General features: G+C 49.4%; 2 protein-coding genes across 17 annotated transcripts; both read right to left on the bottom strand.

The window, feature by feature from the left end:
• Nucleotides 1-15068: 15068 nt before the first annotated feature.
• On the bottom strand, nucleotides 15069-42531 carry EXOG (exo/endonuclease G). Of its 16 annotated transcripts, none has more exons than XR_010319619.1 (11): nucleotides 42354-42531; nucleotides 40105-40260; nucleotides 36906-37045; nucleotides 33920-33996; nucleotides 31970-32084; nucleotides 29936-30075; nucleotides 29795-29814; nucleotides 29018-29700; nucleotides 25614-28764; nucleotides 25249-25390; nucleotides 17604-17711 (listed from the first exon to the last, which is right to left on the bottom strand). XR_010319619.1 is itself a non-coding variant. In XM_064277500.1 (8 exons), the coding sequence occupies exons 1-7, from the start codon at nucleotides 42514-42516 to the stop codon at nucleotides 16443-16445; spliced, it is 954 nt and encodes a 317-aa protein (XP_064133570.1). In that variant the 5' UTR covers nucleotides 42517-42531; the 3' UTR covers nucleotides 15069-15471; nucleotides 16403-16442. The 16 variants fall into 16 exon arrangements, 5 of the variants coding, with proteins under 5 accessions (XP_064133570.1, XP_010593802.1, XP_010593801.1 ...); XR_010319625.1 differs by lacking the exon at nucleotides 25614-28764 and having other exon boundaries at nucleotides 29018-29091; nucleotides 29184-29700; XR_010319621.1 differs by lacking the exons at nucleotides 25249-25390; nucleotides 25614-28764 and having other exon boundaries at nucleotides 17598-17711; nucleotides 29018-29091; nucleotides 29184-29700.
• A 12427-nt stretch (nucleotides 42532-54958) lies between these two features.
• On the bottom strand, nucleotides 54959-63725 carry ACVR2B (activin A receptor type 2B). Its single transcript, XM_023554809.2, has 8 exons — nucleotides 63503-63725; nucleotides 63278-63421; nucleotides 62527-62670; nucleotides 61700-61848; nucleotides 60069-60183; nucleotides 59058-59196; nucleotides 58844-58974; nucleotides 54959-57380 (listed from the first exon to the last, which is right to left on the bottom strand). Exons 1-8 carry the CDS (start codon nucleotides 63548-63550, stop codon nucleotides 57186-57188), a joined length of 1065 nt encoding a protein of 354 aa, XP_023410577.2. The 5' UTR covers nucleotides 63551-63725; the 3' UTR covers nucleotides 54959-57185.
• Nucleotides 63726-70960: the final 7235 nt, after the last annotated feature.

Below are 70960 nucleotides of genomic sequence, written 5' to 3'. Positions count from 1 at the left end.
TTTTGGATTTTTTTATGCTCAGAGTTATACGAAGCTGTCAGAACGTTCCCCATAGTGGTGTCCCTTTACATTCCCACCAGCAATGGGAGTTCAGTTGCTCTACAGCCACGCCAACACTTAGTATTGTCAGGTTTTTATTTTCCCTTTAATTTTAACCATTCCATTGGGTGTATCCTGCGATTTTAATTTTCACTTCTACAGTGACTAACGGTGCCGAGCATTTTTTCATGTGCTTATTGGCCGTTTTTATATCTTCTGGGGTGAGAGGTCTGCCACTGTTTTTAAGAGCTCTAAACAAATCCTTCTATGGTGACATCATCATCATTTTGAGGAGAAGACTCTGCAGTGTGACAGCGCTGCTCAGCCACAGGCTGCCATGTGACCCGGGAAACTTACCTCGAGGCTCTGATCTCAGTTTCCTCATCTGCAAAGTGGGGATAATATTAACACCTACCTCCCTAGGGTGGTGTGAAGAGGACACAAGGTAAGACGTGAAGAACTGAGAGTAACACCCAGCACGGAGTAAGCACTTAATAAACGTCCACTGGGGCCCTGGTGGCACAGTGGTTAAGTGCTACGGCTGCTAACCAAAAGGTCGGCAGTTGGAATCCACCAGGCGCTCCTTGGAAGCTCTATGGGGCAGTAACTGCTCTGCCCTGTAGGGTCACTGTGAATCAGAATCGTCTCCATGGCAACAGGTTTGGGTTTTTTTTTAGGATGATGGTGATGACTACGGAACCACTGTGTGGCTTGTTCATGTGGCTTCCATCTCCCTCTTCAAGGCCTGTGTTTTCGTCTGTAACGGGCATGTGTCGATGTGTGTGGGGGGGGGTGTGGGTGTGTGTGGGTGGGTGGGAGTGGGGGTGTGTGTGGGGGTATGTGGGTGTGGGTGTGGGGGTGGGGGTGTGTGTGGGTGGGCATGTGTGTGAGTGTATGTGTGCATGTGTGGGTCTGTGTGTGTGTGGTGTGCGTGTGTGTGGGTGTATGTGTGCGTGTGTGATGTGCACGTGTGTGTGGGTGTATGTGTGCGTGTGTGTGCATGTGTGTGCATGTGTGTGCATGTGTGCGCGTGTGTACGTGTGTGTGTGGGTGTATGTGTACGTCTGTGCGTGTGGGTGTGGGTGTGGGTGTATGTGTGCGTGTGTGGTGTGCGTGTGGGTGGGTGTGTGGGTGTGTGTGTGCGTGTATGTGTGGTGTGCGTGTGTGCATATGTGTACGTGTGTGGTGTGCATGTGTGTGTGGTGTGAGGGTGTTCTGTGATCTTTAACTCCTCCCACAGTGATGTCCACTGCTTTCCAGGCCTGCTCTGTTTACTGGCACACCCTCACAGGGCCCTTTCTCACCCAGGGCACCCGACGGCCACCCTGCCCACGGGACACTAGGGTTACACACAAGGCAGCTCCACCGCCACCCCGCAAAGAACGGCCTAGGGCCCAGCTCCTCGGTCACCAGTGAGAAGAGCCAAGAGAGACTGAGGAAGAGCTGGGAAGGAGAGCTGACACGAGGCAAGACCAGTGGACCTGGGAGGTTGGGAAAAGATGAGGCCTTGCAGGGACCCCCTGCCCCCAAGGCCGCCGGGCATGCTCTCTGGCCCCACCCCCATGCCCTTCCTCCAGCTCAACCCCACAGCGCTGAGTGGGCCAGACCCTCCGTCAGTGCCCCCCAACACATGCTGGAGGAAACCTGGGTCCTCAAGGGAAGTGTCTGGAGTCCTGAGCACCCCCTTGAGGGAGTAGGGGGCGGACACCAGGAGTGTTGGGGAATCAGTTCACACAAATCTGGGGCTGGTGCCAGGGTGCCATGAGGAGTGAAGAGGATGTGGTGAGAGCAGGGCATGGTGGCCCAGTGGGGCCCAGGCCAGTGGCAGGACGGGGCGGGGGACGACTGGGGAGCTGAGGGGCTAGAAGTGCTGGGGTTCTGAAAGTTCCGGGAGAGCAGGGCAGGAAAACTAGGGGCACCACGGGGCCAGAGTGGGGGTGAGGGAGGTCAGAGGCAAGGAGTCAGGGCTCGGTCGGGGTGGGGCTGTGACTCTCTGGCCTCCCCACGCTCCAGCCACTCACTCCCACTAAGCATGCTCTTCACCCTCACTGTCACCTCCTAGACGCAGTCACCCCGCCTAGGCCCCAGCCCCCAGCCCCAGCCAGACTCGACTGGCACCCGGCCACCCCTGCCCTCCTCTCCCCAGGCCAGGCACCACCTTGGTGTGGCTCCCACCACCCACGGAGCCCCCCCAAGCCGATTTCTCTGCCCCTGTGAACACCAAAGCCCCAAGGAGAGAATCACCATGAAGGCAGGCGTCTGCCCCTACCCAGCCCTTCCTGCCACTTGACCAACCACCCTTTGCTTCTCCTGTGATGACGATGATGTCTGAAGGGGAAACACAAGCTGAGCAGTGGGGCCAGAGCCCAGCCAGCAGGGCTGATGCCTGGGACACCCCCAAGAGTGAGGGGCGTTCAGAGCCGGAGGGATCCCTTTCCCGGCCCCCTCCTTCCCACTCAGTGATGTCAGAGCCTACACACAGGACCTGCTGGCCATTCGTTAAGCAAACATGTACTGAGCACCCTATCAATTCTGGAGTTATGATAACAAGTGAAAACAGACATGGTCCTTGCCCTCATGCAGCCCACAGTCAAGTTGGGGAGACAGACAACCAGTAAACCCAGTCACTGTCGAGCTGACTCTGAGGCATGGTGACACCGTGTGTGTCAGGGTAGGCTGTGCTCCGTGGGGTTTTCAGTGGCTGAGTTTCTGGAAGTGGGTCACCAGGAGGTAGATTCGCAGCCAAGAGGGCTAACCATTTGCACTGCCCAGGGACTTCAGGGAGACATATTAATCCCAAAACCCCCAAAAAGTGCTGTTTATCTAATTACAAAACCATGAAGAAAAAGTACAAAGTGCAATGAGTACGAACATATGGGTACAGGGCACAGGGACAATCCCTGTGATAACGTGCCATCTGAGTGACCTCGGCTGGGGGATTCCAGGCAGAAGGAGGAAGAGATGTGAGATCCTGAGATAGAAGGAACGTGGCCCATTCCTGGTGGAAAAGACGGTCCACGTGGCTGGACCCAAAGAATGTGTGTGTGGCAGGGGGTTGGGGGAGTCCAGCCTGGACAGACCCAGGAAAGAAGTCTGGACATGGCCCTGAGGCCCCGGGGAGTCATTATAGAAGTTTAGTGTTTTACATGCTTTTTGTCATTGTTATCGAGAATACACACAGCAAAGCACACCAATTTGACAGTTTCTACACGTACCATTTAGTGACACTGATTACACGCTTCAAGTTGTGCGACCATTTTCACCCTCCTTTTCCGAGTTGTTCCTCCCCTATTAACATAAACTCACTGCCTCCTAAGCTTCCTATCTGACCTTTCAAGTTGCTGTTGTCAATTTGATCCCATACAGCTAGATCTTTAAAGGAACACAACACTCAAGGTAAATAAAATACTGTTTACTAATTAAGCTAAAGTATTTTTTTTTATTGTTTAGTTTACAGAAGACTTCAGGGGATGTATTTGGTTTACGGTTTAAAGATTATCGCAGGGCAATAGTCTGGGGGGTTCATCCAGCCTCAGTGTCTCCAGAAAACCTGGATTATGGTGCTGGTGGTGGGTTGCTAACTGGGCTTGTACTTCAGAAAGCTCCCTCCACCTGCTCTGAGGGTAAGATTTGTGGGGAACAAGAATGGTGAGGGGAAACTAGTCAGGAGTCCCCTGTGGGGTGAGACAATGGTGGCTTGGACCAGGATGGTAACAGTGGAGAGTAAGAAACCTGGAAGCTGTTTTAGGATGCAAAAATTATAGAGCACCCAAGAGCAGGTGAAGAGGCATCTCTGGTCTCTGGCTAGGACAGTGGAGAAGGTGCCACGAACAGCCTCCTCAGGTCACCCCCCAGCTGGCCCTCAGGCCTCCTACATCTCGGAAGATCCACTGGGGGCCTATTCTACCTAAGAATTCAATCTAGGTCCCATATCCCCTGATCCTGCTTCCTATAGACATAGGACATGGGCTCATAGTGATCCAGCTCTTAACTGCTGCACCACCAGGGCTCCACCCCAGATATACTAAATCAGAATCTACATTTTAACAAGATCCCAGGAATCCTTACGTATAATTTACGGGGAACTTGCTAGAAATGCAAATCCTCAGCAGGGAATTTGTCAGAACTCCTTAGAAAATTTTCAGAGGGGTTGGAACCAGAACAAACCTGTTCAAAGCCCTGCCTCTCACTGAGCTAAAGTCAGCCTTACCCCAGGAGACACGGGGGGCCCTTGTTGTAAAGCCCAGTCATCACCCTGTTGCCTTGGCCCTTGAGTCTCTCTGGATGCACAGCAACTCTGCAGGACAGAGAACTGCCTCGTAGGATTTTCTAGGCTGCAATCTTTACAAGGAGCCCTGGGGGTGAAGTGGTTAAGAGCTCAGACTGCTAAGCAGAAGGTCAGCAGTTTGAATCCACCAGCTGTTCTCTGGAAACCCTATGTGGCAGTTCTACTCTGTCCTATAGGGTTGCTATGAGTCAAAACTGACTTGATGGCAATGGGTTTTCGGTTTTTGGAATCTTTTTGGGAGCAGACTGCCAGATCTTTTCTCCCATGGAGTTGCTGGTGGGTTTGAACCGTGAACCTTTCCGTTAGCAGCCAAGTGCTTAACCACTGTGCCACCAGGGCTCCTTAGTTACCACTCTACGCTCCCATTTTCCTCAAGATAATTTTATTTCAGAAGTGCCTTGACGCAGGGCCTTTGTTATATGACCACCGTGCTCCTCCCCGACAGAGCTCCTTAACTTCAAATCTCAGGAAGCACCAGTTGTATATTGCTTTCTTCCCTCTCAGAGGTTCTGGGCTCCATATGTAAATTGCTTTGTATACCAGGGATCTCAGGAAGAGGAAGCCTTAAATCTAGGCTCAAAACAGTTAATTAACTTCAAGTGGTGGGATCAAGGCTACCCACACACCCTACATTTTCATAACTAAGAACACCTTTCAAGTGACCTTCACCGGACACAGAAGATATTTCTTTTTAAACCATACCTGCCACCTGTGGACCATAGAGGTTGACTGTGCCAACATTTAAATCCTCCCTGATGGCTCCCAGCACCCTGAGGAGGCATATTTGGGGAGCAGATCGCCAACAAGAGCCCCCATCCTCAACTTCTACATGGGCTTTGGTGTGAGTGGTTTTCATGAAGGAAAAAAGGAAAATTTCCAGGTGGAAATCTCCCAAATGTGCCTCCCCAATCACCCTGTCACCAGATTGTTCTAAGCAAAGACTTTCTCATAAATTATCTTTGCCTTTGGCTGCTCACACACAAAGGTCACATAGTTGTCTGCCTCTGATATCACACACGAGGCTGGGAAGTGCTTTCTGAGGTTCCCACAGTTGGAAACTCCAGAGGAACTCCAACCAAGAAGGGGAGATGGGGTCATGATGAAGAGAGAAAGGAAGGAACATTCTACAGAAAGGAAATGAAAGAGAAAGAGGGAGAGACCCAGAGAGCAAGAGACAGAAAGGGGACTCTCTACCTAGGTCATCTTGCTCCTTTTTCTCCCTTTTGCCACCGGTCTTTCAAATACCAGCAGAGTCACCCATGATGGACAGGTTTCGGTGGAGCTTCCGGACTAAGACAGACTAGGAAGAAAAGCCTGGAGATATATTTCTAAAAATTAGCCAACGAAAACCTTGTAGATCACAACAGAATATTGTCCAATATGGTGCTGGAAGATGAGATCCTAGGTCAGAAGGCACCACACAATAGCTGCAAGGATGGACTCAAACACTCCGATGATCATGAAGATCGTGCAGGACTAGGCAACATTTCCTTCTGTTATACACAAGGTCGCCGTGAGTCAGACTTGATGGCAACTAACAATAACAACAACTCTAAGCAGCATTCTCTTCAGTGTTCTCCCTACCATCACATCCAAGTGAACAGATCATTAAAATGGTCAGCTAAGAGCAACAGCACACCAGTATCAATATGCACACCCAGCACCCAAGTGTCCACTGAAAGGAGCCGGGGCTCCTTGGAGAACTGGCTGATTTGGGGCTGGAGCAGGGAAAATACAAGGTAAGATGGGAACATTATGTTGTGCAAGAAAGTAAGGAAATGCTCAAGGAATTGATGGAGATGTGTCAAAAGACACAGGAGCCAGTCGGAATGGGACAACCAGTTAGGTTTCGAAGGAATGATAGAATAGAAAGCATCGGTGGATGAATACTAGTGGGTGAAGCTCTGATGAGGAACAGAGACTCAAAGTATCCCCCCACAATTATTTACTGATTAGAAAATACTGTTTCCACAGTAGGGCAACTTAGTGGACATCACCCAAACCAAGCAATCAAAGATAACATCTCCAATACATGGAAGATTGGACATCTATCTACATGCCTTTTGATGTGATGCTCCTCGTGAGGACAGCATCCCCTTCGTAGCAATGTGGCCAAAAATGCATAACCTGACTAACGACAAGGAGACACTGACTGACTGACTGACTGATACCATCGAGTCGACTCCGACTCCTAGCGACCCTGTCGGACAGAGCAGAACTGCCCCATACGGCTTTCAAGGAGTGGCTGGTGGATTCAAACTGCTGACCTTGTAGTTGGCAGCTAAACACTTAACCACTGCACTGCCCTATACTCTTCAAAAAGGTCAAGATCACAAAACACAAAGAAAGACTGAGGAACGCTTCCAGATTAAAGGAGACAAAAAGGATATGACAACTAAATGAGATGGGGGACCCTGGAACAGAAAATAAAATGGGCATAAAAGAGACATGATTGCAACTGATGAGATTTGAATATGGACTGTGGGTTAGATAACATTAGCATTATATCAATGCTAAACTTTCTGAGTTTGATAATTATACTGTGATTTTGTAAGAGAATATGTTGTTAGGTGCCGCCAAGTCGGTTCTGACTCACAGAGACCCCATGTGCAACAGAACGAAACGCTGCCTGGTCCTGCGCCATCCTCACAATTGTTATTACGCTCGAGCCCACTGTTGCAGCCACTGTGTCAATCCATCTCACTGAGGGTCTTCCTTTTTTTCACTGACCCTCTACTTTACCAAGCATGATGTCCTTCTCCAGGGACTGGTCCCTCCTGATAACATGTCCAAAGTAGGTGAGACGAAGTCTCACCATCCTTGCTTCTAAGGAGCATTCTGGCTATACTTCTTCCAAGACAGATTTGTTTGTTCTTCTGGCAGTCCATGGTGTATTCAATATTCTTTGCCAACGCTGTTAATTCTAAGGTGTCAGCTCTTCTTGGGTATTCCTTATTCATTGTCCAGCTTTCACATACATATGAGGCGACTGAAAACACCAAGGCTTGGGTCAGGGCGCACCTTAGTCTTCAAAGTGATGTCTTCGTTTTTTAAAGAATATGCTTGTTCTTAAATACACACACAGAAAACACACGGTGTCTTCAGCATACTCTCAGATGATTCAGAACAAAATGTGTGTCTGTGTGTGCGTGTGTGTATGCAGATACACATATAAACATGCTTATACATACATACGCACAGAATAAGAAGAGAATAATGGAATAAATGGGCGAAGTGTAAAAAAAAAAAAAGAAAAACTTAAACAACCTGTAAATCGGCATAGAGTACGTGAGAATTTCTTGAAACTTTCTGGTGAGCTTGAAATTATGTTAAAATAAAATTTACAAAAATACTAATAACGGCCAGCAGGTACGTAGAGCACTGTGTAGGCACCGTTCTGTGCAGAACGCTTTACATGTATGAGCTCAACTGATGTTTACAACAGTCCTGCAAGGTACTATCAAATCGTCACTTTTATTTTAAAGATGGGGAAATTGAGGCACAGAATAGCGACAACTTGCCTGGCTCTCCCACTCGGTAAGGGGGCAGGGCTAGGTTTGATCCCCAGAGCCTGGCTCCAGAGCCTGCGAATTGGCCAGTGTGCTGTGCAGCCTCATCAGCCGAGCTGAGGCTGAGACAGGAGCTCACAGAGGCAGACGGACAAGCACACCCTCACACATAAGCACACACAGTAGGGCTGCCTGGTGCGCAATGGCTGTAGACTGAGAATCAAAGTCATCCTCAGAGGGAGCACAGAGAAAGAGAGCCTCACAGAATGTAGAAGGAAGTGCAGAGTTTGGTGCCTTCGGATTTGGGGGCCTGAGAGGCAGAGGAGTGGGGGCAGGACAAAGACCCTCCTACCCTGAAGGTCTCCCGTAGCCTCTGCCCAGTCCCATTGGTCTTACCCGTCCCCCTCCCTAGAGCTCCAAGCTTCTGTTTCTCCCTTCCTCCAGATCTTCTCTGCCGCCCACCCCCGTGCCTACAAGCTCAGAAATGGAGGTTTCTGGCCTTGGTCTCTGGTGAACAGCGGCCAGGGCCTTAGAGGAAAGAGGGCAGGCCCAGCTGGAGCAGTGGTCCGAAAGGTGGAGTTGGGGAGGAAGACTGAAAACTGATGGTCCCGGGGAAAGAAAAGACAAGGTGAGGAGAGGGCAGGGGCCAGCCACTGCGGTGTGCCCAGTGATAAGCACGTGGTATGCCAGCTCCAGGGACAGGGGTCACTGTGGGAACAGGCCAGGGGTGGGGGTGGCCATCCTCCTTGGCGCTTTGCCAGGAGGGACTCTGGGAGGCCTGGTCCCCGCCACCCCCAAGAACGCAGAGGTGTGGGCAGAGACAAGGTCTCAAAGCCAGGGGCTGAGGGTCAGGGGTGCCTGGTCTGGCTGGGGGTAGGGGCAGGGCAGGGAGAAGTAGAGTGGACCCCCACCACTGCCCTCCCTGCTGCAGGGCCTGTCACAAGGTGGCCGTGGCTCACACCTGCTTATCAGGGCTGGGGTGTGGAGAGGGTGTCAAGGACAGGAGATAGGGCTGGGACAGGGCTGTCCACACCGCCCTGCCCTGCCTCCCTCATTCACACCTCGGCAGAGGTCCCTCAGCCTACCCCAGCGCACTGCCCTCTGCAAACCACCCCTACAGGCAGCCTTCCCTCCCTGGACAGAGTTAGAAGATAGCAGATGAGAAGGGACCCTGGAGACCATCTAGTCCGGCCCCCACTTTACAGACAGGGAAACTGAGGAGATGCCACTTACTGAGAATCACACCCCAAAGAGTCACAGGAGACAAAGTCCTGAACCCAGACCAAACACTGCAGGGTCTGAAGCTCAGCCTGGGGACCCTGAGGGCAGGGTCCCAGAGCCGTAGTGAACGGGGTGAGGGGTACACTGATCCCTGCGGAGCACCGTTCTATTCAGGTTTGGGCTTCCTGTAGGGAGAGAGGGCCTAAGCACACCACATGGTTCTGGGCCCCACTGACCTTCGTTAAGACTCCCCCCGCCAAAGTCAGGGCGCTTCCATCTCTGCCTTATGCTGGGTCTCCTCCTTCTTGGGTCTGGCTGGCAATGGCTATCGAGGGGTCCAAGGCACCCCCTGAGGGGTGGGCAGGGAGGTGTATGGGACAGAGTACTTAACTGGGAGGCCCGCAGGGGAAGTTAGGGTCCCTTCACGTGTGGTGGTAGGGACTGTGTATTGGTTCCCTAGGACTGCGATGACAGAGCGCCACAAACTGGGTGGCTTGTAAGAACAGAAGTTTATTGTCTCACAGTCCTGGAGGCTCAAGTCCAAACCAGGGTGTCAGCCATGTTGATTCCTTCTGAGAGCTCTGAGGGAGAATCTTTTCCATGCCTCTCCTAGCCTCTGGTGGCTCCCCGCAATCCTTGGCGTTCCTTGTTATGCTGGTCTGCCTCCTATAATCTCTGCGTCCGTCGTCACGTGGCCGTCTTCCCCTGTGTGTCTGTGTCTCCTCTCTCGTAAGGACACGACTCACAGGGTTAGGACCCACCCTGCTCCAGTATGACCTCAGGTTAACTGACAGCATCTTCAAAGACCCGTTTCCAAACAAGGTCACACTCACAGATACCAGGAGCTAAAACTTCAACACGTCTTTTTGGGAGACATAATTCAACCCACAACAGGAGCTAAAACATTTGTCCTGCCTGTGTCCTCAGAAGGAGCCAGTTGGGTTCACAGGGATGGGGGGCCAGGGCTGCTTTCTCTCTGAAATCCCCCTCCCCTGGACCCCAGCTCTGCTGAGGCCTGAGAAGTGCTGAGGAGGTTTGACAAACTCAAGGCCACTGGCTGCCACTGACCCCAACCCAGCCTTAGAGGACACTTGGGTAGCAAGGGCCCCGGCATCACCCAGGGCAGGACACTAAACCTTTACCTGTGGAGGAACTGGGCCTGGGGGAGGGAGAGAGCGGAAATAATTCCAAGGTCCCTAAGACCTGGCTGGGGGAGTGGAGAGGGCAGGCTATCACACCTGCACACAGCTCGAAGACCTAATTTTAGCTCTGCTTCCCCCAGGACCAAACCCACAAAGCCCTGGCTCAGCTGCTCTGCCGGCCACCTCCTTGCTTCTTTCTTCCCAGCAGGGCGACAGCCCCAGACCAAGACCTGACCCCACAGAGCCCGACATAGGGTGCCCTGGGGAAGGCCCTGGAAACCCAAGTGAAGCCAGGAATGGTGTAAGCTATGCTCAGCCCCCAGGCACTAGCCCAGCCACAGGCCCACTGTCCTGCTCCGCTGACACAGGCCTGCCTGCAACCACAGGGCCGGGCTCTGGTGGGAGACCACAGGCCAAAGTGTGGGCTTCCCTCCTCCTCTGACACCCTACAACCTTCCTCACACCGCCATCCCCAGCTGGTCTAGCCAGCCCCTACCAGGGAACTGACCCGCCAGCCAGGCCCTGGTCCCCCGCTTCCTAGCCACACGGAGAGTGAGCGCGTCAGCACTCCAGCAGGCTAAGCTCTGCTTTCCTGGCTCCTTTCACTCGCTTGTTGAGGAACGCCGCAACTTTTCTTGAGCGCAGATGGTTTGCAGAGCCCTGTGAGGGCTCCAGGAAGGCCTCCAGGAAGCTAGTGGGGCATTGGAGGGTTAAAATGCGCATACATATGACTAAATTATAAGGCAGACCAAAATGATGGCAGCAGCCCGGGGCAGGGCGTAGACATCAGACAGAAGCCAGGACACCCTGGAGAAAGTCATGTTCCCGGGGCCTAAGGAGTGTGAAATGCAATGGAAAGCACCTGTGTGAAGGATGGCCTGAATAAGCTCTGACTTGAGCCAAAAAAACCCAAACCCGTTGCCATCGAGTTGATTCTGACTCATAGCGACCCTATAGGACAGAGGAGAACTGCCCCACAGGATTTCCAAGGAGCAGCTGGTGGGTTTGAACTGCAGACCTTTATGGTTAGAGGCCAAGCTCTTAACCACTGTACCACCAAGGCTCCTGATATAAAAGCTCATTGCAAAGCTGTAAGGCACTGACATGGTGTCTTAGGATTTGGGGAGAGACAGAACTGCCCCACCTGGTCCACAGCTTCACACCTTCACCTTTTCAGGACAGAATGATTCTCACCAGGCAGATAGCCATTCCCAAGCTTTCACAGTAACTGGCCACCATTTCGAAGGTCTTATCAAGTACCATAAAATCTGTTACCAACGAGTCAATTCCAACCCACGGCCACTCCGTGTGTCACAGAGTAGAACTGCTCCACGGGGTTTTCTCGGCTGTAAGTTTTACAGAAGATCTCTAAGCCTTTCTTGCAAACAGCTTGCGCCATCCAGGGACACCACGGCCCATACGTTAATCTTCAAACAATCCCGCAGGCCATCAGCCTGCTCCCAAATGAGGAATCTGGTTCACAAGGATTAAGTCAACTGCTCAAGGCTGCCCAGCTGATGAGTGGGGAGATGGGAAGGGGACCCACGCAGGTGTGTACGGAAGGTGCTCAGAGCACAGGGCCAGCCACGCTGTGGGGACTCTGTCCCAGAGTGATTCACAGGCCAATTGTGATGGAGACCATTTCTGCAATGTGAAATTAACTTGTGTTGTTTTTCATTTTAGAGTAACAGAAAAGAACCGAACTTAATAGAAAACATCAGAGCTCATTACTGTTTCATGAAACGTGTTTGTTGGGTGAGTGTGGGAAGCCGGTTGCCGTATAAAAGGAATTTCTTACCAAAGGGGTCTTCCTTGGCTCTGTCTCCTCCAATGTTTTTAGCCAACACATGGAAGGCCTGTTATCCAATTTGCAGTCTCAAAGCTGGGAGGCAGAGTGAACACATCAGGCGGCCAAATCAGGACCATCGGGAACGTGAACTCACTCGAAGATGGACAGAAGCTGCAACAAGACAGCATCTATAACAGCTGGGCGTACAAATAACCCCGCACCTGGGTTCCAAAAACTAACTACGTATGTGCATGACGGGAACATGAATTGACAGTAGGCCACGTAAGAAAGGGCCCGCAGGGGTTAACTGGGTAAGTTCCACGCGAACTAGTGGTACAGTGAGAGAAGTAGAACCTGTTTCCGTCGAGTCAATTCTGACTCACAGCGACCCCATAGGACAGAGCAGAACTGCCTCACAGGGTTTCCGAGGAGCAGCTGGTGGATTCGAACCGCCGACCTTTTGGTTAGCAGCCAAACACTTAACCACTGTACCACCAAGGCTCCGAGAAAAGTAGACTGTCCCTAAAAAGGGAGGACAATGCCTCCACTCAGTTCAGTGCTGTTCTCGCCAAGTCCTGAATGCTTCACCCAGATGTGGTACCACACCAGCAGGGCGTGTGACGCCATGAAGGGGTCTGAAAGCCGTGAGCACCTGAGCATGAAGCAAGAGGCCCGGCTGTCGTCATGAGCTTCCTATCTCTAAAGGACTGATGAGGTGAAAGCAGACGCCAACAGTTCTGTGGGGCCTGGAATGGCACTTAGGGCCAGTCATTGATGGGTGGGAGTTACAGGGAAGATTTCAGCTTAATCTTATAAAGCCCTACTATTAAAGAAGCTGGTGCCTGAGGGCCCAAAGGGATCAATGGAAGTTCTCCCTTGGAGATGCTCAGAAGCTCAAAGGCCTCCTGTCTGAAGAGGGAGCCTGTGCGGGGAATGTGTGCTGGGGGCGGTGTGGCCAGAGTCCTGGACAGTCTGGTTAAAACCCTGGCTGACCAGCGGAATAACCAGGGTTGTCTGGCAAACACAGATTCCAGCCTCACATCAGATCCACTGAATCCAAACCTCCAATGGTGGCGTGAAGGAATGTTTTTGAAGCTCATCAGGCTGACTGTTCTGGGTTAAAAAAAACTAAACAGCAAAATGCAGTAAGTGGCTGGAACTTGGATTTTAAAAAGGCAGAAAAGACATGCGGGGAACGCCTCAGCACATTTAGTATGAACTGTTTACCAGATGACACTGACTTCTTGATGATTTTCTTAGATGTGATCATAGTATTCTGGAAATATAAGGGAATGCCCGTATTCTTAGGTGATGCAAGCTGAAGTATTCAGAAAGGAAATGTCATGTCTACATTTTTTTTTTTAACACTGAATTACTTCTAAATGATTCAAGAGTAAAGCAAATGAGGCTAACTATTGGAGGAGGGAACCTTCATTTAATTATGCTTTCAACTCTTCCGTAGGCTTGAGATTTTTCAAAGGTTCAGGCTGGGGGTGAAATTAAGCTACCTAGCCTGTCCTGGTCTCAGCCAACCGTCACCCCCAGATGAGGTAACCCCTGCAGTTCTGTCCAGCCTGAGAGCCAGGAACATGAAGTCTGAGTCTGCATTTTCGTGGCTTATTACGGAGCTAAAAGGGAGCTGTGACTGGGGGCGCTGCCACAGCAGAGACGCGGAGCCTGGAGGTGCAACATCACATCGGATCACAGTGACCCCTAGTGGTGCTCTGTGCACTGGAGACGGACCACTCCCGGGCACCCTGGCATGTTGAGGACTCAGCAGTACCCTGCCCACCACACCCCCACTGCTCTGGACTACACAGACCCACGTCAAACGTGGCCCACCTGCTTGACACCTGAGTCTCCATCGCTGAAGGTAGGGCTGGGCTGCAAACAGAAGCACGAGCTCCCACTGGGCCCTGGCGGAGCAATGGGTAACTGCTCTGCTGCTAACTGCAAGTCAGCTGTTTGAACCCACCAGCTGCAGCACAGGAGAAAGACCTGACGATCTGCTCCCGTAAAAACTACAGACTAGGAAACCCCATGAGGCCGTTCTACTCCGCCACACTGGGCCACTGAGAGTCAGTATCGACCCCACGGCACACAATACGTCCCGAGAGACATCCAGAAAAGCGGTCAGATGGAGAGGCTGGACTTGGAGGCAGGAAGGAATTCTATGCCCAACGAGGGACCACCCCTGACCAGCTCCACAGAACAAGTCAGAATGAGGACAGACAAGAAGGAAGGTGGAGGTGTGCTGGGCTGGTGGAGAGCAGGGCCCAGAGGCGCTGTCCCTGAGGGCAGAGATGGGGTCAGGGATGGGCCTGGATGCCCGAGATCCATGGAGGTGCTGTCAGTGCCAGCTGTGTACTCACAGAGACCAGGGGACACAAAGGTGACAGTGCCAAAGCCTAGGCTCATTACAAGGGTAGGGCTGCAGGCTGAACCCAGCTCTGCAGGGAGTCCTGCTTTCTGGCAGGGTTCTATTCTAAGGCCTGAAGGAAGGATGGAGGTTTCCAAGTGTTTGATGGCCAAGGTGTGAAAGGCAGAAGCCCTAGCAGGTGTGGGTAGGACCGGCACACCCATCCTCCTACCTGAGTGACCCTATGTGAGAGGTATACCTTTGCTACATACAGTATTGGTGAGACTCAATCCGGAGACCAGAGCCTGAAGTCTCACCATAAAGATGTCACTGTGTGGGAGAAAGATGAAGGCATGAGTCACGCCCCCACAGATGGGGGCTTCTGGCAGCAGAGACTCCATGAGGGTAACTGGAACAGAAGGCAGAGGCCCAGGCTCAGGCTGAGAATGCAGCTGGACCCAGGGAGGAACTGACTAGATGGTGATCTGCTCAGGTTTAGAAAATGAGGTGACTCTCTGAACAGAGGGACATAACTGATGCCAGGGGTCTGATGGCCACACAGGTCAACAGCCACATGAGAAAGCCTGAAGTGATGTGAAGCAGAGGGAAAACTCACCTTTTGGAATGATGTTGGGGACTCTTTATGAATGTGTTGAGACAACTCAAGCATCCCTGTTGTGCACTGACATTTTTACACAAATGTGAGAACTGGGAGACTGCATTTTTGTACTAGAAGCACGAATCTTTATTTTCCACAACGACCAGGTAGGATTTTTCATATGAAATACAAAATCTAAGACACTTTACTGATCTAAAACTCAAGATTCTCCATCACCTCGGCGAAGAGGTGGGGGAAAAGCATGAGAAGTAACTTCAGGGCCGTGGTGACTCAGGTCAGAACAGAATGACAGAGCTGGGGGAGGGGAGCTGGGGTCGCCTCCAGAGATGAGTGGTCGGCACGCAGGCCTCATCCACCAGCAGGCCTCATCCACCAGCACCGACCTGCAGGCTCCTGGAGAAATACCCAGCCCCACCATCAGCTCTCCACTGAGGACAGAAAGTAACAGATTTCTTGGTCACGGTGACATTTTGGCTCTTTATCCCCTGAGAAGGACTGGCACACACTAATGGGGAACAGGGAGGTAAGACAAATGGTATTAATCAGGCTACTGTTCTTTTTTTTTTTTTTACTGTGTTCTAACCCCCGACTTCTTTCTTTTTTACCCAAATAAAGGGGCAGAACAAGGTTGATCATTATCTTAAAGCCTTGGGATTTCTGTTTTTGACAGACACAAAAACACCACAAAACATTCTCATGCCCTCACGACACTCCACTGCCTACAGCTATAATGTGGAGCCCTGGTGGCACAGTGGTTAAGAGCTCAGCTGCTATCCAAAAGGTTGGCAGCTCCAATCTACAAGCCACTCCTTGGAAACCCTATGGGGCAGTTCTCCTCCGTCCTACAGGGTCGCTATGAGTCAGAATCAACTCAACAGCAAAGGGCTATAGTGATGACAGGCCATGAAGGGCTTCCGTGTAAACCCGACCTAGACATCTGGCTCAGAAAAACAGCCTCCATTTCCCCAAGAGATGATCACGGTCTCCGGATCTGTGACCTTAGGCATCACCTGCTCTATGCTGCCCAGGGAGGCGAGCAAACAGCAAGCAAGTCACGTCACGAGCTGGACTCTGGGCACAGACCTTCCTTAGGCTCCGTATTCTCTGGACAAAAAGCTCGCCTGGAAGCAAGAACACATCCATTCAGCACCACCTGGTGGCTAAGAGAAACGCAACCCTGGAGGCAAGCAGAGCCTCTACTATGAACTACTTACTGGGACTGTGTCTTCCCAAAGAACTACAAGGGCTCAAGTCAGAGGACATGACCGTCCCTGTGGCTCTCCTGGCAGATAAGAAACCAGACCCTCCTTACCAAACAGGCCCCAGGATCACAGAGATCCATGGAAATAGGCATTTCTGAGTCAGAAGCCTCAAGGTCAGGGAACAGATGTGAACCTTCCCCATGCTTTCGTCTCTCAGCCCTGTGTCCCTCATACCTTATGGGTGGCTCCTTCAGAAAGGTGAAGCTTGGGCAAGTTACTTATGCTCTCTGAGCCTCCATTTCCTCACGGGTAAGACCGAGATCCGTGGTGCTGACCTCGTGGGGTCGCTGTGAGAGGATACGTGTAAAGCACTGAGCTTGGTATCCCGAGCACACGAAGGGAGAAGGCGTGGTGGGTGATGCTTCTAGGCGGAAGCAGGGGAACAGCAGGTCCACAAGGAGAAACAACAAACAAGCACACACCCACCAGACAGCACAGAGATTTCTAAAAGCCACCGCCAAGGCCAACGCAGGTCGCAGAGAAAACGTACAATAACGGGCTCCGAAGAGGCGGAGGGTACGTCGAAGACACTGCGTTTGGAGGCACTAAAACGAACAGTGCCTTCACATACCCTGGAGCTCTGGTGGTGTAGCGGTGCAGAGCTCGGCTGCTCACCAAAAGGTCAGCAGTTCCAATCCACCTTGGAAACCCTATGGAGCAGTTCTATTCTGTCCCGTAGGGTCGCTGCTGAGTCGGAATTGACTTGGCAGCAGGTACAGGTCTCACACACTGTGCATCCAGGCGGACACACACACAGTGTCACGCTGTGCACAGTCCTCCCGTTCACCTGTCACAGGAACAGCCCTTGATCTGCAGGTGCAGTACCTTCCCTGATAGTCAGCTCCCAAGCCAAATTACTACTACCCAAAAACTGCATATCTCTCAGCTTTTTGGGGGAAATGTAAACCTAAATTTAGGATCCCATCATTTATTATACTTAAAGCAAGCCACTAAAATATATCGACCTGAAGAGGCCACGCTGGCTTTATTACAGACAGCATCACGTGTCTTCTGAGATTAAAAACTAGGATGGCTTTCCTGCCGGGGCTCCTGACTGCTCCCTGGCTTTGAGTTCTTCCAGTTTCTTCTCATAGACACTGAGGAAGTGGTTGTCTGGCTCAATTCCTGCTTTCTTCAGGTTCTCCATGATCTTCTCCAGCCTGCGCACTGATGAGGCTCCCTCGAGCTTCCTTGTGCTCAAGTACAGAGTGAACTCCTGGAAACCCAGGAGCTTACAGGTGTCCACAGCACAGATGTCCCTGACATCAGTCTTCTCCAAATGAGGAAAAAACACCAGTCCTGACAACTTCTCTAGGTCCTGGAGGCTCACCTGGAATTCAGTTAGTGGGGGTTGGAAGCCAATGGCCTCGTTGGGCACCACAAAGGCCCCTAGTACCAGGGGTTCAGTGGATGCTGGGCTTCTGCGTGCCAGGATCACTTTATAGAGGTGGGAGGGGACTGCCACGTCGTCCTGACCAATCACCTAAAAACAAAGCAACTGTTTTAGTGAAGCTCACTGATGCCAGCGGTTCCTGAAAATGCACTTGTAAGCAACCCCAATCCATCCTAATCCTAGGGAATTTATATTCACCTGCCAAGGTCACTATAAATCAAGATACAAACGCAGAGAAGATGGGCCTCTGACAGGTAAATTCTGACTGCAGTCTCTAAAATTGAGTCACCCCAGAGCGGGGACCACGTTCTCTGCTGTGTGTGGGGAACAAAGGACAAAGGACGCCATGAGTGAGTCTCGGGCTTTTTAACAAACAAGGAGAACAGCCACTCCCCCTCGTCGCAGTCAGAACTTCCGGGGCTCTAACCCCTGAATGTCAGGACTGCTAACCTGGGCGCTCCCAGCTCCAGAAATAAAAACATGGCCCTAGTTTATCAAATTCCCTAGGAGCTAAACAAATCTCCTCCAGAGAGGCAGCCAGACACGTCACATCGGCATTACGGTCTCTGGTATTGCCTAAACCACGGCTCATTTTTAAAATTAAATTAAGTAAATATAAATGTTTGCTCAGAGTTTTGCACACTCTTGGGCCTGCTATCAAACACAGAACTTCTGGACGTGTCACCAACACAAACACTCTGAAAAGGTATCTACACAGCGAAGAAGCCAGAGCCAGGGTCAGCCTAGAAAACGTAACTCAGTTGCCCGTGTAGGTTGGCTGTAATAATGAAATAACGTTATTACAAAACCTTTCCAAATTTCCTTCCAATTGGCTTAAAAGCCGTATCTGTTTCCCAAAAAAGAAAAACTGAACATCCATTTCCTTAATGGTCCCCAATAAAATGACATAATCCAACTAAAATATGCTCGGGGCATTACCGCCTCTCTCGGCCCCTCCTTAGTAAGAGCACGTACTCTTTCCTGACCAGCTGCTGGGCTTCCTGCTGGAGCCGAGAAGGCAGAGGGATGACAGCCACAAAGGAGGGTTCTTTTCTGGATTTCCCAAGGGCCTAGCTACATGGCACACAGCAAAACCTTAGGAAGGCATGGAGGTCCCACTGCCCAAGACTAACGGCAGGACGGCAGCGAAGACCCACCCACAGGGATGGTTTAAGTTCCTCTGCAGCGATCTCTGAAGTTACTGGGAATGGTTGATCAGGGTGCAGTTTAGAGTGAAGTTGATGAGATTACACACTGTACAGTCACAAAAACCACTCCCCCCACCCTTTTAACAAGTCATTTACGCCACTGGGAAAGTAAACACACTCTTCAAACCAAAAAATACACTGACGGTTGAACCTATGGATGTCCACAACTAGGCCAGAGGTCACCAAGAGATGTTAATTCAACAACGGAGCTGACAGGTCCTGATCCTGGCACTGCTCAAAACACAGGAAGGAAGAAGCTTTGAAGCGGCAGCTGGTGGTGTCTGCTCTCAAGGAACTCTCCCCTCTGCTGGGGAGCCGACACCCACAGCCTTCACTGCAGGCACAAACAAGAGCACTACGACGGTGCAGGGGACGTCGGGGACCAGACCCGAGGGCACAGAGGCAGCTGGTGGTGTCTGCTCTCAGGGAACTTTCCCTCTGCTGGGGGAGCCCACACCCACAGCCTTCACTGCAGGCACAAACAAGAGCACTATGACGGTGCAGGGACGTCGGGGACCAGACCCGAGGGCACAGCGGCAACTGAGCCACAGTTCACACGAGGAAGAAGTTTCAACCGGCTTCGCGTTCCAGGTGCTGGCTGGAGACCCGACAGCACCAGCAGATTCCTGGTGCCACCTGGCGGACATCCCCACCACCGCAGCACGTTCCAAGGCTCCAGCTGTAAGGAGCCTTCCAGACCATTCCTGTGACCATTTTCTCTCTTCACGGACTCCTTGTCTACAAACCAACGGCAATTTTCAAAAGTAACTAACTGGCCATGCCCATTTGCTGGCAACCAGACCTTCTAATCAGTCACTGAACTCTGGCCAAAGGCAAAGACACTTGACATTTAAATCTCCACAGCTTTACTCATGTAAATGTACCATCCCTGTTAGGTTTTCAGGAACTCTGGCAACAGCTCAAGGACCTCACTGCTACTTTTGAGAAACCTCGTGGATGCGGAAATTCCTATCAAGAACAAAAGGTGTGATTCTCTCATCTGTGGCCTTCTCTCAGTATCTCAACAAGAGGGGAGAGTATTATCCCTCAGAAGAAAGAGGAAAATGGAAACTTAGCCACACTATCTTCTCAGATTGTTTGCTGTTCTCAGGAAGAAAACATCTTTAACCTAAAACCAGGACCAGTCCTATTTAGGAATTCAGAAAACCCCATGTTTCTTCCCTGAATTTGACTTTAAGATAAAAAAAAAAACCTAAAATATTTTGGGGCTATCTTCTCTGTGGCCAACTCAAGGTGCATAAGCTTTTTCCACTTTTGGGAAAATGGGGAGACTTTTAGAAAACCATTTCTAGAAACCGTGAGGGCACTGACGTGGGATGGTTCAGTGGCTTGGCAGCCCAGAGACCTGGTGGGGCCCTGGCTCTGCCACCATTACGCTGCAGTCACGTCGGCCTGTATTTTGTTTCCCCTTTTGTAGAACAGGTAATAACAATAACCAGGCCGCCTATCTCATAGGACTGTTATGAACAGACAACACATTAGTTTAGAAAATATTTTAAGATCTCCAACACCCAGCAGAAAGCTCTGCGTGGTGGACATCATTCTTCAGAAGATGGGGATAACTGTGGGACAAGGACGGTTTCTGCAGAGGGACAGTGGGGACCAGTTACAGGAGGACAGCGTTTCAGGAGAAGGCAGGCTGGGCACAAATGATGCCCCAACAAAGGACGCCAGGGCGTGGTGCGAATCAACTCTTCAGTATCAGTCAGCAACAAGCCTTTTCACGTAAGATTTAGGTATAATATACTTCACAAAGGAAGCCTTCACTGCTGTTAAATTACCAAAAAGCACTTAACTTTCTTGTCGAGGCTGCAACAAAAGGTCGAAATCAACTGGAAGTGGCTAGAAAACACAACATATGCCACAGCCATAAGTGGCACTCACTGACGACCTGAAGTTAGTTTTCTCATGTGCTAGCTGAGCTCGCTTCATTCCATCCAAGAGACAGAAGTGATCATTTGTCACACACGCACGCGCCCACACAGATAAACGCACACACACGCGCGCGCACACACGGCCTTTATGCTGACGTAGAGCCAGAAGAGACTGGCACAACCACCACCCAGGCTAAGCCCATCTGTTTGCTGTTGTTGTCAGGTGCCACACAGCGACCCCACCAAAAACGGAACAAAGCACTGCCCAGTCCTGTGCCGTCCTCACAACTGTTGCCATGTTTGAGCCCACTGTTGCAGCCACTGTTCAATCCATCTCATTATGGTCTGTTCATCGCGTCACAGATATAGCAGCTGTGCCTTAAATGACACATTAAGCAGGATCATGAGAAAAAAAAAATGTACCTGCTAGAATCAGACAGATCCAAGATGTTTGGTTATGGTCCCCTAGTAAGACAAAAAAAGAAACTTCAGAAGTAAGACTGGTAGAACACAGCAAGAAACCAGGCCCTTAAAAAGTCACAGCAATCCAGTGAAAGCAACCAGGGTGGTTTAATAAATATGGAATCCACACCTGAGAGGACAGAAGGAACAAGGGAGGTGCGGAAAAGCCATGGGGAAGTGGTCGGCCCTCCTGGTATCTGTGCAGCCCCTGCAGAGGCTCCAGCAGAGGCCCATACCCATAAGATGGTGCTTCTCACCCTGCGGCACCTGCTCTGGGCTGGGCGGGGAGCCTGCCTGCCACATCACACAGGAGCACGCACCATCTTCCCAGACTGCTGATTCTACCTGAAGATTGAGAGTCGGGGCAAGGATACATTTCACATGTAAAATAACTGAAAACACTATTTTTCAATTACAACGAATAGATGTGGAAATAAAAGGTTTGCCTAAAGATAAAACAGGAGATTTTAAAAATTCACTCCCTTGTCTCTTCAGGTAATGGCTCAAGATCCCTGGGGGCGTGTTTTCAATATATCCCCCTCCCTGTCTAGGAGTTGGGGGGATTCTGGAAAGCGTTGCTGCAGAGGGAACACAGACGGTTACAACTTCTACATCACCACCACCGGCAAGCTGTAAGCTCTGAAGCTCGCTCCGTCAGGGCAGGAAGTCTGGGCCGGAATCGTCAGGTATGTTTCACTTGCCCGGAATCAATCTCTTCTTGAAACCGGCATGTGAGAGAGAGCACACGGATGACCCCGGCTATAATAAAGGGGTGATTCTGACTAGAGCTGTCAGCTGACTCACTTCTGATGAAGTCACTGCTACCCATCTCCCCTCAGGCTCACAGCCCCTCTCGTCTTAGGATGCTGTGACCCCTTCCTACATATTCCAGCAGACACTTCGGCCTGGCTCTGAGGAATCCTTCTCTTGGCCCATTTCTGTTCTGATTTTCGCATGCTAGCTAACACACTTCTAACTGCTCTCCATCCACACCATCTCTGACTACCTGCTGGCCTTGGCTTTTGTACACGAAGAGCTTGGCAACCCCTTGACTGCAGGCTCTGAGAGCTTCACAGAACAGTCTATGAACGACTGGCAATTCTCACACAAGACAGACCGACCTGTGTTTGGACCTCCCCTTTGACAATTACTAGCTATGCGGCTTGGCCTTGACCCCTCAAAGCCTCAATTTCTTTGTCTATTTAAGAGTAGAACCATTGTTTTTTTGTAAGGGTTGCTGTGAGGACTGACTGAGATAACATATATAAAGCTACTTATAGGGCCCTGAATAAATGCCAGTTCCTCTCTTCACTTCCTCCTAAGAATAAAACACACATATTGCATTGCCTGGATTAAAAAAAAAAAAGCTAATAAACGCCCGTTTTCACTGGTGTATTCTCCTAAAAGAAGATTCTACGTGCAGCTGTAAACCAGCAGTGACTATTAAATGGGTGAATCTGAGAAAACAAAGCCCTTCCCAACCATGCTGAACTGCCCCACAGAACTATACAACATTCCCTCGGAAACGGCGCTCACCATCCGCATCACCCGCTCCCTGAGACGGGCAGACTAGCCTCTAGGGCCGGGCAACACCGCGTCCCCTTTCTCAGTATCATTACACGACATCACGTTATCCACGTTTCTTTTATCATGAATTCCCTACTTTTACATGGCCCAGCTTGCTAGAGAACAGCCTGAAATGTTACCTAGCATTCAAGGTTTCTGCCTCCTGGCCAGAACCTTTCATTTTGTCTCCTTCCTCGTATGGACATTCTAACTCAACTGTCCAAGGAACTCTGTGCTTTTCGGCACACATCCTGCCTTTTCCTGTCTCTTCCCCTTGCCTAGCTTTGCCTCCTACGTCTGCTTTCCTCATCCAAATCCTCCCGTTTGTGCATTTATAGATACACGTGTGTGCATACACATACACTCTTTAGCCCAGTGAAATTACTTAAAATGGCAAACCAACTTTGAGTTAATTTTTCCAATTTACTAAAGCACCAAATTTTGTTTTAATGTAACACATACACTAAAGATTTTTAAGTTTAAAATTCTATCTGACATCAAGTCTGATCTGAAAAATAATGTAACCCTCACAAAATCTGTATAATTATGGTGAATTATTAGAGAAAAATGTAAATATATAACAGGAGATGTCACTCCGACCTGCTTCTAGGAAAGACGGAAAGCTGTTATATGTCTCCCCAAGGATGTGGGCTCCTGTTGACACTCAGCTTGACACACACAGTTATGTGCTTCTTTATGGTCAGGGTCTAAAAACCCTTCTCGGAAAACATAGGAACACAGAAGATGGAGAGAAAAGGCCTTCCCAACAGAGCCACCAGAGGCAGCAGGATCCGTAGACTATGCTCTTTGGGGCTCTCTCCATCCACTATAAAAGGCTAAAAATACATGTGATGAACACACAAGACAAGCAAAACAGCAGAGCGAGCACTCAAGAATCACCTTGTCGTCCAGTTCTTGGTTTCCAAATACCAATCCACTAAAAAGAACCAAAGCTTCTTGGGGAAACGGCCAGTGCCAGAGCTTGGCCAAGAGAAGTGCAAGATGAACCTGGTATACCATGTTATGCCAGAAAGCAGAAAATGTTAAAAAAAAAATAATAAAAAATGTGAAAAAATGGTGAGGACACATCAGACAGGCACACACACAAGCCAGTTTAAAGGGGCTCCCACGGGCCACATCTAGGACAATCTGTCTATCTAAATGAATAACCACAGTAAGCTCATTAACACTCATTGCAGGATTTAAGAATCTGAGTCCATATTTATGATACGAAGGGAAAGTCCTTCCTTAGAGAAGAATGTCAATAGTAAACATAGAAGGAGTAACAGTTAGAAAACCACCATCTGGCAACTATCAAAGTGACAGCCAGTTCAGGTAAGAATCATCAATGGATGTGAAAACTGGCGGATGACAGTTCAAAGAGGAAAATAATACTTGTATGGTCTCAAAAGTATCTCTCCATGGACTGTGGAAGATTGAAAGTGTAGCCATAAACAAGCACTGAATTTTTAAATATTAATTAACAACTTATTAATTTCAAGAGGAAAGGCAACTGAACAGTGAAGGAGCCTAGCAGACACCACCCTCTCAAGTGATCAAATTCACTATCACCAGCAACAGGACCAACTGGCATCACGTGCGCCCTGATGTCATGCAGCCCTCTGCACGTGAGGGCCAAAAACACCCACGGAACAAAACCTCCCAAATTGGCCTTCCTATTCCACGGATTCAGTAAGGCAGCAAATTGGATCACACCCCACAAAGCATAGTGATCTATCATTAATATACCAGAAAACTAAGACACAGGTATCACCCTGCACCTGGCACCAGGTTTATTAAATTTATTCAAAGACAGGCTTCTTCTGTAATACCCTTGCTCAGGCAAAAGAGCCAAAATCAAGTAGGATATTTTTAAATTACAACAGTGGTTTACTACTAACACTATTTGTCTTAATTCACTACCATAAAGATTAAAGTGGAAAAACATACGATCCACCTAGTTTTGACATCTACCTAGCTATTTCAGAAGGCATTTGATAAAACTGAATACTCGCAATAAACCAGGACTAAGCCTAGGTAATTTCACTGGGGAAAATCTTCCTGAAACAGGTAATTTCTATGCCACTTTACTGTGGAATGTGAGACTTCTCTGTGGCCTAAAATATGACCAATTTGTATAAATGGGTACTTTTTACCTAATATTTGTCAAGAACTGAAAGAGGCTTGTTAAGACCTTTTAATACTACTCTAATCCTGTCAGCTTCTTTCTGTATTTACAATAGAATTTGCTTTTCTAAATATTGACTGTATGGAACTGGGTACACACAAGGACAGTAGTTATGTCCATTTCGGAATTTTCACCTTGAATGTAATGTCACAATCCCTGTTCACTTTGTTTGGATTTGCTTAGCTTATCTTTGCCCACTTTAAAAAACTTTTAAACTTTGAGTTGATTAACAGTTTAATTAGTTGGCTTTTGTTTTTTGATCTGAGATTTTCACTTTCAATACTCGAGTATATTACATTTATACTTACTGTTATATAATTTGTCATTTTAATGTTTCCTTAGTTTTCTATCTTTTGCCACAGTCTGTTTTGTCTTGTTAGTGGAAAGAGTCGGTCCTATCAACGTTCACTTCCTAACTGTACATATGCATAAGCCCGTTTCTACCAGCATCTGAAATGAAACAGTACACATGGACAGCCCCTAAGAAGACGAAGAAGTCAGTGTGCTTCTATTGCTATTCCTCTCTCCCCACTTCCCTTATAACTCCTCGGTTGTTGTTGGCACACTCTTTCATGCTTTTTGTCTTTACTATAAAATCGCAACTTTTTTTTATATTGGGCACCTTTATTTCAAGAATAATATCCATTACAGCCTGTTTTGTAAAAGTAATTACCAGACTTAATTCTATGTTTAAATGGATTCGTCGTTCACAGCGTTTCCATCTTCTCAGTTCTTTGATTCATCTTTCAGTTGGCTCCATCATCTCTAGGTAACTTTTTCAGGCAGGGTACATAGACAGTTCTATTTCTGTAGTTCTACATTTCAGAAGAGATTTTCTTTCCATTATTAACTTAACATGTCACTGACAACCTGTCTGTGTAACAAATTCCTGGGTCACATCTTTCTACCTCAGCAGTTTGCAGACATCAGTTCATCCTCCCCAGGCACTGAATGTTTCTGCAGAATGCTTGAGTCAGTCTCCAAAAGAATTCCAATGGCAGCTAACAAAACTAGTTAGTAAAAGGCTCTTAACTACTGTTTAACTTTTCCTTTTAAACTTTGTATAAAATTTTCTTCTATTATATAGTTAGCTACATGTACAAATCAATTTTATAAAAAACCAAGTACAAAAAAGACTGCAATTTGATCACTGAAGGTTTGAATTCAAAGCTCTCTTTTCTAGTGGTAAGAGAAAAAAGGATTTAACAAAGCTCAAGTCCAATTAACATTTGAAAAATAAGAGAATACAGAGAGCTTTAAGCCATTTTTTCTTCTAACATTAAAATAATATCCTACTAAGGAATCCTCCAGAAAACTACTGGAACTAATAAAAGAGTTTGGCAGAGTCTCAGGTTATAAGATAAACATACAAAAATCACTTGGATTCCTCTACATCAACAAAAAGAACATCGAACAGGAAATCACCAAATCAATACCATTCACAGTAGCCCCCAAGAAGATAAAATACTTAGGAATAAATCTTACCAAGGATGTAAAAGACCTATACAAAGAAAACTACAAAGTACTACTGCAAGGAACTAAAAAGGACCTACTTAAGTGGAAAAACATACCTTGCTCATGGATAGGAAGACTTAACATAGTAAAAATGTCTATTCTACCAAAAGCCATCTATACATACAATGCACTTCCGATCAAAATTCCAATGACATTTTTTAATGTGATGGACAAACAAATCACCGACTTCATATGGAAGGGAAAGAAGCCTTGGATAAGTAAAGCATTACTGAAAAAGAAGAAGAAAGTGGGAGGCCTCACTCTGCCTGATTTTAGAACCTATTATACAGCCACAGTAGTCAAAACAGCCTGGTACTGGTACAACAACAGGCACACAGACCAATGGAACAGAATTGAGAACCCAGATACAAATCCATCCACATATGAGCAGCTGATATTTGACAAAGGCCCAGTGTCAGTTAATTGGGGAAAAGATAGTCTTTTTAACAAATGGTGCTGGCATAACTGGATATCCATTTGCAAAAAAATGAATGTTAAAAAAAAAAACCCATTTGCAAAAAAATGAAACAGGACCCATACTTCACACCATGCACAAAAACTAACTCCAAGTGGAGCAAAGACCTAAACATAAAGACTAAAACAATAAAGACCATGGAAGAAAACATAGGGACAATGTTAGGAGCCCTAAATACAAGGCATAAACAGAATACAAAACATTACCAAAAATGACGAAGAGAAACCCGATAACTGGGAGCTCCTAAAAATCAAACACCTATGCTCATCTAAAGACTTCACCAAAGAGGAAAAAGACCACCTACAGATTGGGAAAGAATTTTCAGCTATGACATCTCCGACCAGCGCCTGATCTCTAAAATCTACATGATTCTGTCAAAACTCAACCACAAAAAGACAAAAAACCCAATCAAGAAGTGGGCAAAGGAAATGAACACACACTTCACTAAAGAAGATATTCAGGCAGCTAACAGATACATGAGAAAATGCTCTCGATCATTAGCCATTAGAGAACTGCAAATTAAAACTACAATGAGATTCCATCTCACTCCAACAGGGCTGGCATTAATCCAAAAAACACAAAATAATAAACAGTGGAGAGGCTGCGGAGAGATTGGAACTCTTATACACTGCTGGTGGGAATGTAAAATGGTACAACCACTTTGGAAATCTATTTGGCATTTTCTTAAAAAGTTAGAAATAGAACTACCATGCAACCCAGAAATCCCACTCCTCAGTATATACCCTAGAGAAATAAGAACCTTCACGCGAACAGATATATGCACACCCATGTTTATTGCAGCTCTGTTTACAATAGCAAAAAGCTGGAAGCAACCAAGGTGTCCATCAATGGATAAATGCTTAAATAAATGGTGGTATATTCACACAATGGAATACTACGCATCGATAAAGAACAATGACGAATCTGTGAAACATTTCATAACATGGAGGAACCTGAAAGGCATTATGCTGAGTGAAATTAGTCAGAGGCAAAAGGACAAATAGTGTATAAGATCACTATTATAAGATCTTGAGAAATAGTATAAACTGAGAAGAACACATACTTTTGTGGTTACGAGGGGGGGAGGGAGGGAGGGTGGAGAGGGTTATTTACTGATTAGTTAGTAGATAAGAACTACTTTAGGTGAAGGGAAGGACAATACTCAATACACAGAAGCTCAGCTCAACTGGACTGGATCAAAAGCAAAGAAGTTTCCGGGATAAACTGAATGCTTCAAAGGTCAGCGGAGCAAGGGCGGGAATTTGGGGACTATGGCTTAAGGGGACTTTTAAGTCAATTGGCAAAATAATTCTATTATGAAAACATTCTGCATCCCACTTTGAAATGTGGCGTCTGAGGTCTTAAATGCTAACAAGTGGCCATCTAAGATGCATCAATTGGTCTCAACCCACCTGGATCAAAGGAGAATGAAGAACACCAAGGTCACACGATAACTATGAGCCCAAGAGACAGAAATGGCCACATGAACCAGAGACTTACATCATCCTGAGACCAGAAAAACTAGATGGTGCCCGGCCACAACCGATGACTGCCCTGACAGGGAGCAAAACAGACAACCCCTGAGGGAGCAGGAGATCAGTGGGATGCAGACCCCAAATTCTCATAAAAAGACGAGACTTAATGGTCTGACTGAGACTAGAAGAATCCCAGTGGTCATGGTCCCCAAACCTTCTGTTGGCCCAGGAGAGGAAACATTCCCAAAGACAACTCATCAGACTTGGAAGGGACTGGACAATGGGTAGGAGAGAGATGCTGTTGAAGAGTGAGCTACTTGTATCAGGTGGACGGTTGAGACTGTGTTGGTATCTCCTGTCTGGAGGGGAGACAGGAGGGTAGAGAGGGTTAGAACTGGCAAAATTGTCACGAAGGAGAGACTGGAATGGCTGACTCACTGGGGGGAGAATAAGTGGGAATATGGCGTAAGGTGTACATAAGCTTATATGTGACAAACTGACTTGATTTGTAAACGTTCACTTAAAGCTGAATAAAAATTATTAAAATAATAATAATATCCTGAAGTTTAATTAGCAAGTTGATAAAAGAAGAGAAATTAATCTGCTACAAACCCTAACTCCTCTGCCGTATCCTCACGTCCAGGGATGACCAGAACTCTGAGTGAGCAGGAGCCGCGTCCTCACCTCTACGGACAACCAGAACACTGAGTGAGCAGCAGCCACGTCCTCACCTCCAGGGACGACCAGAACACCGAGTGAGCAGCAGCCGCGTCCTCACCTCCAGGTATGACCAGAACACCGAGTGAGCAGGAGCCGCCTCCTCACCTCCATGGACGACCAGAACACTGAGTGAGCAGGAGCCGCGCCCTCACCTCCAGGGATGACCAGAATGCCAAGTGAGCAGCAGCCGCCTCCTCACCTCCACGGATGACCAGAACGCTGAGTGAGCAGGAGCCGCGTCCTCACCTCCAGGGACGACCAGAACACCGAGTGAGCAGGAGCCGCGCCCTCACCTCCAGGGATGACCAGAATGCCAAGTGAGCAGCAGCCGCGTCCTCACCTCCATGGATGACCAGAACGCTGAGTGAGCAGGAGCCGCGTCCTCACCTCCAGGGACGACCAGAACACTGAGTGAGCAGGAGCCGTGTCCTTACCTCCAAGGACGACCAGAACACCAATTGAGCAGGAGCCGCCTCCTCACCTCCACAGACGACCAGAACACCGATTGAGCAGGAGCCGCCTCCTCACCTCCACGGACGACCAGAACGCCGACTGAGCAGGAGCTGCCTCCTCACCTCCACGGACAAGCAGAATGCAGAGTGAGCAGAAGCCGCCTCCTCACCTCCAAGGATGACCAGAATGCCTAGTGAGCAGGCGCTGTGTCCTCACCTCCAGGGACAACCCGAACACTGAGTGAGCAAGAGCCGTGTCCTCATCTCCAGGGACGACCAGAACACTGAGTGAGCAGGAGCCGCGTCCTCACCTCCAAGGACGACCAGAACACCGATTGAGCAGGAGCCCCCTCCTCACCTCCACGGACGAGAAGAACGCCGATTGAGCACGAGCTGCCTCCTCACCTCCACGGACGAGCAGAATGCCGAGTGAGCAGAAGCGGCCTCCTCACCTCCACGATGACCAGAATGCCGAGTGAGCAGGTGCTGTGTCCTCACCTCCAGGGACAACCAGAACACTGAGTGAGCAGGAGCCGTGTCCTCATCTCCAGGGACGACCAGAACACTGAGTGAGCAGGAGCCGCATCCTCACCTCCACAGACGACCAGAACACTGAGGGAGCAGAAGGCCTAGAAAACAGCTCTTCTACCATTTCCACCCAAGACACAGAAGTAACCAGATCAACAATCTCATGTGGAAAAAAAGGAGGAGGGCTGTTCACAGACACCTGTGTGAACACCTTGGCTAAACAGTGCACAGCCGATCTAGACAGGATGATAACAAGCAAGCCAAGTGGAAAAAAATACAACCTCAAGTTTTGTTTTGTTGTTTTGTTTTCCTAAATTTCTTCCCAGGTTATACAATTTTATCACAGACTCTCTTAAGTAATCATCTAACCTAACCAGCACTTATTAAATATCTATCTTATCACCAGAACTGAGCTCGGGGTTCTCTTCAAATACATCTCCGTCTTTGACTTTACCAGGAAGCTCTTCAATCCCTCTGACTTCCTCGGCCATCTGGTGGTCCGCCTCACTCCACTGTTCCCGAGCCCACACAGACCTCACAGTGCAGCACTCCAGCCACGCTCTCGGCAGAGTCCTCAGCCTTCTCTACCTGCCCGCCCACCCTGCGAGTACACTTCTCTGCAAACCACCAATCTGGAGGGCTGGCTAACAATTCCGTTAGATGGCTTACACTCTCACATTACTAATTATGCTCTCTTATGTCTTTACTATCTTTTTCCTTCAGCTTACAAAATTGCTCAACTATCTTATGAAAGAACTACTCCATCTTTTTAAAAACCCAAGCTTCTTAAATAAAAGCTTTTCCTCCTTTTTACTCAACTCACTGCAATCTGGCTGTAATCCTGCACTTTTCCCTCATCCTCAACCAAAAAAGTTACTAATTCACGGTGACTCTTTCCTGTAATCCTCGATTCAACTTCACTCCAACTGCTTGATTTTCACCCCTCGTGCATTCTCATGTGGACTTCTGCAGTAATGTCCTAATTCAGCTCCTCGGCTACAACCTGGCCTTCAAACTTTCCTCAGCTAATTCCCTCACGCACTGCTGCCAGAATGCTCTTTCTAAAACTCAAAACAGATCTCATTTCTCCCGTGCGTAAACCTATGACTTCTTGGCGCCTAAAAATTAAAATCCAACCCCTCACCACGGAACAAAGATCTGTACTACTCGGCTCCTGTCGTACCTATTGCTGTACGATCCTCAACCCCCTGAGCCACCCAGGCTTTGGCACCATGAGCTCCAGTCTTTACAAATGACGCACAAATCCCAGAACCGTGCTGCTGGTTACAAACATCGTGTGCTCACGCTGCTCCATCTCCTGGAATTCCCATGTTCCCTCCTGCCTCAGTTAACTCACTCACCTGCCAAGATTTAGCTCAAAAATCTCTACTGTTAAGCATTCCTGACCTGAACAAGTACTTGTTCAGTCCATTTGTGCCACCACGTCACGTATTTATCTCTATTACAACACACCACACTATAATGCACTTGCTAACACATCTGTCTCCCTTTCTGAACTGTGAGCTCCTTGGAGTGAATGGCTGCTTTTTATCCACCACTACATCCCTTATGGAGCCCTGGTAGTGCAGTGGTTAAGAGTCTGGCTGCTAACCAAGATGTCAGCAGTTCAAATCCACCAGCCACTCCTTGGAAACCCCATGGGGCAGTTCTACATCCTACAGGGTCTCTATGCATCGAAATCAACTTGATGGCCTTGGGTTTTTAATGGGTATATCCCTGTGCCTGTCATCCGAAATAGGTGCTCACTAGATACTGTCAAATGAAAATAAAAAAGTAGAATACAGAATGAGAGATTATAACTTCATTTAAATAACATAAGCCTTATGTTAAAACATGTCCCTACCTGGTAACTCACTGTTTTCTTTCCATCACTTCCAGTCTGAGGTAAGGTCAAAGGTCCGGATACTACCCAGACATCTTCAAACCTCTCCGTCAGTTCTCGACAGTACATCTCTATTCTGAGGGAAAAAAATGGATGACATTCTCAGACATTAATGCAGAAAAGTTCCTAAAAAGACACCAAGATTACTGTGGTTGAGAAATTAACTTAAATAAGAGAATAGAGCACAAAACCTAAGTATATACATAATAATTTTCCCCAAGTTTGTTCACTGCCTCAACATTTTAGAAGTCACACACATCAACAGCTCAACTATCGACACTTTTCTGTGTGCACGTTCAGGGCGTATATTTTAGAACTGTAATTGTTTTCTGTGTTCCCTCAACATTTTTTTATGCCAGTTTTCAAATAAACTTTTTATAAGAATTATGTCATCCCAAAAAGGTGATGTACTTTTTTATTTAACCATTGTTACCATGAGACAATTGGGTTTATCCTAACATTTTTTACATAATCCAACACTGTATTAATTCCTTAAGCTAAATCTCCAGGGCCAAAATTATTAATATTTTAATAACTTTCACCATATATAAAATTAACATTTTTAATAGGGTGGTACAATTTACTCTACATGCTCCAAAATATGATATGGGAGTTTCACAACAACATTGGGATTTGTCATTTAAAAACTGTTCTCGACAATTTATGAGATAAAATGACAGGTACTTAGTCTGAACGTACACTTTCTCACACTGCCACCGGAACAGATTTATAAACGAGATGCGTGTCATCATTCCCACATTCCCTGCCTCAGAGGTAGAATCAGCAGCATTACTTCTTACAGCATACATGTCCTGCTGCAAGGTAAAGATTCCCCCCTCCCCCAAAATTTATCCCCTAGGAAAAGAAAATGTTAAATGCTTCCATAGGTATAAAATCAGCAAAATCCAAAATATGAAAAGGAAACTCCCAGGCACACATCCCACTTCTTCAATAATTTGTAAGGAAAAAAAAAAAGGTGGGGGTAACCTATAGATTAAAAGGGGCTGAAGAAACACAATAATCAAATTATGTGCGGACTTTGAATCCTGATTGAAACCAAACACCAACCAAAAAAAAAAAAAAAAATGGAGACAATCAGGGAAATCTGAACATTGATTAAATAACTGGTAATAAGGAGTTACTATCAAATTTAGGCACAATAACAGCGCTATGGTTATACTTGTAAAGAATCCTATCTTCTAAAAATACACAAGGACGTATTTATGGATTAAATTATGCCCACGTGATCTGCTTAAAATTATCAGAGGAGGGTGCAAAGAGGGGTAAGCAGAGGAAACAAGTCTGGCCATGGCTGATAACTGCCCCAGGTTTTTTAGTGTAGAGCGCTCTCTTTATTTTAAACCACAGAGCATTACTGGGGGGAAACCCAATAGCCTGAAACCACCTCAATCAGCACTAGTTCTGTGTGAAGAGATCGCCTACAGAACCGGTTAAGTGTCAGAAGGATGCAGAACACCAAATGACTTTACAGTTAAGTTTTATCAAAAACTGGTTAGCAGTTATGTTCAATCATACCAAAACGTAAAAACAAATCTTAGAACCTCTAAGATACAAGTAGAAAAAAATATACTGTCCACTGGACGCACTCAACAACCTGCTACAGCCTCAGTTATTAACAGGAATGATATTTTCCAGTAGTTTCTTCCAGAACTTGACTTTTGACTAGTGGCAAACGAGACCAAAATGGCTGGCTATGCTGTAAAGTATGTTCTCCCACAGAAGTCTGTACTCCAGAAATACAGTAAAGAAAACTGGTCCAGCGTATTTACCTTCAGTAGTGTTACCTTTCCAATAAGAAAGGTAGAAACAGTGGTAAGTACACTAGTACATTCTCCTGCCATATCATTCATTCATCCACAGAACTACGTTTTAAAAACTCTCAGCCCTTACCTGTTCCAGTATCCGGCGTTATTATCAAAATTCTGAGGCACGATATTAGAAAGGTAAAAGGTTTCTGCCATGGCTTTCTGTGAAGAGAAACAAAAATAGTAACTTCCACTAAAATTCCTTCACCCCTGAGGGATTTTCTTCCAAAGCAGACACACAGAACGAGCTCCAGGCAGGCAACCGCAGTGACTACTTGTTTGGACATAAGAAAGCTATAGCTATTCCAGGACATAAAGCTCTATAATTGCTCAAACAAGGATTAAAACAAACAGTTCAGTGTGCTAGTTTTCTTTATAACTTACAACATCCAAACCTGTAATACAGACCATAAGAACTAGAAGTTTCCAATATAAAGCTAAACAGTAAATCCTGTTTTAAGCATAAAAATTCAGCAAATAATTTCTGAATAAAGTTCAACTTTCAGGAATTTTAAGTAGTACTGTACAAACATATTAGTTCAAAAGTGGCAGAGAAAAATTCCTTGTTCTTCTAAATTCCTGGCCACTATGCATCCATCCAGGAGCCCTGATGGCACAGTCGTTAAAGTGCTCTGCTGCTAACCAAAAGGCTGCTAACTGAAAGGCTGCTAACTGAAAGGCTGGAGGTTCAAACCCACCAGCCACTTCACAGGAGGAAAATGTGGCAGTCTGCTTCCGTAAAGACTTACAGCCTTGGGAACTCTACGGGGCAGTTCTACTCTGTCATACTAGGTTGCTATGAGCAGAAAAGTTGACAGCAGTGGGTCTGGGTTTTTGGTTTGCGTCCATCTCACACTTCTGACCTATAAACACAAGGCTCCACTTCATTGTATCTCCTTCATCTGATCCATTCTAACTCCAATGCCACCAAATCTCTTCTCTGAGCAGCAGCTCTGAGCCTCAGATGCACACTCGAATAACCCCAAGAACTTTAAAAATGTTGATGGCTGGGTCTCACCCCTGGAGTTTCTGACGTAATTGGCTTGGGTTGCAGGTCTGGGCATCAGGATTCTTCAAAACTTCCCCAGGTGATTATAATGGGTATCTGAAGTGAAGACCCACTACCTCCATGACGGTAAACACCAACGGTTCACATAATAAATGATGTACGACACTCTTCTCGCTCACAGCCTATGAAAAAGGAAACCCTTATATCACATGATTCTACTCCCCTGACAAGCTAACCAGACAAAAAGGAGACATCTAATCCAAAGGGAGCCCACCATACAGTGGAATGAACTAGAAAACGAAAAACCAAATCCACTGCCATCGAGTTGATTCCACATCACAGGGACCCTGTGGGACAGAGCCGAACCGTCCCACAGGGTTTCCAAGAATGTAACCTTTACTGAAGCAGGCTGCCACATCTTCCTTCCGTGCAGCGGCTGGTGGGTTCGAACCGCCAACTTTTGCGTTAGCAGTTGAGTGCCCAGCCACTGCGCCAGCAGGGCTATGAACTAGAAACTCAGGAATTAGAACTACGAGAGGGAGAAAACTGGTATAAGCCAACTGTAAATAATAAAGCTTCAGGGCCCAGGATGGCCAGCGTCATGTTGGGTCATGTGCAAGATGAAGAAACCAATCAGCAGAAAACAAACAAATTAAAAACAAAAAGTTGGAGAAATAGAGACTACGCACTCCAGTAACAATAAACACCAAGTGCTCAGATTACGGTCTCTAAATACCAATCCCACTAAAAAGAACCAGGATTTCTTGAAGATAATTGCGAATTTCGAGGACAGGGAAGGTACAAGGTGAGCCTGAAAATCTTGTTGTGCAAGAAAGCAAGGGAGCACTCAAAGACTGATAGGGACATGTCAAAAGGACACAGGGGCTGGCTTAAAAGTGTACTGGCAAACATCAGGGTACCTTAAGAATAGAAATATTGACAGCAAGGGGTTATAACATGGTGAATAAAAAAAAAAAATCCATGAGCCCAAGGTCATTAAAAAAAAAAAAAAATGGGGTGAGGAATAGAGAATACAGCTAAATATAGAAAGAATAGCAGAATTAGGAAAATTTAACATTTTTTAATTATCAATATTAATACCAAGACAAGAATCATTGGGTTTTTGGATTACAGTATATTTACTCTAAATTCAATTTTCAGATTGCTATTTTTTTCTAAGGGAAAAGGGTTGCTTTACATTGGACAGATCTGATGAACCCCTTACTCAAGTGATTAAATGTGACATTACTGATAATGAAAAACTGACAGGTGAGCCTCCTGACAGGATGCAGTGGGAAGAACACAACATGACCTATCTAGTGTTCTTGCCAAAAATTATTAATCTGAATCTAAAAATGAGGAAACAAACAAACTGAAATTGTGTGATAGTCTACGAAGTAATTGGCCTGAGCACTTCAACAGCAATGTCATGAACAATGTCACTTCTTCCCTTCTTTTGCAGGGAAACTATTCTAAAGGAAAATAAAGAGACATGACAGCTAAATGTACCATGTGATTCATGGTTGGATTCTGGACCACAAGTAGCTGTAAGGATCATAATTGGGACAATTTGAATATGCACTGTATACTGAGTAAGATTATTATACAAATGTACAAAAATGCATCTGTACAAATTTCTTGGATGTGATGACACTCTTGTCATGCATACAAATACCCTCATTCTTACAGGATACACACTCCTAACCAATCTACTTAGGAACGAAGCGTTACTATGTCTGCAACTGTCAAATCGTCTTAAAGGAATGCACATGTAAAGTAAACGTATCAAAATATGTTTGCTGTACTATTCCTTTCTCAGGTCTAGAATTTTTCAAAATAAAAACAAGCGAGCAGCTTCAGCTCCCAGTGGCTTCACAGCTCCTTTTTACATGACATCGAGTTTTCCTCGTTTAGCCTGTTTCAAAATGTCTCGGCATCCAATTTAAAAAAAAGTAAAGTGAGAAAGGAGAAGAGGAAATGTGTGTGGAAATTCTCCAGCCTGAAGGTCTGGCTCCTAGGTACACGTACCCAACACCCCACTCTTCCCCTCAAAAATGCCTACAGTTGAGAATTTGTTATCTCCTGCAGGAGCCATGTGTCCTCGCGACCACCCACTTCCAAGATAGTCCTCATTGAGGGCGCTGAAGGCTGGAGGGATGCTGGGGTCAGGCTTGAATTTACAATGTTTTCTGTCTGCATCACCTGAAGAAAAACACATAAAACGGCTGAGTTATCAGCGGACACACATCCCGATAAATTCCCTCAGCAAGGCAGGCTGCTTGCTGCTGGCTGGTATCTCTCCTAGCAGCTAGTACTTAGGGATTGTATGCATGTCTCAAGTTCCTGGGATATTTCAGATACTCCATCTGAATTTAGAAAAGGACTAGCCTGGGCGAGAATGCTTTTCATACAAGGTAGCCATCTCACATAATTTTGATCCTGGCCTTTCAAACTAACACTAAAAATCCCCTGGATGATATTTAAGTAAGAGCAACAACCAATCAAATAGATGAGCCGCATAAAAAGCTGGGCTACTGAACTCTCTTTTCATAAAGACCCCCACGTATTGTATTTAGCACAATTGTATTGCGATGCATTTATATGTACTGAAACAATGGATATATATAGACACAAAACAATTTGTTCTGGGAAGGCACAGCTGGGGGGTAGGGCATGTCTCTGATATCTCGTTTACTGCCTCCAGCCAATGACAAAACAAACATTTAAGTTATGAGCTCAAATTCCTGAAACAATATTTGAGTACCACACAGGAGAAGAAATCCCAATTTTTACTTATTTTCTATTATTTCCAGAGTGGTTTGTCGCAGAGGACATCAGCAAATTATTACATTTTCTACTGTCATGAGAACAGGCCTGTTACATGACAAAAATGGCAAGGACAAACGGAATATACTCAGACTGCTACTAAAGAATTGTGAAACGGAGATCAGTGAAGTTACAGATTCCAGTATCATTTAATTCAGCCAAGAAAAGTGTAAAGTCACCCGATCCCAAGGTTCAGAGTAAGCATCTAATATTGTTGTTGTTAGTTGCCGTCAAGTATTCCAACTCCCGGCGACCCCATCTGTGCAGAGTAGAACTAACTGTTCCACAGGGTTTTCAAGGCTGTGACCTATCAGAGGCATGCTGTCAGGCCTGTCTTCCATGGCGCCTCTGGGTGGGTTCCAACCGCCAACCTTGCAGCTACTAGAGCTCTTAACCATTTGTACCACCCAGGAACTCCTAAGTATCTAATAGCTAGCTTTTTATAACAGCTTCATAAAGAATAAAAATAACCAGGGGGGTGGGGAATGATCATCAGGAAGCTTCTAAGTTGTCATCACCACTGGAGTCACTTCCTCGTATGCCTAGTGCTCACTGCCCTTGAAAACCATTTGTGGGAATTTCCAAAAACCTAGAATGAAAAACGCTTTCCTTGAGGAAGGATGTGAATTTGGTTCTCTCAGGTCTGGTGGCATTTCCAGTGGTGGGTCATAGTAATCCAAGTGCAGGGTGTAAGGTTCCCACATCTATCCATGCTCAGTGGGTTTGGGCTATGAGCCTGCACGATGGATAGTCTGTGGCCTCATCTACTCTGGAATGCACTTTTTTATCTTCCTTTTTGACCCTCCTCTGCTCAGTGCCAAGCCAACCTTGTGTAGTTCCTTGTGGTGGGCTGCACGGAAGTTCTGGCTCTCCCTTCCCAAGGGTGTGGGGAGGGTCTCCTGTGAGATAGCCTTCCTTGGGCGAGCCCAAGTAATGCAAAGGAGAAATAACTTGTGGACCATACAGCAAATTAAAAGGCATATTACAAGACGGTAGTAAAACTTACAACTATGACAAAAAGTAATATTCTCAATATATAAAAAGTGCTCCCACAAATAAATTCAAAAAATAATATCCTAACTGAAAACGGGGTAAAGAGTAATTCACAAAATGTGGACCCTCATTGGTCATCAATAAACACAAATATAACCAACTACTAAATTGGTGATGCTCAATGATGCTCACTGTGGGTGAGGGTTGGGAGAGACAGGAGAAACAGATGTGGGAGTGTAAGTCGGAATGATCCACCTGGGAACCACAGAAACCTATCTGACATCATAACAAGACCCGGTCATCTGAATTACGGGTTCTACCAACACATACGCACACGTGAACAGGTGTATGCACCTGCCTACCTCTCCAGCTTCCTTTGGCATCACCTTCTCCCTTGCTCACCAAGCTCCAGCCACTCTGGCCTTCTTTTAGTTCCCCAAAGAAACAAAACTCTTCTCCACGTTGTGGCCTACAAAATTTAGAGCAAGGAAGACTGTTGATAATATTCTCAAGCATCTTCACAGCTCAGCGCATGTAGAAAACACTATGTGCACGGCCCACTGGGTAGACGGCCCTGCCTTTCTTTTCTGCCTAGAATCTCTTCACCATATCCCATGGCCCACCCATCCCTCTCTGAGCACCCTCCAAGCCACTTTCTCAGAGCAGCCTCACTAGTCAAAATCAGGTCCTCCTGTTATAATCTGTCACCATATCCTTTACTTCACTACACTTATCCCAGCTTCCAATTGCTTTTCCTTCAGAGGAGCTATCACCCACTATAATTACACATTCATGATTGTTTGATACATTAACCCCCTCCCCCAACTAAAAGTGCCACAGAGAGTAGAGACTGTATCTACTTTGCTGTGGCTGGGTGCCGTGAAGTCAATTTAGACATGTAGTAACCCCATGTGAAGAGCAGAACTGCCCCACTGGGTTTCCTGGCGTGTAATCTTTATGGAAGCAAATCACCAGGTCTCTCTTGCAGAGCCGCTAGGTGGGTTTGAACTGCCAACCTGTTAGAAGCTGAGCACTCAGTCATTTCACCACCAGGGTTCCTTACATCTACTTTAGTCAGACATGTCCTCAATGCTTAGCACAGTGCCAACCACATACTAGGCACTTAATATCTGTTGAGATAACAAAGATACGGTGCTTGCTGCAGCAATATCTGGCACCTCCCAAATAGTGTGCCAAGATACAGATCCTCTCAGCCTCTGAGACAGCTGGGAAGGACCCAGGGTGCCCGAGCCGCCATGCAGGGCCCATGTACCCAGTGAGCCACACAAACATCATTCTCTACATGTGTCACAATGTGAAAAAAGTGGAGATATCATCTACACCCTTCCTTGCTCTAAATTTTGGAAACATCTTTGCTTTTACTTCAAAGGTGTTTTGAAGTTTCATTGATGTTTACTTTTACTTTGTCTGCAACCACCTACCCGTTATCTTGCTTTTGGATATATGTTCAAGAACCCATCTAGGCACCCGCTTTGCCTGATCGTAAGACACGGCATGATTGGTGTAACGCTTAGGCTCTGCTCCAGTTAAAGGGAATCCGAACTGTTCCAAGACAGGCTTTTCTGCAGATCCTGTAGCTGAAACAGAGGAAAAGAAACAAAACAAAAAAAAAAAAATCAGTAACTCTTACTAGGAATGAAAGATTATAAGGAAAAGGAGAGGGACGAGATTTACGAAGGACTGGCTCAAAAGTCTAATCAACCAGGTGTCATTTTTGCAATGACTTATAAGGCAAAGAAAACAAACAGTAAGCAAAGTATTAGTTTTGCCTACAATCAGTGGTATAGTTATATTAAGATGAACTTCTGCTAAGTCATTAACTTTCAAATAAGGACCTGATCTTATCGGGCTTTCACATCAAATTTCCAAACACCTCTGCCTCCCACAAGAAACTGTATGCAAAAGCAGTAATCAAAGGAAAATTCACGTCAGTCCTATCCATCAATCACTGGTATGACTGAACAGGAGGAGCTGCTTACTACGGTTAAACAATGAGTGTACAGACAAAGGCACAGCCCTGAAGTTGTAGTTTTTTAAAGCCTTCATTCCTTGACACTCTCCCTTAATGTTCTGCTACTGAAGCATTGAGGAGTGTGCTGTGACAAGACAGCAGGAAGGCTGGTAGTGTTCCCCTGGGGGAGAAACTCAGTCCAGACTTAACAGGGAGTCAGTTTTAAGATAATCCGCTCTTGCTACCTTTTCCTACCTTCAACCCAGCAGCACAGTCCTCTTGCTAAATGAGAAACACATTCCAGTGTCAAGGGAGCAAGTTAAATAGGCATGTTGGGGACAGCGTAAGAAATGAGCATGTGCTCACTTCATCAAATACGAGGTACCTTTGGTGATGTGGGAAACCCTGGTGGTGCAGTGGTTAAGAGCTATGGCTGCTAACCAAAAGGTCGGCTTTTCAAATCCACCAGCTGCTCCCTGGAAACCCTATGGGGCAGTTCTACTCTGTCCTATGGGGTTGCTAAGAGTTGGAATTGACTCAACAGCAATGGGTTTTTTTTCAGTAACTTGAGGATTTATACACTTTGAAGAAGGGCTAGCTGGTATTCTTCATTTGAACGATGACAATATGAGGACAGTTAAGTAGTCTGCTAACACTGTGTGTTAATTTATTCATTCATTCAGCCATATATTTTCTTTTAGAAGAAACTGATAAATCTATGGCCTTTTAGTAAGCTAAGGTAGGAAACTGTGTTTGGATGTTTTTTATTGTACTTTAGATGGTTTACAAAGCAAGTTAGTCTCTCATTAAACAACACGCACACTGTTTCGTGACACTGGCTGCCAACCCCATGACACGTCAACGCTCTCCCCTTCTCCACCTTGGGTTCCCCATTAGCAGCTTTCCTGTCCCCTCCTGCCGTCCTGAAACCTTGCCCCTGGGCCGGTGTGCCCATTTAGTCTTATTTTGCTTTACTGGGCCTGTCTAGTCTTTGGCTGAAGGCTGAACCTCAGGAGTGACTTCAGTACTGAGCCATGAGAGTGTCCGCAGTCCATATCTCGGGGTTTCTCCAGTCTCTGTCAGACCAGTAAACCTGGTCTTTTTTGTTAAGTTAGAATTTTGTTCTACATTTTTCTCCAGCTCTGTCCAGGACCCTCTATCGTCATCCCTGTCAGGGCAGTCGGTGGTGGCAGCCGGGCACCCTCTAGTTGTGCTGGACTCAGCGTGTGGAGGCTGTGGGGGTTGCGGTCCATAAGTCTTCTGGACTAATCTTTCCCTTGTGTCTTTGGTTCCCTTTTATCCATGTTTACTGGGTGTCAATCATATACCAGTTATTGTGCCGGGTATAGGACGGAGAACAAAACACACAGGCCTTAAAACAAACCCAAACCCACTGCCCGGGAACCCACTGCGACCCAGAAGGACCCGGCAGGACGGGGCAGAGCCGCCCACGGGCTCTCCAGGGCTGTGCTCGTTACGGGGACGGACGGCCACGCCTCCCTCCCCCTGGGGGGCTGGAACCGCCCACCTTTCGGGGGGCAGCGGACCACTTTAACCGCTGCGACACCAGAGCTCCTTTAAGCCCGATAAACACTCTGGGGAGCGGAGCGGTCTGGGCAGAACTGGCAGGAGCCCCGGGGACAGCGGCGAGCGCGGCGCCTCCGTGATCCCCGTCCACGCGCGAGACGGGAGCCCGGCGCCAAGGGAAAGCGGCCTTACCGTCCGGCTCCCCCGCTGCCCGCGCCGCCTCCGCGCCCTGGCTCCGAAAGAGCTGCAGCGCCGCGAAGCCTGCTCCCGCGGCGCCCACTGCGGCCCCGGCGGCAAAGCTGCTCAGAAGGCGCCGGGACCCTCTCAGACTGGAAGCCAGACCCTCGGCAGCCATTTGTCCGGCCAGCTCTACCCAAGGCGCATGCGCACCCCGGGCCTGACGCTTTATAGAGCCGCGGCACCAACACGCGCATGCGCAGCCTCGTGCAGGCAGGCGGCCGGGTCTCCCAGGACACACTGGAGGACCCGGGCGCATGCGCACACCGAGGCCTGACGCTTAAGAAGGCCGCGGCACGAACACACGCATGCGCAGCCTGGTGCAGGTAGGCGGCCGGGTCTCCCAGGAGACGAGACGCTGGAGTACGCGGGCGCATGCGCATGCCGTCCCCGCTGTGGGCCTCGCGCGCCCCCTGCTGACAAGCCTGGAGGTGCGCTCCCCATCTCCCCTTCCCCACTTGGCACCACATGGTGGGCGCACAACGTCTTGAGGGTTTAAAGCCAAAACCAAACCAGTTGCTGTTGAGTGGATTCGGACTCTAGTGACCCCACAGGACGCAACAGCACTGCCTCATAGGGTTCCCAAGGCTGCAATCTTCACTGCATATAAGGCGACTGAAAACACCATGGCTTGGGTCAGGCGGACCTTAGTCCTCAAAGCGAAATCTTTGCCTTTTAACACTATGAAGAGGTCTTTTGCAGCAGATTTGCCCAATGCAGTGCATCATTTGATTTCTTGACTGCTGCTTCTATGGGCATTGATGGTGGATCCAAGTAGCAAGCAAGCAAGTCGCCAGCTGCTCCTTGGAAACCCTGTGGGGCAGTTCTGCTCTGTCCTGTAGGGTTGCTATGAGTTGGAATGGATTCCACGGCAAAGGGTTTTTTAATCTTTACTGAAGCGACTGCCACATCTTTCTCTCCCAGAGCAGCTGATGGGTTTGAACCGCTGACCTTTTGGTTAACAACAGAGCACTTAACCACTGGCCCACCAGGGCTCCTTAAAAACCCATTGCTGAGGTATATATGTTTTTGTGTGAGAGACTGACTTGATTTGTAAACTTTCACTTAAAGCACAATAAAAATTATTTTTTAAAAAACCCCATCGCTGTTGATTCCAGCTCATAGCGACCCTACAGGACAGAGTAGAACTGCCCCATAGGCTTTACAAGGCTGTAATTTTTATGGGAACTGACTGCAGTGTGTGCGTGCATTCCTGAAAAGAAATACCTTTACATCGTTTTATAGGAGAGGAAGCCACTTGGGCACGTTTACACTGCCAAGAGCCGAGAATCCAACTCCAGTTTGATGTCTTCATGACACCTGGTTTCCGAGCATATAAAAAATAGCTTTGTATCTCCTAAGGAGTTTCTTGACAAGACAGTACTCCACCTTGGCCTAGGACCCTGAGTTGGATTATAGGGGTTTGGATCCCCAGTCCACTACTCTCCACCTTGGTTGGGTTCCTGCTTCTCTTCCCTAGGCTTCCGTTTCCTCTCTTTTGGCACTGGGGTTGGGTGGGGGGATACTACTTCTACTTAGAGGGTAGGGTTCCGGTGAGGATTAAAGGAGATGACATAGGTGAAACTCAGAGAAGTGTCTGGGGCACGTGGTTAAGTGCTGTAGAAATGTTATCAATTTTTTTTCAATTGTGCATTAGTTTTGGGTTAGGTGAAAATGTACAGAACAAACCAGTTTCTCATTAAACAATACACACATTGTTTTGTGACATTGGTTGCCAACTCGACGACGTGTCAACACTCTCCCCTTCTCCACTTAGTTTCCTCATTTCCATTCATCCAGCTTTCCTGTCTCTTCCTGCCTTCTCGTCCTTACCCCTGGGCTGGTGAGCCAGTTCAGTCTCATATACATGGTTGAATTACGTGTATTATTGTTTTATGAGCCTATCTAATCTTTGGATGGAGGGTGAACCTCAGGAGTGACTTCATTACTGAGTTAAAACGGTGTCCGGGGCCGTACTCTCAAGGTGTCTGCAGTCTCCACCAGACCTGTAAGTCTGGTCTTTTCTTGTAAGTTAGAATTTTGTTCTACATTTATCTCCAGCTCTGTCTGGGACCCTCTATTGTCATCCCCGTCAGAGCAGTCGGTGGTGGTAGCTGGGTACCATCTAGTTATGCTGGACTCAGTCTGGTGGAGGCTGCGGTAGTTGTGACCCATTAGTCCTTTGGACTAATCTTTCCCTTGTGCCTTTGGTTTTCTTCCCTCTCCTTTGCTCCAGATGGGGTGGGGAAATGTTAGCAATTTTTACTGAGTCATCTCCACTTGCTCTCTAGAATATAAAATCTGGATTGCTGAGTGTCTGCTGATGGAAGAATGGTATGTATATATATTTCATTCTACATGGACTCATGTCTCGGAAGAACCATCAGGTTTCCCATTTTTTAGGTAACTGATGGGAATCCCTTTCATCCGCCTGAATGATGATTCGCTCAGCAGAGGTTTTCTCTACCAACCGACCAAGTGTAGACACTGTTTGGACAGCCTTTTGGTTCCTTCCCTCCACCCCCGGAATGCCTCGTGAAGCCATTTTATACATAACCCCCTGGGTCTCGGACCTTGGTTGGTTGCGCTATGTCAACCGCGGTCCTTTCTGGAGATTTCGGATCCAGAACTCCCCAGGTAGCAGAGCTGACATATGAAGCTCTGACACTATCTATGGCCTTGTTTCCTGCTAATTAGAGGAGCCAATGCACCTGGTCTTGCATTGAGCAACAGAAGCAGCATTGCTACACAGGTGAAGAGAAGCCCTGCAATGTTTGTGACCCTGGCTTCCGGGCTCCTGAAGCCCACACGCATCCTGCCCTTCCCCAGCATACTTCCAAAAAAGTCCCCTTTTGTTTAACAGTTTCTGTCACTTGCAAATCAAGAGTCCCGACAAATGTAGAAATTGTTGAATTGGAGTATGTGCTGCTGTGCATATGCTCAACAACGGAGTCCTAACAAACACGACCCTGAAACACTGGTGCGCTTCAAGGCTACTTTGGCAGCTTCCCCCAGAATTTACTCCACACACACATTCATTTTGCAAGTACTTACCCCAAAGCCCTCTTGAGCACCAGGCACTGTGCTAAACACTAGAAGAGAGAAATGGTAGGTGACTCTTCCTCACCTGGGTCCCGTACTTGGGAAAAGCAATGAGCCGCACACGTGGCCCCAAGGAGTCAGAACCGGAAGTAAGAGCCGCCTGACTTTGGGTAGGTTAACTCCCTCTGGGCCTATCTGCCCACCTGTAAAATAAAGGGATTGGGCCAGTAGTTTTTACACTGTGCTCAGGGGAACCCTCGTGTTCTATTGGGGTGCCTAAGGCTTAAGGGAGGAGATGGGAAGGTAAGTTGAGTGGTTCCTGAGCCCTCTTCTACTTGTTCATTTGGGCTTTTAGAACCAGCTTCTGTGTCAAATCTTTTGGTGACCTTAAAGTGAAACCATCTCCTGAAGTCACGTTTAAACTAAAAAAACAGTTTAGCTCGAAAAGAACGTCACCCTTGAGTAGTGCAGTCTTCTTAAAAATTATCTTTATGAGACCAAATGGACAACAGTTACTCTAAAGCATGGGTGAGAAGGCTGGGGGCAACGAGACTAAGTTCCTGGGAGTGAAGCAACTAGAACAGGAATACTGAGAATACTGACGCACCCTGAAGAATGTAGCCAATGTAACTGAAATTGTGTGTGTAGAAATTGTTGAATGCGAGCATGTTTTGCTGTGTATATTTTCATCAAAAGTGCAATATTAAAAAAAAATTCTCTTGGTGGAAGGATTCTTTGCTAAAAGTCTGACCAGATGACCCCTAAGGTCTAACCTTCCATCTTCTCTAGCTCCAAGCTCCCCATGAAGAAATGTTAGCCTTTTGCCTTCCTCTCTTTCTGTGCTATCCTTAGGGGCACTCACTAATGAAAGGTGAACTTTCTCAATCTGAAAGGGCAAAAAAGGCCAAAGGCTGACAACTGATCTCTGAATAAAAGGCCCTTTCCTTCATCAAACTGTTCTTCAGGGCATTGCAAGCATGTCATTTTAATCCTTGTAATAAGGGGTGAATAAAAAGGCCGTAAACCCAGCTGGAAGGAGGACTCAAAGCTGGTGTTTCTCCAAGTAGGAAACCCCAAAAATAGTCATAGACCAAAAAAACCTTTTATTTTACTGCAGAAAACAGTGAGGAGACTTCTGGGGCTTTCTTGTTTCCTTCGCTAGGTAGTAGAGACCATCAGGAGCCCTGGTGGTGCAATGGTTAAGCGCTCGGCTGCTAACTAAAAGCTTGGTGGTTCCAACCCATCCAGGTTCCATGGGAGAAACACCTGGCGATCTGCTTCCATAAAGATTACAGCCCAGAAAACCCTCTGGGGCAGCTGTACTGTCACACGGGGTTGCTACGAGTTGGAACCAACTCGGATGGCACCTGACAACAGAGACCATCACTTTGTCATTAGTGGTGAACCATGTTTCCATTTAGTAAGGTTAGTTCAGGAGCTCCAAAACACGAGAACTGCTTTGCTGTCTCAGGTCTGCGGTGGGACCACTTAACTGTATTTTCTGACAGCTCAGCAAGTGACCCTGACACTCAGCAAAATTTGGGGACATCAGAGCTGATACTCTGCAGTATTCCTGAATACAACTTATGTTCTAGATTTCTTTGCTCTGCTTAAACAACACTGCTCAGGGTTGCCTGCAAGGTAAGGAACCAAGAAGAGAGGAGGCAACACTGGAGACTCAGAACATGCACCCCAGTCCTGCAGGAACTTACCCAAAGTCCCAGGAGAACAGCCCACAGTGTCCCCAGCTAGGCCCCGGGCTTCTGAAAAGCAGAAATGGAGACATATGCTCAGCTCCAGCCCCACAGGACTAGGGCAGACCAGGCACTCAGCCGTTAACGACTGCATGGGTACCGGGCAGAAACACACAGCGACGTCTGAGACAGCCTGTAAGTGGAGGAAAGGACGTTTTATTTATTTCTACTAGATAAAATGAAAGGAAACTTCAATCCCTTGCCATACGATTAAAAGAGACAACAGGGTTGCTTTATTATTATCATTATTTTATTTTCATATACAAAAAGATAAAACTTGAAATAGTTCTAGATTTTTCCTCCTATTCTGTTGGGGCGTGGCTGCTGCTTCACATGGGGGGGAAAGCTACATTCACATCGGTTTATTTGAGGACCCAGCGCAAGAGTTTAAGCAGCGAAACCCCAACTTAGCAGATCTAGTTTCCAACTTGACAATCATCTCTAAAATTACCACAGTAAAAAGGAACAAAGATCCACTGCTAACGCGTGAACTATGATACAAATGTTCTTTCCAAAACGTCTTCATTTTGCAACTGTAATTACACAGATGTCTGCTTTAGGCCATTTTAGGTGTGTGTGTGTGTGAGTGTGTGTGTGTATAATATATATATATAGTGTGTATATATATATATATAAATCATCACACTTTTCAAATCCAGACAGGGTAACAGCAACAAGCTTAACTCTGTATATATATATTTTTTAAAACAGGATACTTTAGTATAACTTTTGTTAATTCAGTAGTACAAGCTATTTCTGTTCTAACAAAATTTTTTTATTTTATAGCTACAAGGGTGAAGGTGACCTACGACATTTAAATCTCACACATCCTGGTATACAGACAGTACTTACTGAATTGGAGCCAAGAACTACAAGTCTTTAGTTTCGAGCACTTGAAAGAGCTTCCTCACCTCTACAGCCTTAAATCATACACTAGTCACATTTCCAGAGTTTGCAATTACTTATCTTTTTTAAAACCGCGAGAAACAGGTGAATCCAAACTTTTAATTACAATTTTTATGTACAAGTTAGATAACACAGCACAATACGGCTTAGCTATCCATCCTAAACCCAACACACACATTCTCCACTAAGTTAGACGGGTCTTAGGGTTCTCCTTCCTTTCCTTACAAATAATGTACAAATTTAGAAGTAGCTGATAAAACTGATATATAAGATGGCAAATGAGAGGTGACTTTTTCTGTTGGTTCGAAACGGTTCCTACAAACTTTGTACTCCGCTGTGTTAACTGTATGCCTGTCACATGCAGAAAGCTCTTCCCAAGAACTGACACCAAACTCGATGTTAAGTTAAATTTACAGTACTGGATAAAGTTATTCAGATTCAAGGACAAACGTGGAAATGTATTAACAGGTAAAAATTTGGCCTTTGATGCTACCGTTACGATTGCATCAAATTCGTAAGCAGATTCTTTTGTACAGTTGAAAAACAGCAATTGTGTGGATTTGTGGCATGAACTGAAATCTAGAAGTATGTCCTAACCTCCGGTAAGCCTCACCCTCAATTCGCAAGTACCACTAGGTTTTCTTTTGCACTTTTACAGAATTCCAGGAAAAAAAAAAGAAGCCGCCGCTGGCACTTTTAGGATTCTTCCCCTCAGAGGAGGTCTTCTGAGGAATGTCTAAGGGTCGCTGGCTCCCAGGTGGCCTGTGGCGATGACTTGGACGCTGTTTTCAAATTAAAACCCAGACGCTGCCTAATCTTTCTTACTCTTCATCTCTGTCACTGTTGGTAAAATTCAGATGAGCTTGTTTCTCCCTTACGGAGAAATTATTTGGGTAAACAGACACCTAACTAGCGGCAGTGCACTGAGGAAAACCACTCGGGGCTGAAGCACTCACAGAGACTGAAACCAACAGTCCCCTGAAGGGGCAGGGACCAAACACCTCGAGGGCTACATGGGGGCCCCACCCAGACACACTGACCTTGTGTCCCACACAGGCAGCCTGCGCTCCCCTGCAGCTGAGTTAACCCCTTTGAGTCTTAGTCTGCCATCTACGCCCCAGAGACAAAAATTCGGATGTGGTGACCGCTGGTTAATTAAACTTTTTCAACTGGTAAAAAAGGCTCTTTAAAAAATATATATATTTATTTAAAATACATCAAAATGACAAACAGCCATATCCTGCAAGGCCGAATTTCACAGCAAAATATGCTACAGACATCTTCCCAAAATGCACTGTGGTGGACGGTGGGTTTTTTTTTTTTTTAGTCCTACCATTTAAAAGAATGTTCTACATTTGAGCTTTAGCGACTGGAAATGGGTTACAAAGAGCTCATCTTTGGAACTAATTTTCACAAAAGACCAGCAAAATGATCACTTTGCCTATCCAGACACGAGAATACTGAAAACGGCAGAATTCCAAGAGCAACACAGGAAGCGTCGTGCAGACGACACTCGAGGCCCTTCCCGCCGCAGTGCCGTGACGAGCTTGCCAGAAGCCCCTTCCTTCAGTCTTTGGAAAGAGTTTTACTTGACGACAAATAAGTGCCCACACTCGGCAGGTTCCTGCGTGTGTATGATACAAGCCTGCAGTAATGAGAGGACCCAGATGGCAACGCCATTCAACATGAGGGCTGAGGTAAATGGTGTTTAAAGGATCCGGGTACACAGCTGCATCCAGAAACAAGAGCTGGGAGAAAGGAAAAAGGTCGGACTTGGGGGCAGAAAAAAGCTCACACCAGTTGCTTTTGGGGAGAGGGGTGACAACAACGAAGGCACAACAGAATTACATTCCAAGACATGTGGCTGGAGAGCAGAGAGGCCTTCTTCTGGGGGGACTAGGCAGAGAGATGAGTAGCTCCCGGTGTGCTGCTGGATTTGCCGAAGTTAAATTTACTCCAGCTCTAAGCGGGGTAAGCGTACAACCTCACTTTGAGCTGGAGTGAACAAAAAGCACAGCTGGTTTAACGGGACACACCAACAACTCTCTTGACAAAACCGTCCCACCTGCGGCACCTCTGGACACCGCAGCCCAAAGCTGGCTGGCAGGGTCTGGGGGACGGGCCTTCAGCTGGGCCACAGAGCTGGCAACTACAGACACAAGGAATTCATAACTCACATCCCCTACAGTGCATCAAAAAGTCCCACCCACATAACCATCCACTTTCTACCCAAAAACAAAAGGCTAAAATGAAGACGGCCTCCCGTACTACGGCAGTGATGCTGAAGGCTGTAGGCAATGCAGAAAAACCTTTGTGGACATTCAAAGATGCTGTACTGGGGTCCTGAGCTTCCTCAGTGGGCTCCTGGCTGATGCCCTAGATTAAAGCAGCGAGCCAACCCAACCACACCCGTTCCCCAAAAGGCTCTGGCCACAGGGGACAGCTCTCCATTTAACCCAGTTCTGAAGTCCACATGTCACCCTCCCCACCTTCCTGAATAAACTACCCGAGTGTGTGATTCTGTCCCCAAAACTGGGTAATTTGGTCCTGGGTAATTCAGTTTGGCAGATGCCATTGCTCAAATCGGCAGATCGCCATCTCCAAGTTTTCGTACCCTAAATCTGATTCTAGTCCCACCCCACCCCCATCTGGAACCCCACACCATGTCCATTCCCCAAACACCCTCACACATCCCGCCCACACGCCACTGCGTCCTAGGGCAGGAGCTTCCCAACTGTTTTTTAACCTCAGGACTCTTTATCCAAGAAGAAACCCGGGGAGGAAGCACAAATGTAAAACACCCTTGGGGCTCCTCTCGCCTCCCTGAACCCCTCTTCCCCCAACCCAAGGAGCTGCACACGAGCGGCACTGCCCTGCTCAGCGACACGCGGGGTCGGGGCCAAGCCAGTCCCGAGAGTTCACTCCAATAATCTGCCAGTGTAGCACGAGAATCCGTCTGAGCGCCAAGCAGAAGCTCCACGCCACACCTGCTCTGGTGGACGCTTACCTTGGAAGGTAAGCCTCGCTAGCTTTGATTACAAAACCATTCCTACCCAAACTCTCTAGACGTTATAAAAATAATCTGCGGTATAAAACAATCCCCACTCCGCGTGGAGGAAATCTGTGAAGTGATGTAACTAAATATATACGTAGAGCTATAGGTCTCACAAAGTAAAATTTCAAGTGTCGGATCTCTATCATATAACCTATCATTTTATTTACAACGCTACCTAACAACATTCGGATGCAAACGTGATTAGGACTCGGGGAAGGGGCCCGTGCCCAACCAACAAAAGAAACCCCAGGACTCAAGGAGAACCCGCTCATTTACAAAAAAAAAAAAAAAACCCATCCTCACCTGCCTGGAAAGCATCACCTAATGGGTCATGTTTTTCGTAACCGTAAACTCAGAAGCATAAACTTTGCAAATGAATGTAACGCTTCTCTGTAGATGTCCAGGAGAGCCCACGTCTGTGTAGCCCGCTGCATCCACACGTCTGTCCGTACCTTTCCTCAGAGCCTGCGGCTGGCTAGCAGTGGACCTCAGAACTGCCCAGGCCCTGGACAAGGCAGAGAAACCCCTCCACAGCAAAGGACACGCCAGCATTTGGAGAGCGCGTTTTCATTGGTGAGAACCAACCACGTCTGTTACCTCCACAAGCTGCCGTAGGGGCAGATACAGCATCGCTGCTGTTGGGGCTACAGGGATAGAGAGATCACCACTATCAAAAACTCTTGCTTCATTCACGCCTGGAAGGGATCGTCATGAAAATTTAACAGCTTGGTGAAAATTTAAACAGTACTTAAGTCCTTTTCAATTCAAAATCTTGTCCAAACCAAAGTTTACCATAAACCCAAAATGAGTATAAAATAAGGACATTAAAACTATCTCACTGGATAATTTGGACTTTTATTTATCGATAGTTTATGGGCCTCCTGAATGCATTAACCTGTTAAAAAAAATGTGGTTGAGTCAACTGAATTAACTTCAAAAGGGGTGTTTTAAACTTCAATTTCTTTTACCTACAAAACTAAATCATTATCTCAAGAAAAAAAAAAACACTTTTCCAAGCCTTCTAAAGGTCTGGGATACATTCATAGGTGAATTGCTGGTTACAAATCAATGACCAGGAATCTCACAGAAAGAACTAGGCTTATAACCCTGAACTCATTTAAGCATTTTCAAATCTAGACTGAGAAGTACACACAGTTCATCAACTGAATTACTGGACCCATTTCTTTACCTAAGATGTTAATATTGTTCGAAGCTTAAACTTGGCATCGCTAGCTTGAACACATTAGCTATCTTATTAACTCAGCTTTTGCAAACTGCCATTGACCAAGGAGAAGTCATGTCACACGAACAAGGGGGAGAAAGGCCATCTGCGTCTCTTCCTTCTTGGCTGCTCACAGGGCACGGTGGGGAGGAGAGAAGATTCGCCGTGTTTCTTGGAAAGGTGTGGTTTGGGACCCCTGAAATGCAAACCAGGCCATCTCTCCAAAGGTGGACCATCAAAAAAAACCCGCCCAACAGGCTGACGTAACTGGGACTCAAGACCAAACTAAGTCAGGTCATGGAAACCTGCTTTCCAATCGAGATACTTCTCTACTGAATCAAGTTCTCAGGAACAATGTCTGGCTGTTCAGCTTCTAGTACCAACTCTCTAAAAACGAGCACATTTATGCTTACCATGTAATTTAAAGACATCAAATCCTTGTTATCACCAGAAGGTGCCAGGAACCTCACGCTGCAAATTTAAAAAGGCAAAATCCCATTTACAAGAGGGCCATCCAGTCCCCCGACTCTGGATGGAGCAGCTACTTGTCTGCCCTCGTAGATCAGAGCAGGGGGGCCACATGATGGACTTTTTGAACCACACACACCACGCGGTGGACATTCAATGCATAGCTGGGCTTGCCACCATGGAAAATCCCCACACTCAGCCCGAGCACCCAGCTCAGAGCTGCAGCGTAGGAGGGAGCAGGGACATGGCCAGCTGGAGGGAAAACTGACAGTGCGGAAGTGCAGGGATGCACGTTTCATGGTGCTTTCTAAAGTACTGACCAATGGAGAGGGCTGGCCTGGTCTGCAAGGCAATGGAAGAACTATCTTGGTGGCCTGGAGATGAGAAGCCCCTCTCTTTGCTGAGAATACGTGGGCAGGAAGCTCCAGCCTCTGAAGATGTTCAAGGCTGGACAACATCCTTGTTCTGCACAACTGCCCCCAAACCCGGCAAATGAATTCAGAGTCAGAAGCAGCTGGCCACACGGGGAAGCCCTTCCCAGACAGGACTGGTCTCTCTGGGTATCCAACCTGAGCCCACAGGACAGGAGGGCCACACTGGACAATAAAGGTTGGTGATGTTCACCCCCTCCCTCCCAGCCAACTCGTGCTTTCCCCAAGACTGACCCTTCTGCAGCCCTCGTCCCCCAAGGAGCTCACTCCAAGGAGGACTCCTGCTAGGGACCAATGGTCATGCCAGCCCACGACGCTCTGGTGACCATGCTCACAGCCTTCCCTCGCCTCCTGTCACTGAGAGCCCTAGGGCACTATGACACAGTGGCCTTTGTTCCCATCTGTTTCCTCCTTTTCCTGCTCATTCCTACATTTCTCCCACGAGGTGTTTTCAAACAGAACAAAGTAACGAGAGCTTTCCAGCCCCCGCCTCCCCCAGGGCGCACCCCCCGCCCCCCCAGCCAGGAGCCCTCCTGGAAGGAGCCAGGATAATTGGCCACTTCTCCCCCACTGAGCTCCTCCCGCTCTGGATGGACGACCCCTCCCGTGGGCAGGGAAAACAATGCCAGGCCCACTCCTGCCAGTCTTCCACAAAGCTGGGGGCAAAACAATTAAAAAAAAAAAAGGCAGCAATTTATCTGAGCTCCCTGGAAGTGGGCGTCACGTGCGATCTCTGTGGATGGGAACACAGGCACAGCCCTGGAATCCCATAAATACAGGCCAGGGCTCTGGATAGCTCACGCCAGAGTTTATGACGGCAAACACACAGACATTTATCTGGGAGGAAAGGCCCACCTGCGTCCCCAGAGCCACACCCTGGAAGGACATTGCCTGCCTTCTAGCCATCATGGGAACATTGTACACCACAGCATGAGGCAAAAGGCGGCCTGAAGCCCAAAGAAATGGCACAGGCCTCCTGGACTCTCACTGCTCCCCAGCCAAGCCAAACAGCTACCATCTTGTGACAACTCATTCTGGTGCCAAGGCCCCAAAGGGGTGCTACAGCAGCTGGGCACAGGGCTGACAAAGAACGAGCCCACCCAGAAAACAGGCACGAGGGCTGACAGGAAGGCCTGCCCTGTCCACACTGCATCCTGACCAGCAGGTCCCACGCCAGGCCACGGCTCAAGCCTGCCCACAGCCAGGGCAAAGCTTGCTCTCACAAGAATCAAGGCAGGACACAGAAGAAAACATGGCCTGGAGGAAATTGACAACTGAACCAGTGTTTCGCGTGGGGCACTAGGAAGGAGCGGTATCTGACGGTTCCCACAGTGGATTCGCTACCTCTGTTCGTGGTTCATCTTTCTTCTGAGAGCGAAAAGCTGAGATATCTGGCACTGCCTGAGAAGAAAGCTAAAGAAATCAGATATGGCACTTTTCAATAAATATCTTAAAGCTTCTTAAAGAAATAAGTGGAAAAGAAAAGCAACTGCTGTAAGGCCTGTTTTGCCATTAAAATTATTCCGAAGGAAGAAAAATACCACAGCACAAAATCAAATGGCTAAAAAAAGAAGACAACACAGCGTATCAAAAAAATAAACAGAAAACCTGGCCCTGCAACCACCTTAGCCAGCCCACGTTTTACCCGCGAAGCAAAAACTGAGCCCTGGAAGGCCGCAGAGGCCTCTCCCACAGGTCCCGTGTCCACAGCAGGTGGCAGCCCCGCCGCACACGCAGTGTGCCGAGAGGGAGGGACAGCTAACGGCGTGCGTGGTGCCCTCTCAGATGGAGACCAGGTGAGCACACGCCACTCCCCGCCACGCTGCTTCATCGCTGACCGCCCCGAGTCACGCTGTGGATTCCACCACACGTCCCCTCTGGTGAACGTTGATGCTAGTTTGCTTCAGAAACGAAATCTCAGGTAAAATTACCTCACGTGGGTTTACGGGCCACAGTTTTACCAAGTCAAGGTGAGGCTACTTGTCATGCCGCACACCGACCAATCACGTTGTGGGAAACACCCGAACCTCCGAGTAACCCAAGGAGAGGTGTCCCTCACTAGCGAAGTGGACCTCTCCCCTCGCCCACCAGCTCACCGACCCTCAAGATCAAAAGATGCACTGTTTTAAAGTAAATGGTCTAAAGAAACCTGAAGGAAAAGCCTTCACAAACAAGAGTGACGAATGCCCTGACTGGGCCGAGACGGCCAACCTACAGCGGATGACACGTGTTTACAAGAGGGCGTTATCAGACAAAAATGACAGCACTCCCTAGAAGACCCTTAAAAGTTTTTTTTTCTTTTTTTCCTATTTCTTTTAAACTCTCCTGTCATAAAAGCCAACTTACATTAAAATATACTTACTACGAGACAACACAACTAACAAAACAGATAATAAAACTCACACAAGTAGAAAATTCTGAGGTATTTCTGGTTTGAGGTGGTCTGTGGTCGTGAAGTTTTAATTCTTTTACTCTTCTAAATTTAAACCTCGGAAGCCACATAACAAAGCGCGTGTGTACGTGTGGATGTGTGCGTGCGTGTGTGTTGTTTTTTAAAAAAAATCTGCATGTTTCATAAATTAAAAAAAAAAATTCAAATGTTGAAAAACAGCAGCAGTAGGGACATTCACTGACTAGAGCAAGGTTATGGCAAAATAGAAAAAACAGTTTTCAGAATATGCACCACTTTAAGGGGTCTGGAGAAAGCCGCGCCCATGAGCCACATCCAAGGGACAACAGCGTCACCGTGAGGGGCAGAGCCAGCGCTGCGGGACTCTCGGGGTCTCCAGAGAGGCAGCCCGTGGAGCCCGCCTGGGAAGTCCTCTTGTCCTGGCTGTGCGGGGCACGTCCTTGTGGGCACCTCCCTGAACTGCTCCAGGAAGAAGCAAAGTATTTCAGCTTTGCCTCCTTTAAGACATTTACAGCATCATGTCTCGTGAAGAATGTACTTGTTAAATTGTGGTGATTTCTACCCTCACCTAACCTTAAAACTAGGGCAGAAAAAAAAAAAAAAGTTTTTCCTACGCCCGAGCCCAAGGGAGTGGGGAAAAACTGGCCAGGGCCAGCAGGTGGGTCTAAGCCACACCAGCTTTCAGGCTTTCTCCAAACCCCACTCTTGCCGCCGATGCTTGGCCTCCACGAGGTCCTTGCCCTCGATTCCGGGTTACCTGAGAAGTAGCCTCCACGGCAAAGGATGCTGCTCCAAACCCGCCCGACTCCAGTGTAGCTCTGACCCAACCCCACCCCCAGCACCGGCCTCCCCTCCAGCTCCAGTCCAAACCATCATCATCCTCGTCCCAGTTCCTCCTCGGTCGGGATAACACCCGTTAGACCCGTGAAAGACACATCTGCTGTTTCTTCAGCTCACGGTCTAAAAAGGGAGAAAAACAAAATGAAAGGCAGGGGGTGGGAGGGAAAAGGGGCCGAGGCCAGGGGGTGAGGAAGCCCCTCCTTTGAGGAAGTTGTGTTCGTATGTAACAGTCTTCAAAGGTTCCTCTAGGTCGAGTTTGCAGCATTAAGTTTCCTAAGACAGGAGATGGGTTTGTGTCACAGGTTCTGAGACGACAAACAAGGGGGGCACGGGAAAAATGAACCCCAAAGGGCAGGAGGTGACTGAGGCTCTTAGCATGGCGCTGGTTCTGCATTCACAGCTCAGCACCTCAACGCCTGCTGACGTGTCCGCTGTTTGCAATACAGTAGAGCAATGTGCTGGTAAAAACTGATCCAATCCAAAAAATAATATTAATAATAATAATAATTATAATAATAATAAAAAGTCAAGGTAAAATAGCAGCTGCATTTTTATGTGTTTGTTGGTTTTATGGGGTCTCCAAAACAAAACACAACTTTTTTTTTCCTTTCTTCTTCAAGCTCCACTGAGTCTGGAGAGACGAACACTGTGTCCCAGGCTTAGATGCTCGACTCTTTAGGGGGCAGGTCCACGTTGGTGACGGAGGTCACCAGGGAGACAAGACAGTCCGAGGTAGTGCCGTTGACCGACCTCCGGATCATGGACACCCGCTCCTCCACGCAGCCAGCAGACAGGCGTGCTTCAGCGTCGTGGTCCCAGCATTCCTCGATGGTCACACAGAGCTGAGCCAGGCCCTGCGGTCAGGCCAGTGGGGAGAAGAAGACACCCTCAGTGAGGACAAACCTGGGAGCCGGCAAACTTGATTATGTCCCCCAGGACCAGGCTCAGCAACGGCCCCCGACCCTGACCCAGCAGTAGGTCAAGGGCTGAGGAAACTGCGGGCTCCAGATGGCTCTCCTCCTACAGTCACCATTCTGAGCCCACCAGCCTCCCTCCACAGTCCCAACCAAAGGCTTGCTGAGCCTCAGCGAAGAAAGAAGAACAAACCCCAGGCCCCTGCTGGGCAGACACAGCTGACTGCCTTGGAGCACTGGTTTCCAAAAATAATGTTATGCAAAGCCCAGACCACGTAATGGCCCGAAGTGCAGTGGTCTCGGTCACAGTGGGGACCGCAGGAGGACATCACCGCACCCAACTCTTCACAGTTCCCTAGAGACCACGCAGCATGACACTCTTGACTGAGACAGTCCACATGGCGCTGGGAAAGTATCTGGGTGGGCAAAATGCCCATGTCCAGAGGGGGCTCCAGCCTGCTCGGTGCCAGGCCACACCCACCTCCCTGGACCTTAGGCTCTTCATCAGGACTACATACCCAACTTAGGAAGTCTGGGGCACCAGGTACATGCTCTGGCTCTCTCCAGGCCTCGGTTTACTCCAATACAGTCCTGGGTTTTAGGGAGTAGCAAGGCTGCTGAACTTGGCCTTACCGCTTGACCCCCTAGGTGGTGAGCTAGCCCACAGAGGCCCAAGGTGTCCTTTTTCTGAATTAGCCCTGAGATAGGCAGGGAAAGGAACCCTATGGAGCTAAAGGCAAACACCCTTCCAAGGAAGGAAGTAAGTCACACAGCTGGGGTCTCTTCTATGGCACCCCCTGGACTGCAGGGTCCAATACCACATGGCTTGCCGAAATGGGGTCTTTTGTACAGCACCCCAGGTGGGGATCCAACGCCACATGGCTCGCCTAGATGGGGTCTTTTGTACAGCACGCCCAGATTGCATGGACCAACCCCGTGTGGCTGGCCCAGACAGGTCTTTACTTCAGCATTCCCAGACTGAGGGTCCAATGCCACACGGCTCACAGTGAACACTTACTCAGCGACTCCACGTTAAGCATTTACGTGACAAGTATCCTGTCAAGAGTTTTACAAACCTAACTCATTAAATCTATTACGGTACTCCCTGGTGAAACAGACGGCTCAGAGAAACAACGCGGCTTGCCCAAAGTAATCCAGCTACTGAGCAGCAGGTCCAGGATTCAAACCCAGGTGTGCCAGGCCCAGATGTGCTTATCCCAGGCGGCACAGGTAAGCCTCACAGGTGGACAACCCAGGCCCTGGCCGAGCTGAAGGTCAGGCTCCATCACTCTCAGGCCACACCCAGAGCTGTCCCTGCAGAGCGTGGACCCTCCCCAGACACTGCCCTTGGTGGAAGGCAGGGGGCTGCCCATTCCTGCCCCAGGTAGAGGGCCGGGCCTCACCGGGTGCTTCAGCCAGTGATCCTTAATGGTGGGCCGTGTCTTCTTATGGACAACCACCTCCTGCAGCTCCTCCAGTGACGGGTGCTGGCCGATCTCCTCCTCAAACGGCAGCATGTACTCGTCCACGGGCCCTGGGGTGAGACGGGGCCTCACGGTCACCTGGAGCCCTGCTCCCAGGGCCCACCCAGGAGGCTCGGGCCCCTGTCCCACTCACCGTCTGCGGCCTTGCAGCGAGACACCAGCTCCCACAGCACCAGCCCCATGGCGTACATGTCAATGCGCAGGAAGGCGTCTCTCTGGAAGTTGATGGCTCCCTCAAGCACCTCGGGGGCCATGTACCGTCGGGTGCCCACCTACACGAGGACAGGGTGGGGTCTATGTCACAAATGCACACAGCTGGGGCACCTGACAAGGCGTGAGTCAGTGGGGTCAGCACAGGATCCCAACAACGGCAATCCTTCATCAGCCACGTTCACGGGAGGGTCAAGGGACCCTGGTGGCGCAGTGGTTAAGTGCTTGGCTGCTAACCAAAAAGCTGGTGGTTCAAATCCACCCAGCAGCTCCATGGGAGAAAGACCTGGCAATCTGCTTCCGTAAAGATTACAGCCAAGAAAACCCTATGGGGCAGTAACACATGAGGTCGCTATGAGTCGGGACCAACTCGACAGCACCTAACGACAGGAGGACCATGGCTCAGTGATTTTAAAATACCACGCGCTCAAGATAGCATTCATCTAAAACGGAACTGCTGCCCAATGACTGCATGAATACCACAAGGAGCTACCCAGATTCTACTGAGATGAACACCAGAGAACAAAAGGGAGAGGAGAGAGTCCTTTAAACATCAACAGTGACTGTTTTAGGATTACTTAGGTTTAGCTCGGAGTAACTTTCTCTAGCTTGTTGATTTGGATTCGTTGTACAGTTTCTGTTCTATCTTAATAATTAAAACTGAAACAAAGAGGGAAAGAGAAAGACAGACTACAAGGACAAGTGGCCGAAACCCCAATGGAAAATCTGCTGTTTCTTAGCTGACCGGCCTGAGGGGGCCATGCCACCCTGCTGACCTTGGAGTCCCCCTGGTGAAACCTGAGTGCTGCTTTCTGAAGGCACAGAAGCTCTGAGCTCACAGTGGCCCTGTCCCTGGGCATCCCTGAGCTGAGCACAAGGGCACGGAGGGTCCATCCCTCTGCCAGCCCCCACAACACCTCCTGAGGTTCGGTACCTGCCCATGGGTGTCCCCTGGAGGTTTCCCTGGCTCAAACCGAACAGCCAAGCCAAAGTCAGCCAGCACGGCCGTCAGGTCGCTCTTCAGCAGAACATTCTTGCTTTTAAAGTCCCTGTGGAGACAGGGGGGCAGAGCCGAAGCTGCACATCACAGGCCACCCTGCCCTGTTACTCCAGATCCTGGAGTCTGTACCCTGCAGCTCCAAGACCCCAGACCAGGCCATCTCACTCTATCTGAGGAGCAGGGTTCACACGGGGGAGAGGTAGGAAGCTCCAGAAGCCCACATTGGCTGCCAGAGACTCCAGCTGCACTCCTGCCACGGCTGGTAAGGCAACGCCCATGCCGGGGGCTGGCAGACCCCTCCCCAGTCCTGGCAATATCCAAGGGCAGCCTCTGCGTTCCCAGAAGCACTGGGTAGGCACACTGGAGTCTTCTGGGGAAATTTACAGTATTTGGGATGTGAGTAAGAACAGAGATTTAAAATGAACTTGCCTCTTCTGTGCAGGGCCCTGGGAAGCTTGAGCCCGCCACGAAGGCAGGGGTGGAGCAGGGTGCTGGCACGTGTGCCCAACTGCACCTCTTACTAACAGAGCCCCAGTGCCTGTCTCGGCCTCGCCTCGAGGATTAAGCTGAGCGATACGGGCAAACACTTCGGGCCACACCTGCCACGCTCACTATGCATCACAGCTAGGCTGAACGATATGGAAGGGCCAGCTTTCAGCTGTTTTTGACCTACAAAAATGGCCACGTCATACAACGAAGCTTCTACGTCGTTGTCATCATTACCGTCTGGGGCCCTTCAGCTCTGAACTCCAGAATTTGAGGCTCATTCCCCTCCCTCACAGCCACGGCATCAGACGACACTGTGTGACCTGGGGTGAGCCACTCAACTTCTCTGTGTTTCCTCCATCCATATGCTGGGGCTAAGAGAAGCAGTACCCATCTCAGGGGGTGGTGATGAGGGCTAAGCGAGTTGGCATTTGTCAAGTGTCTGGAGCAGTACCTGCCGTTCAGTCAGCTCTATGATGGAAGAGTCACTATGAGCTGGAATCAACTCGACCCCAACACGTTTGTCTGTCTGTCTGTTTTAATGATTTTAGGTCACTGCAGTGGTTCTCAAAATGTGATTCAAGGACCAGGGGGAAGGGTCCCCACCCAAGACCATTTTAGGGAATCTGCAAAGTCAAAATGATTTTCATAATAAGGTACTACTTGTCTTTTCTAAGCTCATTCTCTAAGCTCATTTTCTAAGCTCTTCACAACTATCCAGAGGCTACACGACGTGTGATGTCACTGCTCTGATGATAATGGAATGTGTGTGTATTCTAATACGGCAATTACCAATAAAGTCCATATACACGGAAGTCCCGTTTAAGAGAGCAAAGGGGTCTTAACAGAGAGTTTGGGAATGGCTGAGCCAGCTCCTCCACCAAGGACCGGGGCCAGCACGTCCTCACAGGACCACTAGAGGGCACCCCACCCCAGGCACAGGTGGAAGGCAGAGGAAGGCCCAGGGACACACCGCGCGCAAACAGGCTGACAAGCATTTAAGCTGAGACCACAGGCCTGCCCTCCAACGCGCTTGCAGCTCCAGGCCCAGGGCGGGGGGCACCTGCCAACCCGGGTACCTGTGGGCAATAGACGGCTTGTGGCCCTCTCCACGGCACCAGGGCACGTCCTCGTGCAGGTATGAGAGGCCGCGCGACATCGTCTCTGCCACGTGACACAGTTCGTTCCACGTGATGATATTCCCCTTGAGGTAATCCGTGAGGGAGCCCTAGGAGGCAGCACAGAGCGTGGGCAGACTTAGGTCAGAGCAGGACGCAGCCCAGCCCTGGGAGGACGTCTCAGTGACCAACAGCTGGGCTCCTCTCCTGGGAGGCTGGAACGGACACAGGAGGCAGACGAGGCCATGAGGGGATGGAGGTCAGACGGTAGGAGTCAGGGAGTGGCAGTCACCTAATCATGAAGGTCACTTATAAAAGCATATCTCAGAGTTACTGGTTCTTGTTGGAGATACACATGTCCACACCTGTGGCAGGGGTCACCTCATCATGCACACTGCCACGGGGTCGGGGTCACCTCATCGTGGTCACTGCCACGGGGTCAGGGGTCACCTCAACATGGTCACTGCCACCGGGTGAGGGGTCACCTCATCGTGGACACTGCCACAGGGTCAGAGATCACCTCATCACAGACACTGCTGGGGTCAGAGGTCACCTTATCATGGACACTGCTACAGGGTCAGAGATCACATCATGGACATTGCCATGGGGTCAGGGGTCACCTCACCATGGACACTACCACAGGGTTAGGGGTTACCTCATTATGGACACTGCCATGGGGTCAGAGGTCACCTCCTCATATACACTTGCATGGGGTCAGAGGTCACCTTATTGTGGAAGGCCCCCATGAGGGCCAGTGTCAGCTCACCTTCCCACAGGGCGGGACTCACCTTGTCGTGGAAGGCGGTGATAAGCCAGAGCTCCATGTCAAGGTTGGAGCCGCGCTTCTCGGCGGCGATGAACTGCAGCAGGTTCTCGTGCTTCATGCCCGGCGTGCTAAAGATCTCCCGCTCGCTCTGCCACGACTGCTTGTCCTGCAGCAGGATGTGTCTCAGCCCCGCTGCGGACACACCACCCTGCAGCGGAATGGCCACTCCCACCCCACACCCTGAGCCCCCAGCCTCAGGTTGGGGAACGGGGCAGGCAGAAGACTGGGACTGAGCTGGGCCCTGGAGCACTGGGCCACCAGTGGTCCTGAGATCATGTTGGGCCAGTCCCTCAATTTACAACCTGGGTCTCTGAGGGCCAGAGAGGGGAGTGAGTGGCCCAATGTCACTCCACAGATGAGAGGCAAACCAAGCCTGATAAGTGTCCTGGTCAACCACTTGGGGTGGCCTAGTGTCCAGGGCCTCTGAGCAGAACCTGACATTAAAACAAAAAACAAACCTGAAAACCTGAGTGGATCCAGGTCTTGAAAACAGGTTTTGCAAAACCTACTCTAGCTCCGTGAAATTTTACTTTCTGCATGAAACCTGCAGACCAGCCATGTGTAGAGTGAGTAATCATCCCAATAGGTAGGGGGTGGCCCAGTCTACCCTCACCCTACCATGTACAGGAGGCCTGGACTGTTCTAGGGCGGGACAGGCTCCGGAGCTCCGGTCATAGTGGGGGTGGGGGAACTGGAGCCCCTCAAGCACCCACCTGGAGTGGGAAGATCTTGACAGCCACAAAGTCATTCATAAGCTGCGCCTTCCAGACACAGCCAAAGCGTCCCCGTGCCTTGATCTCCAAGAGCTGTAGTGGCTTCAGGCCCACCAGGGGGGAAGGGGGTGGAGGCCCGGGGTCCTGGGAGAGACCAAGGGCTTCACAGGGTCTGGCCTGGCCTCCCAGCTCCACCTTGCCCCACCCCAGGCCAGCCTATCTCACCTCATGGATATCCACGTGGCCGTAGGGGGGCTTGCGATGGCGGTACATCCAGAAGGCCAGCAGGACGATGAGGGAGAGACCCCCGATGGGCAGCAGGGAGTAGGCCAGCACCGTGAGCAGGGTGGGGGCTGTCGGGGGTAGCTCGTACGTGACTGGGGACACAGGGAGCCCCGTGTCACACAGCCCGCCCACCCCCACACCTCTAGGGCCAGACCAGGGGCCCTTTGACCACGCCCCACCCAACTCAGAGCCAAGAGCTCCCGGGCCAAGGAGAGGCCCAGATCAGGTCCCCTCCTCCCCACTGGCCCCTCACCTTCTGGGCCCCCAGCCTCCGGCAGGTGGGTGAAACGCTCGTTACAGAAGTTGCCCTCACAGCAGCAGAAGTACACCTGTGGGTTCTCCTCAGTGGCCACGCACTCCTGCCTGTAGGCACAGGTTTCCATACCACCCTCAGTCAGGGCCACAAGACCGGGGCTGCTCAGCCAACCCCCCACAGGCAGAGGGCCTCCTGGGGACCACCAGGGCCAGTGAGAAGCCGCCTCCCAAGGTGAGAGCCAGGCAGGAGAGGGACGGGGCAGCCCTCGCTGAGACCCCTCCTCAGGGCTGGGACAGGGCAAATGTGGTTCCAGCTGTCCCGGTCGTCTCGAGGGCCCCTTTCTCTCTCGTCCTGCCCCTCCTGCCAGGCTTGGCTTCCCAGGACCCTGAGGCCCACTGGCCAACGCACCTGTCGTAGCAGTTGAAGTCGTCCAGCCAGCAGCCCTTCTTGACCAGCTCGATGGTGCCAGAGCTGTTGCGCCAGGAGGCATAGCAGTGCAGCCGTTTGTCCTGCTCACCCTCGCAGCGCTCCAGACCGCTCTGGTTGGTGCGCTCCAGCTCCCAGTTGGCATTGTAGTAGATGCACTCCCGCGTCTCGGCCTCCCCACGCCCGGAGCCTGTGCCCCCGGGGACAAGAGAGTTGCCTGAGCACGCTCCTGGGGCCACCAACACCCCATCCCGGGTTCCAGGCCAGCCTGATAGAGGCTGGGTGGTGGGTGGGTGTCACTAATCCTCTGCACCGATGCTGGGCCTCGCCCCCCATCCATTCCACACCTCTCGGCTTACTGTATGCCAGCCCCGTCTCATCTTCCCACGGTGACTGCCCCCAGCCCCATGCAAAAGGGAAGAGTGGCAAGTCTAACTCCACAGAAGACAGATATACAGCCAGCCAGGCTGATGGCCAGATGCATAGAAAGGGGCGCCAACGATCCCTGGGTGTGGCTGTGGGCTGCTTCACTGTAGCAGCAGAAATTAACAGAACCAAACGAAACCAAACCCGTTGCCATCAAGTTGATTCCGACTCACAGCAACCCTTCAAGACAGAGTAGAACTGCCACATAGGGTTTCCAAAGAACAGCTGGTGGATTCAAACTGCTGACCTTCTGGTTAGCAGCTGAGATCTTAACCACTGCACCACCAGGGCTCCATAACCTCAGTGCGCATCAGAACCATTGTTTATGTGCGTGGGGAGGGGGCGTCTGTTAAAAACACATATCCCTGGGTCCAGTCCAGACTTACCCAATGGGACAGAGCCTGTATTTTTAACCCCCCCACCTGTCTCAGGTGAGTCTGCTGCAGACTCCAGGAGCCACGTGTGGAGAAGTTACATGGAGGATCCTTTATCCCTGCTCCTGCCTCTCCGCTGCCCAGGCTCCCCACAGCGCCCAGGGAGCCCCCCAAAAGCCCCCCCAAGGAGCCCAGCCTGAAAAGAAGCAAGGACCCTCCAGTGTCCTTCCCACACCCAGCAAGCACGCCTGGTGCTCCGCAGGGCTGGAGAACACTGAAAAGGCCAGAGTCAGGCCCACGTGCACTGGTAAGGCTCCCAGCCTCACCCAAGGGCAACCGCCAACCCAGTGAAAGAAGGTCTGGCGGGTGGCTGAGCTGTGACAACTGACCACCTCCCAGCGGGACTCAGGCCCTGGCGACCCCCATGGGCACCCCACCCACTGGCAGAACACTTCACCTCCAACGGCCCCTCAAACCCTTGTCCAAACTTGAACTCGAACGTTCACAAAATCTGCCTTCCTCACCATCCCCTCCTACACAGCCCCCAGTCCCGGCTCCCAACCTTCCTCACCATCCCCTCCTACACAGCCCCCAGTCCCGGCTCCCAACCTTCCTCACCATCCCCTCCTACACAGCCCCCAGTCCCGGCTCCCAACCTTCCTCACCATCCCCTCCTACACAGCCCCCAGTCCCGGCTCCCAACCTTCCTCACCATCCCCTCCTACACAGCCCCCAGTCCCGGCTCCCAACCTTCCTCACCATCCCCTCCTACGCAGCCCCCAGTCCCGGCTCCCAACCTTCCTCACCATCCCCTCCTACGCAGCCCCCAGTCCCGGCTCCCAACCTTCCTCACCATCCCCTCCTACGCAGCCCCCAGTCCCGGCTCCCAACCTTCCTCACCATCCCCTCCTACACAGCCCCCAGCCCCAGCTCCCAACCTTCCTCACCATCCCCTCCTAAGCAGCCCCCAGTCCCGGCTCCCAAAACTGCCCCAAATCCCTAAGCCTGTGCTCAGAAGGAGACTACAGGAGAGGTGCCTGGGCCTGCAGCCTCTGCCGAGGCGCTCCCCCAGGTCTCCGTCTGGGGGTGCCCTGCCAGTGCCTCCTTCCCAGGGGCACCTACGAGGAAGGAGCAGCAGGAAGCAGTGGCATTACAGCCTTGCCGCCACGCCCACAACATCCACCCGTCTTCTCTGCCCTCTGCAGGCCCACCGTGACCCAGTGACCTGGCACCACCCCGGCTCATCTCCCCACCACAACTACTGCCACCCCAGAAATGAGGCAAGGGGGGGGTCAGAGTCACCCCCACGGAAGGACGGCCAGCCAGCCTGGGGCAGCCGAGAGCCCTGCTTTATCATCAGGCTGAGGGCCTAGCAGGGGCAGCAAGGGAGGGGGGCCCCACCCTGATCCTGGGGGAGGCAAAGTGTCCTCAGGTCCAGCCCAGTCTCCTTCTAACCCATCAGTGGCCACCAGGAAGAAGAGCCTGGTACCCTGTAGTACACTCCAGTGAAGGTCAGGTGGAATGGGTCCCCACCCCAAGAGCGAGCCATTCTCTGGTCAGTTCACCCCTGTCTCTCCCTGCAGACACAGGCTCTTTCCAGCCAGACCTGGCCAGGGGCACGCAGGAGAGGCCAAACGCCCGTGCCCAGCCATGCTCTGGCCTGTCCAATGCCGTGGGGCTTGGACCCTGACACTAGCTTGAGAAAGAAGGGCCTCACGAGCAGCCAGGCAGCTGGGACCCAGCCTGGTCCAGAGGAAGGGCCTCAGGCCCACAAAAGGACATGCACAGGGGTCAAGTGCAGGACTTTAGGCCTAAAGAGAGAACTGAGGAGATGGGGGTGGGGGCCCCAAGATTGAGCAGGGCAGCAGGGGCCAGGAGCCATGATGCCTGCAGGCCCCTGTCCACCTACAGCAGCCTGTGATGGCTGGGCTACACAGAACACCCACCCAGCCCAGGGGGTACCAGGCCTCCTCTCCCCAGCAGGGGAACCACCATGGGGCACCAGCAATTCTAGTGGGGGGTCCCTATGGGAGCTGCGTGCCCAGACCCCCATGCTGGGCTGCAGATGGGGGCTGGGCACTCGTGACTGCCTTCTCTCCCTGCAGCCACACCACACTGCCAGGTTTGTGAGCCTGCTCAGCCTCTGGGCTACCACGTGTGCGGCCTCTGGTCCAAAAGGATCCCCCACTTTCTCCTCTGGATTTCCGCTCTTCCCTGTTTCTCCAAACTAGGCCAACTCTCTACTTCCACAGGCCCTTGTGCTTCCCCATCAGGTAACTTACCACCCTGCTGTTTAATGGAAGATTCAGACATTCAAACAGTGTAAGAATAATGTAACCAAAAATAACCTCCAAGAGAAAATAACAATATCAACATAACAAACACTCTTATAGGAAATAAAACATTATGAATGTGCTTGATAACCACTTCCTCCACAAGACTGGAAACTCGACGAGGGCAGGGGCCTTGGTGGTCTTGTTTACTGCTGTATTCACAGTGCTAGAACCAGTCCTGGGCACATGATGGCTGCTCAGAGATGGATGGGTGGGTGGAGGAGTGGGTGCAGGAGTGGATGGACAGATGAGTGGGTGGGTGGATGGATAATGGAAGGATGGATGGGTGGGTGGATGGATGGGTGGGTGAGGTGGGTGGATGGATGGATAGGTGGGTGGGTGGATGATGGAAGGATGGATGGGTGGGTGGATGGATGGATGGACGGGTGGGTGGGTGGGGTGGATGGATGGATGGACGGGTGGGTGGGTGGGGTGGATGTGTGGGTGGGTGGATGACGGAAGGATGGATGGGTGGGTGGATGGATGGATGGATGGACGGGCTGATGGATGACGGAAGGATGGATGGGTGCGTGGGTGGGTGGGTAGACGGGTGGATGGAGGGGTGGATGACTTGAGGAACAGACAAGCATAGGTATTTCCTGGCTGGAGCAGGTTTTCAAAGGGAAGGCACAACAGGAGGGGTGGTCTCAACCTGCACACCAAGCCCTAGGTCTTCAGGAGAGTTCCCACCTCCATTCTGTTAACAAGCCCCCTCTGCACAAGCCAGGGAACAGGCACTGAGAGTGGCCTAAGACTGGCCTAGTTCCTCTCTCCAGGCCACTGACCAAGCAGGGACCCCTCTGGCCACTGCCAGGGGTAGGAACCAGGTAGAGAGGGCCAGGAACTCCAAATTTCAAGGCTCCAGGTAGGACTCAAGGGTCCAAGATGTCACCTGACCTCCAGCTGACCAGATCCTCCTACAGGCGACCAAAAAGAGGGCACCTTGGGCCAGCCGGACTCGGTTCAAATCCTGGCTCTGACAGTTCCTAGCTGTGTGAACCTACACTGGTTACCTAAGGACCCCTGTGCTCCGGCTCCTAGCTTGTAAAAAGGGGACAGTCACAGTACCTACCTCCTGGGCTGTTGCTGCAAGAACTAAATGAGTCACTGCATTTTAAAAGTGGTCACACCAATATATGGCACATTGGCTGTTATATTAGAGAAACACCCCTCTCTGCTGCCTATGACAATCCCTCACAACACAGCCCCCCAACACCCCAGCCCACCACGTCGGAAGTGTGCACATCCATGCCTGCAAAAGCTTCGTACTCAGTGCCTCAGGTCCCTCCCACACCACACCCAGGCCCTGCTGCCAGCTGGAGACCCAGGGGCCTGCCCCCTTCTGGCGTTCAGCTTCTTCACACACCCAGCTATTTATAGCCTCTGGCGGGACTCCAAACACAAGGCAACCTCTGCCTGTTTAGTAGAGCAGAGCTCCCACCCACACCCACAGGGCCAGGGTCCCGTGCACAGAGGCTCCTCTGACCCCCAGCCCACTAAGGCACTGTCAGGAGAGGAAGCCATGCTCGGAAATGGGGTGCTTGTGACAGCTGCCCTCCCCCAGGACACCTGGGAATATGCCCTGCCCCAGGACACCTGGGAGGGGTTCGGTGTACCCCTTGGGCCACAACCAACCCAACCGCTGGCCTCCAAAAGAACCTGTTTGAAAGTGGCAGTGTAGACAACAGGCAGCCACCATGTTCCAAGGGGCCTACACCCCGGGGGAAGAAGCCCCCCATGCCTCCCCCCACCCACCAGGCTCCCGGCCCCTCATTCCAGGCAGGGCAGAGAAACCTGCTGCAAGAAACCAGATTCAGCTCTAAACCGACTTCACAGGCAGCTGACCTAACAGGACAAGCACAGCTCTGGAGGCTCATTTCCCGAGAGCAGCTCAGCTGGTGGGCAGTGGATGCACCCCACTATGCACTGGGGGGAAAGGAGCACCCCACCAGGGTCCTGCCTGGCCTCAGAGCGTGACAGACATGGAGCAGAGGGGAGGGTGACCAAACGAGAGCAGCAGGGCCTTGGCAGGGAGGGCTTGGAGCTGGAGTGGCCGTGCCTCCCCTAGGGCTCTCCAAGCGCTGGGCCTGGGGAGCCCCCAGCCCAGCCAGTGACTTCCAGCAGAGCTGCAGACCCCATGGCTGGCACGGCCCTTACACTCTACTCCTGGGTCCTGGAGTCCCTCAGAAGCCCATCAGGACAGTGAGCAGGGGCCCAGCCCCATCCATGTGGGCACTGCAGAGTGACGAGAATGAGATGCCACTCACCACACCTCACCCACCTCATGCCAAGGCGCACCTTCTCAGAGGCCTCCAGGGCCAGGAAGAGGCCAGAGAGGACGACTCAGCTGGGCCAGTGGCCTCCAGTGTCCAGCCTCCAGGTCTGCCCAGAGAGGAGAGACAGCCTTCCCGGGCCCTCCCTGGGAGCCCCCAGACAATCTCAGTCTCTCTGGGATGAGGGGCAAGCAGGGCACAGGGAGACCCCCCAGCCCTGCCCGGAGGCTAGAAATGACAAGAAGGTTAGGGATTCCAGTACCACGTCCCTCCCCACCGGCAAAGAGCGGCCCTCTTCACCGTCTTCGCCAGGGCCAGAGGAAGGACGGCCGGGGTGTGGGGACTGAGGGACCCTGAAGATGATGACTGGAGCAAAGCGGGTGAGGGCGAGGGCAGAGTGTGAGGAAGACGCCCACAGTCACACAGGGTGGAGTGGCTGTACAATGGGGCAGAAAAGAATCCAAAGCACACCTGCATTTTGTCTTTGAACTTCTTTTTCATGAGAAAATGACTTGGGTATCCGGTTCCAGCAGCCAAACACAATCTCTAATACATCTGCTTCCCTCCCACCCAGGTCTTTGTGAACCATCCTGATTGACACACATTTTATTTAACATACACACAGCACGCGCTACACCCCAAGCACTGTTCTCAGCGTTTTACAAATAATAATTTATTTAATCCTCCTGACAACACTATGAGGGTCCTCACTTTACTGAACAGGCAACTGAGGCACAAAGAGGGTAAATAACTTACCCAAGTTATTTATTAAGTGTCAAAATGAGTTTCGCACCCAGGCAGCCTTGCTCCGGTGCCCTGAAACGCGTTTATCGTCTCTCTGAAGGGCATTTCTTTTCAGAGCTTTGTAACAGTCCGCTGTGTGTCCTTAGCATAACTGAAGCACCCATTCTCCTGCTGGACTTAACGTCTGCTGATATCAGCAATGCCTCTGTGAATCCCTGCACGTGTCTCTTGTGCTTACACGTGGGCGTTTCTCCAGGTTATACGCCCAAAGGTGGAAATGCTGGGTCATAACACATGAGGGTATCCAACTGGCTACCGTCAAGCTGTTCTTCAAAGTGGACATACCTATTTATGCCCACTGGGCCACACCCTCACCTGCCCTGACTTTGGCTCACCTAGTACTTTACTCATCACGGTTTTAATCAGTATTTACCTGGTCACTCCTAAGACAGGCCATCTTTCCGTGTTAATCTCCACTTCTGAAACTGTCTGTTCACACCATTTCCCGCTATTCTTCTGGGAGGCTCTTTCCCTGAGTTGTAGAAATTCTTTATATATTCCTGATA

This window comes from Loxodonta africana, chromosome 27, assembly GCF_030014295.1.
Source record: "Loxodonta africana isolate mLoxAfr1 chromosome 27, mLoxAfr1.hap2, whole genome shotgun sequence".
Taxonomy (NCBI): domain Eukaryota; kingdom Metazoa; phylum Chordata; class Mammalia; order Proboscidea; family Elephantidae; genus Loxodonta; species Loxodonta africana.
Note: the sequence above shows the minus strand (reverse complement) of the source record. Positions and strands in the feature narration are given on the sequence as shown.

Bases quoted from the DNA above. Each gene is read 5' to 3' on its own strand.
- EXOG (XM_010595498.3), bottom strand. From the start codon at position 42,516: ATGGCTGCCGAGGGTCTGGCTTCCAGTCTGAGAGGGTCCCGGCGCCTT. The intron at 40,261-42,353 runs GTAAGGCCGCTT...CCTCTGTTTCAG, and splicing joins GGCAGCGGGGGAGCCGGACG to CTACAGGATCTGCAGAAAAG. The intron at 17,712-31,969 runs GTAGGGACATGT...CTTTGTTTTTAG, and splicing joins AGAAAACAGTGAGTTACCAG to GTGATTGGTCAGGACGACGT.
- ACVR2B (XM_023554809.2), bottom strand. From the start codon at position 63,550: ATGTACCGCCATCGCAAGCCCCCCTACGGCCACGTGGATATCCATGAG. The intron at 60,184-61,699 runs GTACCCGGGTTG...CTGTCTCCACAG, and splicing joins AAGCCGTCTATTGCCCACAG to GGACTTTAAAAGCAAGAATG. The intron at 57,381-58,843 runs GTGAGGCCCGGC...GCCTGACCGCAG, and splicing joins ATCACTGGCTGAAGCACCCG to GGCCTGGCTCAGCTCTGTGT.